This window comes from Hippopotamus amphibius, chromosome 9 (assembly GCF_030028045.1).
Source record: "Hippopotamus amphibius kiboko isolate mHipAmp2 chromosome 9, mHipAmp2.hap2, whole genome shotgun sequence".
NCBI lineage: Eukaryota > Metazoa > Chordata > Mammalia > Artiodactyla > Hippopotamidae > Hippopotamus > Hippopotamus amphibius.
In genome coordinates, this window is record NC_080194.1 from 86,147,522 (window position 1) to 86,219,610 (window position 72,089).

Below are 72,089 nucleotides of genomic sequence, written 5' to 3' on the forward strand. Positions count from 1 at the left end.
GTCAGTCACAGACTTTAGCATCAGCAGTCAGCAGAACACTCAGTGATGGAATTACTCTCATGTCCAGTCGCAAGTCCAGAAAGCACAGTGAGGATCTGAGGCCTGTGTCTCCCTTCACCACTATGGGATCAAGTAAACTGCACTCCTCCTTCACACTACATTTTAAAAGAACAAAATTGGAAAGAGGGTGAGAGCAGAATTCTAAAGGACAAGAGTTATTTTCTGAAAAGAATGACCACTTATTGTAGGGGACTGTTTGATTTTATACATAGAAGTAAGTGTACTAGACCTGCCTAAATTTTAGCTATTCTCCCTTACTACTGGCAGGATGGCACTTTCAGGAAATCATATCAATTGTTGAAAAATAAAGCTATATTTTATTTGCACATGTGACTTGCATAACTAAACATGTGACCATGCTACAAATTCAGAGTATAGCAACATCCCATACAACAATTTAATATTACAGAATTGTTTCTGTGCTAAGTTAGCCAGTGGACATTTCCACTTTCCCTAACCCATTTGCATTAATTAACCAAAGTAAAAAGGCACAAAAAAAAGAAGGAAGGAAATCCATTTTTTGGCAAAAAATAACAGTTATACCAATCTCCCTTCAGACAGATATCCACCTTCATTCTAAGATGAAATATTGTCACATAAGGGCATTTTTTTCTCAGAATGAATACAGATATCACAGGTGTGCTATTTAGCAACCCATCTGGAATCATTTCTTGTTTTGTGGCCTGATCACGTGAGAGAAGGCTTTGAGGTCAAGTAAGGCAGCAAAACATCCTCTGGATGAGGAGATTATCTGCCATAGTCCACAGAATTCCCATTCTAATTGGAATTTATCCCAGTGAGGTTTTAGTGAAGGAAACAAACAATTCTAGAAACTTTAAGCAAGGAAGATTACAGGGAAGTAAGTGCTTACAAAATCACCAGATGTGCTTAGAAAATGGATTCTAGACTGGGGCTCCAGGATTGACTCCTAATGTTCTACAGGTCTGGCCCAGCAGGGAAGACAGAAGAAAGGTGGAAAGAATGCATCCACAGTAGCCACCACAGTATTCAACACTCTGGCAGCACCTTTCTCAACCAGAGCAAGGCTGGCTCTTCACTGACCCCTCTTTTCCATATTAAAAGTGGATAGGGACTTCCTTCCCTGGTGGCGCAGCGGTTAAGAATCCGCCTGCCAATGCAGGAGACATGGGTTTGAGCCCTGGTGCAGGAAGATCCCACGTGCCACGGAACAAGTAAGCTTGTGCACCACAACTACTGGGCCCACATGCTGCAACTACTGAAGCCCACACACCTAAAGCCCATGTTCAGCAACAAGAGAAGTCACCACAGTGAGAAGCCCGCGCATCACAACGAAGAGTAGCCCCCATTCACCACAACTAGAGAAAGCCTGCACGCAGCAACAAAGACCCAACACAGCCAAAAATAAATTAATTGATTTTTTAAAAAGTGGATAGATTTTATTGACCTCATCATTCTTTCCAATTTAATGAGACAAGAAATATTTGAGAACGCTAGAATGTTTGAAAATTTTTCTCCAGGTGGATAATTTTGATCAGTGCAAAATTATCTCATCCATTGTATATTTTAAGCCATAATTTCTTTATTTTACGAACCCCTAAGGGTATCATAGAATAGCTTCTCATTTTCAAGGAGAGAGAAAAAAATATAATTAACTGTGAATAAAAATCACCAATACAGTTTGGTATGAATTTGTATTTTCCAATTCCTATTGATGGACAACCATCAATAGAACTTTTAAATATGTCCTCTAGATTTTATTGAATCCTATAGGGCCAAGACTATTCACAGTTTACTTCATGTTTCAGGGTGTGCAAATCTTTCGGTAGAACCGTACCTAGAAAGGTTCATGCTCATAACAGTGTTTTCTTTTTTAATGAGATTCAAGTTTGTCATTTATTAAGGGGAAGAGGGGCAAAGTAGGCAGAGAAAAATGGATACTCTGAGCTTATAGAATTTGTGTAAACGAAAATAAAATTTTTTTTCTACTTGGTGATGAGCAGGATTCAAATGATGTTTCTAATCTCCATTGATCACCTTTGTGCAAACGATTCCAATCCATTCTCTCGGAAGCCCTGTGAAACCCATTTTGCAGAATAGGAAACTGCAGCTCAGAGAATTTAAATAACATACCCAAGTTCATGAAATTAGTATTTGCCATAACTAGGATGTGACTCAATATCCAGAATTCATTGAAAATATATTATTAGTGCTGAATACATACATGTATGTAATTATATACATACACACGTTCAATTTTTATAATTCCATTACATTGTCAAGATACTCAAGGCCTCACTGATTTACTACCTAGTTTAAGAGAATTTCCTAAAGTTTGAGTGCAGTAACAAATTTTCTTCTACCCTGTACTCAAGAAATAGCTCTATCTTTCGGTTAAAAAGTATAGTTTTCACTCTGACAAATCTCAAACACCTAACCCCCTATAGCCTCAAAGGACTAATTACACTGTTTGTTTTTAGCAAAGTTGGGACAAAGTTGTTCCCTTTGGGGATTTAAAATTAAGATCAAAACAAGTTAAAATAAATTTTAGTTGATTGGATATGAAAGAAATAATCGTAAATTTATAGGAACTTCTCTTTCAACACTGCAAAGAGGTTTTACTTGGTTATCACTTGAAGCAAAAAGACCTATTGATGTAAGAAGCCTTCTGTGTGCTCCACTGACCATAAACTGGAGCCAGATGGGTCCTCTGAGTGCAAATTCTTCAAACTGGCCCGGGGAAGAAGCCTGAGAAATGCCGTATCGGAACAGGTACATGAGCAAACCTATACAACCTCCTATCACAGGAAAATTTAGTCTTATTCTTGACATAGAACTGGACTTGCTGGAATGAAGTTTTGTTTATACATAGTTTAAAGTATATAGATTTGGAGTACTGAAAAATATAGTACATTTCATTCTTTACAGCAATACCATTTCTGTTTTTCTGAAGAAAGATGGGAGTGAGAATCCTTCATTCCTATCTTCGGCTGTTGAGTTTTACATACACAGATCAACACTTGAGCCAATAAGCTACAGTAGTGCACTATGGGAAGCTCTGATTTTTACCCTTTGAATACCCAGATAATGAGATAACATCCTCTTCTTTCATTAAGGCCTGAAGTACCAAGCCCCCAGCTTTTGGTAGAGTTTATCCTATACTTCTCACTGAAGTTTCATGTAAAGATCAAGTTTTGCATGTAGAGGAGTAATCAGTAACCTATTGTATTTGAGAGAATGCAAGACTAAGAACTCTGCCCCAAATAGCACTATTTCAGGGAAAATTTTCATTCCACAATTACTGTGTTAGTCATTATATCTTAAGCCCTTTAAGAACTAAATTATTTCTACTAAGAAGCAAGTAACTCAAATATTCACACCTCTTTTTAAATTAACACATTAATAAAATTACTGCAAAATTACTTAAAAGCAAGAATACCATATAACAGATACAATATCGTACTTCTAGAAGAGATGCACAGCATCCAAAGATGAAGGTTAAATATTTTCTGTCTCAAGAGCCAAGTCAGCTTATGCTCCTATGAGACATTAATGTATTTAAAACAGTATTTTGATAATCAAGAATGAATAACTTTTATAATCTCATTTTAGTATTGGAAAACACAAAAGTTTTAGTACTTTACATTACTTTAAACCTAAAAGTGCTATATGCCACCTTGATTGGAAAAGAAACTCATCCTTAAATGCACAGCTAAATGTTATTAACTTAATGAGTTGTTCCACACTGCCCCCAAAACAAAATCTGTACCTTCCTCTTCTCTACACCAACAAGACTTTGATTTTACATCTATTATGGCCTTCACTGAATTTAATGGAATTTATCATTTGCATATTCTAACCCTTAGTATACTATGGGCTCCTCAGTAGCTTATTCAACCATATATGCCCAATACCTTGTATAATACTGGGTACAAAGTGTTCAACACGGTATCTAATCTCATATGCAGGGAGGTACTTAGCTAACCCACACCTGAAAAGAATAATATATGCAGATTTTCCACGTTCCTAGGAAATAATTCAATAGGTTTAGAGTCACCCTTGATTAATAAGGTGTAAACTTTATTCAAACTTCATGATTCCAGGAATATATGTAGAAAGGGAAAAAGATACGCAAACAAGCAAACGTGTCACCAGTAGGACGAGAAGGATTTGGCCAAAGAAAGCACGAGAGGAGCGCTGACTGAGAAGCAAGGAGGCATAGAGTAGTGAACATACACACTAAATGTCACTATATCAGCTGACCCAGGAGAAATTTATAAGACCAAATGATCAGCGTGGAGGAGGAGATAGAGAAAGGGTCCGATTAGCCCAGGTTTACAGTTAAGTCCTGGCAGGAGAGTCCCATCTCCCAGAAGGGAGATAGGATTCCATCCAAATTTAAGATTATAAGCCAAAAGTGTAATGCCGTTGGGAGTACTTACTGAGACTGATAAAACAGATAGTTATTTGTGCGTGATTCTAGATCTATAGCCAGTCCAAGTAGAGTGCTTCACTTCCTATACGATATAGAGCCAGCATATCCTGCCCTAGAACTTGAAGGACAAGGAGGCCAAGTTTCTATGACGTATTCAGGGAAGGGAGTCCATCTCCTGAGGATGAGGGGTGGTGACTGGAGACAGGACACCTACCTTCCATTGCTTTGCAGGAAGAGCTGAAAAAGCTTCTGGAATAAGGTAAAGTCTAATACACATGCTGAGAGGTATTTTCACTTTTTCAGGAAGCTTTAAATTACAACAATTAATTTTGATATGCAGAATTTCTATCATTAGCCAACAAATGAAGCAAGGTAACCACTGGAAGTTGATATCAAATCAAATTTGCAATCACAAATTCTCATTTAAGACATTAATTATGGCCTGGTGGTTAAAAGTGCAGGTTCTGAAATCAAACTTTCTAAAATTCCAATCCCTAATGCTACTGCTCACTAGATCTGGGTCCTTAATCTCTCTAATTCTCTTTACTGTAGGAGGGGGTCAGTGCTTACCTTGTAGAGTTGCTGAGAGATTTAACAATAAAATGAATGAAAAGTTCCTGACCTATAGTAACTACTCAATAAGTGCTAGCTGTCATTATTATGAGGCATTATTATATTGTGACATTCCAAATTAATGTTCAAATAACCATATTTAGTAGTGTCATTGTCTGACCTCAGGGTCAGACAAGCTTAAATGGGCATTTTAGCTCTGCCTCTGAGGTTTTTAAATCTTCTGTGTTCCAATTTGCTCAATGATAAACTGAACAATAATAATAGTTATCTAATCGTGTAAATTAAGTCAATGTGGGTATATGTGTGTGTCCCTTACAGCTCTAATTCCCTTCATTGAATCTCACCTTGCCAAGCAGTATTCTTAGCACAAAGTTCATGGGAACAAGAAACCATTTCCAACAAGAAAACCAATAATTTCTAACTGTGTGATTTTAGGCAAGTCTACACAGACATTAAGTAGGTCAACCAACAAGATTACTTTCAGTTTCAAAATAACAAAAGTTTAAATATGTATATATGGGGATTATATTGTTATTATCTGGACTAAGAGGAGAAATAGGCAGCTAACTGATGAAGTTACACTTTTGTAACAGTAGGTAAGAGCTAAAAGCTAGGCTTTGTCAGCTACTTTTAATTGTGTCTCTCTCTTTCAGCCTTGGAACCAGGATACTTTGTCTCAATTGGTAATTTTTGTCAAGGTTGCTTCATACAGAATTGAGAAAATACTGTGCTTCTCACCTCTAATGCTGGAAATCTGGAGTAATAGATGATCCTGGATTAAACTTTGCCAAAACTCTCAACACTTCATTCCTTGTCAATTAAACAAAGTAACTTAATGATAATTTGCATTCTTTAGAATGATTTTCCACATTTTTTCTAATTTACAGGCAGGATCTATGAAATTCTGAATATTTGCTGCTGGATATGAAAAAGATCCTGGAACCAAGCTGTCTAATAAACTCAATTCTTCAAAACAAGGATGAATTTCACAAGTTGCCAAAAGCTCCAACACAAGATGAACGTGTCTCCAAATTAAGGCCAAAGTTGAAGAGGCAAGTTGATATAACCTATCTCCTTTGATAATGCTCCTCTCCATCCCCATCTTATTCCATGAGAGCTAGGTTGACAGAAGACTAGTCAATGTGAGAGTAGGAACAGGAATTTCTTGTAACCTAAGGAGGGAAGTCATGGTTAAAAAATAACAACAATAACAACAAAAAACCTTATGACAGGATGAAGACTCTGCACAGTCCAATCGCATGTGACTCTCTGGCTGATTAAGGAAAATAAAATCTCTAAAGACACTGAAAAGAAAAACTTTTATTCTATTATTTAATTTAAGAAAGGACACAGAAGGACTACAAACACTAAAAGAATAGTTCTTGATGCCAATAAGATTTTGCTCATGGTGCATTTATTCTGTAAGGTCTTCTCTGACACTTTTACTCTTCTGGATCCCGCTAAGGCCACAATACTTATGTGGCACCCAGACTAAGAGAGAGGTGAAGTAGTATGTACATCAGAGCCACAAAGGCTTGGCATGAAATCCTGCCTCTACCACCTGTGCCCTGTATGATCATGAAAGAGTTCCTTAAACTGCAGTCATCCTTTCCTTATCTGTAAGATGGGCACAGTAACACCTGTCTAAATGGCAGCTGTGAGAAGAGATATTGCAGGTAAATTTCCTAATATGTAATTGATGCTCAATATTATTGGTATATTGCTTGCTGTCATAATCTGTTTCTTTTTTTGTAAGTCATTTGAAGGTAGGAATATAGATTTAAACATCAGAATGTAAGAAATTGCTAGGTTTACAATATTATGTCATTGATTGATTGAAGAATTGATAGCAATGGACTAGTTATGCTATGGACCAGTTATGAATTTCTGTTCCATTTCCCCTACCGGTGACTGGAGATGAGCCCCGCAAACTGGACTCAGGTAACAGGGTTTGTCCTTCTGGGTTTCCCCAGTAGCCACATTCTGCAGTTCCTGTTGTTCCTGGGGCTGCTGGTGATCTATGTTGTAACAGCCACAGGCAACCTGCTCATCATTGGGCTCAGCTGGATGGACCGACGCCTGCACACACAGATGTACTTCTTCCTGCGGAACCTGTCCTTCCTGGAGCTGTTGCTCGTGTCTGTGGTGGTTCCCAAGATGCTTGTGGTCATCCTCACAGGGGATCACTCCATCTCCTTCGCCAGCTGCATCATCCAGTCCTACCTCTACTTCCTCCTGGGCACCACTGACTTCTTCCTCTTAGCTGTCATGTCTCTGGATCGTTTCCTGGCAATCTCCGACCCCTCCACTATGAGACCTTGATGAGTGGTCGTGTCTGTTCCCAACTGGTGCTGGCCTCCTGGCTAGCTGGGTTCCTCTGCGTCCTAGGCCCCACCATCCTCATGGCCAGCCTACCTTTCTGTGGCCCCAATGGCATTGACCACTTCTTTTGTGACAGTTGGCCCTTGCTCAGGCTCTCTTGTGGAGACACCCGCCTGCTGGAGCTGCTGGCTTTCGTGCTGTCCACATCAGTGTTGCTGGGTTCACTGGCACTGATCTCAGTCTCCTATGCCTGCATTCTTGCCACTGTTCTCAGGGCCCCTACAGCTGCTGAGAGAAAGAAAGCATTCTCCACTTGTGCCTCACATCTTACAGTAGTGGTCATTGTTTATGGCAGTTCCATTTTTCCCTACATGCATCTGTCAGAGACTCAATCCATGCTGCTCAACAAAGGTGCCTCGGTCCTGAGCTGTATCATCACACCCCTCCTGAACCCATTCATCTTTAGTCTCCGCAATGAGAAGGTGAAGCGAGCCCTTGAGAGATACCCTGAGGTGGCACAGATCCATGGCTGCAGGACACTATGATGGTCACAAGTAAAAGGAAATATTCCTACTAGATTGTCCAAACATTTGAAATTCCAATCACTCAGGCAATACCATATACTTTTCTCAGATGATAAAAGAATAGTCTTCACAAATATGCAATAAGAAATATGCAGGTCAGGAGGGATCAAGATGGCGGAGTAGGAAGACACGCGCTCACTACTTCTTGCAAGGGCACCGGAATTACAACTAACTGCTGAACAATCATCGACAGAAAGACACCGGAACTCACCAAAAAGGACACCCCACATCCAGAGACAAAGGAGAAGCAGCAATGAGATGGTAGGAGGGGAGCAATCGTGTTAAAATCAAATCCCATAAATGATAGGTGGGTGACTCACAAACTGGAGACCAATTATACTGCAGAAGTCCACCCACTAAAGTGAGGGTTCTGAGCCCCATGTCAGGCTTTCCAACCTGGGAGTCCAGCAACGGGAGGAGGAATCCCCAGAGAATCAGAATTTGAAAGCCAGCGGGATGTGATTGCAAGACCTCCACAGGACTGGGGGAAACAGAGACTCCACTCTTGGAGGGCACACAAAAAAGTGTGCTCACCAGGACCTGGGGGAAGGAGCAGTGACCCAATAGGAGACTGAACCAGACCTACCTGCTGGTGTTGGGGGGTTGCCTGCAGAGGTGGGGGTGGCTGTGGCTCACCGAGGAGACGGGGCACTGGTGGCAGGGGTTCTGGGAAGTGCTCATTGGTGTGAGCCCCCCCAGAGTCTGCCATTAGCCCCACCAAAAGTCCTGTGGGCTCCTCCTCAGACCAAACGACCAACAGGGTGGGAACACAGCCCCACCCATTGGCAGACAAGCAGGTTAAAGTTTTACTGAGCTCCACCCACCAAATCAAACTAAAGTCTTACTGAGCTCCACCCACCCAGCCCTACCCACCATCAGTCCCTCCCATCAGGAAGCACACAGGAGGCTCCTAGACAGCTTCCTCCACAAGAGGGTAGACAGCAGTATCAAGCAGTATCAGCAGTATTTCATCTTGTGGAACTGAAAACCACAGCCACAGAAAGATAGAGAAAATGAAATAGCAGAGGACTTTGTACCAGATGAAGGGACAGGATAAAACTCCAGAAAAACAACAAACTGAAGAGGAGATAGGCACCCTTACAGAAGAAGAATTCAGAATGATGATAGTGAAGATGATCCAGGACTTTGAAAAAAGACTGGATGCAAAGATTGAAAAGTTTACCAAAGACCTAGAAGAATTAAAGAACAAACAAAGAGAGAAATGCAACACAATAACTGAAATGAAAAATACACTAAAAGGAACCAATAGCAGATTAACTGAGGCAGAAGGGCAAATAAGTGACCTGGAAGACAGAATGGTAATAATCATTGATGCAGAAAAGAATAAAGAAAAAAGAATGAAAAGAACTGAAGACAGCCTAAGAGACCTCTGGGACAATGTTAAACACACCAGCATTCGCATTATAGGGGTCCCAGAAGGAGAAGAGAGAAAGAAAGGACCCAAGAAAATACTAGAAGAGATTATAGTTGAAAACTTCCCTAACATGGGAAAGGAAATAGCTACCCAAGTCCAGGGAGCACAGAGAGTCCCAGGCAGGATAAACCCAAGGAGAAACACGCCAAGACATATAGTAGTCAAATTGACAAAAATTAAAGACAGAGAAGAGTTATTAAAAGTAACGAGGGAAAAACAACAAATAACATACAAGGGAATTCCCATAAAGTTAACAGCTGATTTCTCAGCAGAAACTCTGCAAGCCAGAAGGGAGTGGCATGATACACTTAAAGTGATGAAACAGAAGAACCCACAACCAAGAATACTCTACCCAGCAAGGATCTCATTCAGATTCAATGGAGAAATCAAAAGCTTTACAGACAAGCAACAGCTAAGAGAATTCAGCACCACCAAACCAGCCCTACAACAAATGCTAAAGGAACTTCTCTAAGCGGGAAACATAAGAGAAGAAAAGGACCTACAAAAACAACAACAAAACAATTAAGAAAATGGTAATAGGAACATACATCTCGATAGTTACCTTGAATGTAAATGGACTAAATGCACCAACCAAAAGACACAGACTGGCTGTATGGATACAAAAACAAGACTCATATATATGCTGTCTACAGGAGACCCACTTCAGACTAGGGACACATACAGACTGAAAGTGAGGGGATGGAAAAATATATTCCATGCAAATGGAAGTCAAAAGAAAGCTGGAGTAGCAATACTCATCTCAGATAAAATAGACTTTAAAATAAAAAATGTTACAAGAGACAAGAAAGGACACTATATAATGATCAAGGGATCAATCCAAGAAGAACATATAACAATTATAAGTGTATATCCACCCAATATAGGAGCACCTGAATACATAAAGCAAATGCTAACAACTATAAAAGAGGAAGTCGACAGTAACACAATCAACGTGGGGGACTTTAACACCCCACTGACACCAATGGACAGATCATCCACACAGAAAATTAATAAAGAAACACAAGCTTTAAATGACACAATAAATCAGCTTGATTTAATAGAGATCTATAGGACATTACATCCAAAAACAGCAGATTACATGTTCTCAAGTGCACATGGAACAGTCTTCAGGATAGATCACATTTTGCGTCATATATCAAGCATTGGTAAATTCAAGAAAATTGAAATCATATCAAGCATTTTTTCTGACCTCAACTATATGAGATTAGAAATCAATTACAGGAAAAAAAAACTGTAAAAAACACAAACACATGGAGGCTAAACAATATGCTACTAAATAACCAGGAGTTCACTGAAAAAATCAAAGAGGAAATCAAAAAATACCTAGAGACAAATGACAATGAAAACACAATGATCCAAAACCTATGGGGTGCAGCAAAGGCAGTTCTAAGAGGGAAGTATATAGCAATACAATCCTACCTCAAGAAACAAGAAAAATCCCAAATAAACAATCTAACCTTACACCTAAAGAAACTAGAGAAAGAAGAGCAAACAAAACCCAAAGTTAGTAGACAAACTGGGACACTTGTAGAGACATGGATGGACCTAGCAACTGTCATACAGAGTGAAATGAGTCAGAAAGAGAAAAACAAATATCGTATATTAACACATATGCGGACTATAGAAAAATGGTACAAATCAACCAGTTTGCAAGGCAGAAACAGAGACATAGATGTAGAGAACAAACATATGGACACCAAGTGGGGAAAGCGGGGAGAGTTGGGGGGGAATGAACTGGGATACCAAATTGTACAATCTAAATATATGCTGTTTATTGTCTAACTGTATCTCAATTAAAGTTCTTAAAAAAAAAAAAAAGATAGTGTAGGGAGATGGAACTCACTTTCCCTAGCAGTGGACTATACATTGAAACAAATTTTTTGAAGATCTTTTCAGCACTATTTATGATGCATGTGGGCTGTGACCCAGCTTTTTTTATTTTGGGGAATTTTTTGACAGATACAGTCATAAAAGTGCACAAAGGTACTGTGTTTTTTATAATAGAAAAAAACTGGAAACAATTTATTTGTTCATGAATAGGGAATACCCTGCAAACATTTTTAAGGATGTCAAAATAATATTAAGTCAAAAGGTACAAACTTCCAGTTGTAAGATAAAGAAGTCCTGGGGATGTAATATTCAATAGGGTATATTGTATATTTGAAAGTTGCTAAGAGAACAGATCTTTAAAGTTATCATAAGAAAATAAATCTGTAACTATGTGTGGTGATGGATCTTAACTAAACTTACTGTGGTAATAATCATTTCACAATATATTCATATATCAAATCCTTATGTTGTACACCTAAAGCAAATACAGTGTTATATGTTAATTATTTCTCAATAAAAATATTGTCAAAAAAGCAAATAATAAAAAAAGAAAAGAAAAACAAGAAATACGGAAGTCAGCCTTTACTTTCCTCCCTCCAAATCTTCTTTATGCCTCCACCTCCCACAGAGAAGGCTGATCCAATTGGTCAAATTTCAGAATTCTGGTGAGGACACATTTCTTTTGAAGTATATCAACATGTGGTTTCCATTCAGGGAGGCTGCTCCTCTTCTTTCTCATATGCATGTGCTTAAGCCCTAGCCCTCGAAGCCAATGTTCTAGCCCCAGTGTCCTAGCCCTCGAAGCCAATCGGGGATGCTAAAATATGGAGATTCCAATTCGGTGCTTAAAGGGGAGTAAGACACCCTCAGAGGCTTTCCATCTAGACTGGGTACAACAAACAAGATTACCCAGAAACTCTGTGTTGAGAAATCAAAATCTGGCTGGGATAATAAATGTTTCTTTGATTCTGTTTTGCTGTGCTCTTTATGTGACTAGTGGCTCCTGTAATAATCTCACAGAGAAAAATGCTGAGACTAATAACATATTTGGAAATTTCTAACTTCCAAGTCAAATTCTACCTCATAGACTCCAAATATAGCGATAATCATTCATTTAAGAAATATTTTTAAATATCTAATAGGTTTTAGGCACTGAGTTAGGCAGATGTGTAAGTAAGGTGAAACAAGGGAGATGTCTAGGGCACATGTTTTAAAGAGACATTTACCCACATGGTTGTGCAAGTCTAGGGTCAGGCTGTGCACAAACATGAGAGCAAATGCTTCCTCAATGCTGCACCAGAGGCACCTCTGCTGATGCTCCCAGATCCAGGCTCTGGAGCTAAGCCTTGGGGGATACTGCAGAAAACAAGGTAGACATAATTTTCACTTTCATGAAATTTATAGCATCATTCAGATGTCTGGCAAAAAAAAAAAATAATATATATATATATATATATATATATGCTTAAGTTGATATGTACTAGTAAGTTGTGATAAATGCTTTTGAGAAAATAGCTGAGTTCTGTTTTAGGGACTAATAAGGACAAATAATTTGCATTAAAGCTCAGGGAATGCACCTCGGAGGCAGGGACTTAAAACTGAGGTCTGAGATTAAGCAGGAGTTAGCCAGGAAAAATTAGTAGAGGAGCATTCCAGAGAAAGTGAGTGGTATTTGCAAAGAAAAGAGGGGCTGAGAGAAACAAATGTAAATGAGGAATGGATCTGAGGAGATATGCTGATGTCTGTACAGACAGGATCTTATCTATAAGGTTTATATGCATGTTTCTTTTTCAAGGACATATAAAGCCTTTGAAGAGTTTTAAGCAGGAGACTGATCATATCATATTTTAAAAGATCAATCAGCATTGTGGGGGCAATTGATTAGAGGAAGGAAAATGTGGATTTTAGAGAACCAACTAGTAGACTGTTGCATAACCCAGGCGACTGATACACTAGTTATGAACTTAGACTTGACAACAGAGGATGAGAGAAATGGACGATACATATATAATTTGGAAGCAGAGTTCATAAACCCTCTTCCTGCCCATAGATCTCACAGTCTATAGTAGAACCAGGCTAGTAAAGGGAAACCACAGTAGTCATGAGTACCATAATGTAGAAGGCAAGGGTGCTATGGGAGGCAGAGAAGGGCACTTAACACACAAGGAAAGGGACTGCAAATACTTCCCTGAAGTGATATCTCACCTAAGACCATAGGAGTAAGTGATATCTCACCTAAGACCATAGGAGTAAGTCAGGTTAAGGAGGAGGTTGAGTAATCCCTATGACACATCTGCAGGTAAGAAGTCCCAAAGGTGCCCCAAGTCTATTCAGGAAACTGAAAGAAACAAAACATTACATACTGTGGGGCACAGAGAAGGAAGACATGAGAATGGAAAGATAAGTAGGACCCAGTCAATGGAACTTTGCTGTCATTAATTTAAGAAGTACCATATGGGAAAACATAGTGTGGAACCAGAAAGCAGAGGGTCTGGGTTCCTGTTTTTCCATCTTGCTTGCCCACTGCCCTGAACTTTCCTTAGTTTTCTCATGTGTAAAATAAAGGGATTAAATTAGGTGGTTTTTACTATTTGGAAGGATCATGTATCTCTTTGAGAATGTCATAAAATCTATACCCCCCTTCCTCCAAATAATTTATACAGACATAAACCTTAGCATATAATTTCAGATTGTTTTTGAAGTGCTTAGGCCCATACCTGGAACCCTAAATTAGATCATTTCTAAGGCTCTTTTTGGCTTTAGCAATCTGTGATTCTGTAACAATCTAAAAGAATTATCAATAATATCTAAATCTATTCAAATACACTTTTCCTAACACATTATAATAGTAAGTACCATCTTCAGCATTATATTTTAGTAATAATATTGATAAGTAGGCAGATAAAATGACAGATATGATAGATAAATAGATGACAGGCAGAAAGACAGAAAAAAAGAAGGAAGGAAGAAGGAAGGAAGGAGAGAGAGAAAGAAAAAGAAAGAAAGAAAGAAAGAAAGAAAGAAAGAAAGAAAGAAAGAAAGAAAGAAAGAAAGAGAAAGAAAGAAAGAAAGAAAGAAAGAAAGAAAGAAAGAAAGAAAGAAAGAAAGAAAGAAAGAAAGAAAGAAAGAAAGAAAGAAAAAGAAAAAAAGAAAGGGAGGGAGGAAGGAAGGAAGAAATAGATGAGAGATAAATTGATGTAGTGTCTGACATTATTTATAAGTATGTATAAATAGACATCGTGGGTAGACTCTGTTGCATACTACAGGTAAGACCAGTAATATTCTCCTTGTCTCAGGCAACCCATCTAAAAACAGCAACAAAGACTCTGGACATGGCAGGCTCTTAAGCTGCATATCCTGAATGGCATGGACATTTAGCCTGTTTCAAGAACAGCCCAATGTTCTAAGTTCCAAATACTGTCAGTGCCCTTTGGGCAACTTCAGCCATAACAATCTATTATGGGAACCAAGGTAAGTAAGGACATATGTAGGAACAGTAAGAGGAGGGTGTCTATATTTTGCTTATTGTTTACCAATTTTGCCATTTTTAAACTCTGCTCCTAGAAGAAAGAAAAGATAGACATACTAATATCTGTTAAGCATCTTTAAAATTCTATTTCTATTATGTATTTCTTTAGGTTTCTGAGCCTCCTAAATTCCAATGTAAGTAAAGAGGCTACCTAAACTCTTACCTCAGATACACTAACACTGACTAAAAATCATTTACTTCCTAAATCACCTTTGCACTCTTCCAGGACATCTGCCATTTTACTCAGACATATTGAACAAGAACCTTTCAGTAGTACAAAAGGAAAATATTCTATGAACAATAAGCTGAAGCATTTAAACTCCCTCCTTAAGGAACACTCCCAAACTCATTCTACGAGGCCATCATCACCCTGATACCAAAACCAGGCAAAGATATCACAAAAAAAGAAAATTACAGGCCAATATTACTGATGAATAAAGATGCAAAAATCCTCAACAAAATACTAGATAAAAGAATCCAACAGCACATTAAAAAGATCATACACCATGATCAAGTGGGGTTTATCCCTGGGATACAAGGATTCTTCAATATACACAAATCAATCAATGTGATACATCATATTAACAAACTGAAGGATAAAAACCATATGATCATCTCAATAGATGCAGAAAAAGCTTTTGACAAAATTCAATATCCGTTTAGAATAAAAACTCTCCAGAAAATGGGCATAGAAGGAAATTACCTCAACATAATAAAAGCCATATATGAGAAATCAAAAGCCAACATCATTCTAAATGGTGAAAAACTGAAAGCATTCCCTCGAAGGACAGGAACAAGACAAGGGTGCCCACTCTCACCAATATTATTCAACATAGTTTTGGAAGTTTTAGCCACAGCAATCAGAGAAGAAAAAGAAATAAAAGGAATCCAAATTGGAAAAGAAGAATTTATAGAATTGTCACTCTTTGCAGATCACATATTATACATAGAAAACCCTAAAGATTCTACTAGAAAACAGCTAACACTAACCAATGAATTTAGTAAAGTAGCAGGATACAAAATTAATGTGCAGAAATCTCTTGCATTCCTATACACTAATAATGAAAGAGCAGAAAGAGAAATTAAGGAAACTCTCCATTTTACCATTGCAACAAAAAGAATACAATACTTAGGAATAAATCTGCCTGAGGAGGCAAAAGACCTGTATGCAGAAAACTATAAGACACTGATGAAAGAAATCAAAGACTATACAAACAGATGGAGAGACATACCATGTTCTTGGATTGGAAGAGTCAACACTGTGAAATTGACTATACTACCCAAAGCAACTTACAGATTCAATGCAATCCCGATCAAATTACCAATGGCATTTTTCACAGAACTAGAACAAGAAATCTTACGATTTGTATGGAAACACAAAAGATCCCAAATAGCCAAAGCAATCTTGAGAAGGAAAGACGGAGTTGGTGGAATTAGGCATCCTGACTTCAAACTATACTACAAGCCTACAGTGATCAAGACAGTATGGAACTGGCATAAAAATAGAAAGGTAGGTCAACGGAACAGAATAGAGGGCCCAGAGGTAAACCCAACCACATATGGGCACCTTATCTTTGACAAAGGAGGCAAGAATATACAATGGAAAAAAGACAGCCTCTTCAATAAGTGGTGCTGGGAAAATTGGACAGCAACATGTAAAAGAATGAAATTAGAACACTTCCTAACACCATACACAAAAAAAACCTCAAAATGGATTCAAGACCTACATGTAAGCCAGACACTATAAAACTCCTAGAGGAAAACATAGGCAGAACACTCTATGACATACCTCAAAGCAACATCCTTTTTGACCCACCTCCTGGAATCATGGAAATAAAATCAAGAATAAACAAATGGGACCTCATGAAACTTAAAAGCTTTTGCACAGCAAAAGAAACCATAAACAAGACAAGAAGACAACCTTCACAATGGAAGAAAATACTTGCCAATGAAGCAACGGACAAAGGATTAATCTCCAAAATATATAAGCAGCACATGCAGCTTAATATCAAAAAAGCAAATAATACAATCCACAAATGGGCACAAGACCTCAATAGACATTTCTCCAAAGAAGACAGACAGATGGCTAACAAGCACATGAAAGGATGCTCAACATCACTACTCATAAGAAAAATGCAAGTCAAAGCCACAATGAGGTATCACCTCACATGAGTCAGAGTGGCCATCATCAAAACATCTAGAAACAATAAATTTTGGAGAGGGTGTGGAGAAAAGGGAACCCTCCTGCACTGTTGGTGGGAATGTAAGTTGGTACAGCCACTATGGAAAACAGTTTGGAGGTTCCTTAAAAAACTAAAAATAGAACTACCATATGATCCAGTAATCCCACTCCTGGGCATATACCCAGAGAAAGCCATAATCCAAAAGGAAACATGTACCACAATGTTCATTGCAGCACTATTTACAACAGCCAGGACATGGAAGCAACCTAAATGCCCATCAAAAGATGAATGGGTAAAGAAGATGTGGCACATATATACAATGGAATATTACTCAGCCATAAAAAGGAATGGAATTGAGCTATATGTAGCGAGATGGATCGACCTAGAGACTGTCATTCAGAGAGAAGTAAGTCAGAAAGAGAAAAACAAATACTGTATGCTAACTCATATATATGGAATCTAAAAAATAGTACTGATGAACCCAGTGACAGGTTAAGAATAAAGATGCAGATGCAGAGAATGGACTGGAGGACATGGGGTTTGGGTGGGGGGTGAAGGGGAAGCTGGGATGAAGTGAGAGAGTAGCATAGACATATATACACTACCAACTGTAAAATAGATAGTTAGTGGAAAGTTGCTGTATAACAAAGGGAGATCAACTCAATGATGGGTGATGCCTCAGAGAGCCAGGACAGGGAGGGTGGGAGGGAGTCACGGGAGGGAGGGGATATGGGGATATATGTATAAATACAGCTGATTCACTTTGGTGTACCTCAAACGCTGGTACAAGAGTGTAAAGCAATTATATTCCAAGAAAGAACTTAAAAAATTAAATTAAAATAAAATAAAATAATCTTAATGGACAAGTTGATCTCAGTAAAAAAATAAACTAAAAAAATAAAAAAGTAAAAATAAAATAAATTCCCTCCTTAAATCATGCTTTCATTAAGCTTTCTACCCCAAAGGCTTTCCCATGAGGCTCATAGTCACACACAAAGAGAAAACACAGGAACAAAAAAGACGTCTATTAGTTTTGAGTCTTTTGACCTTTTAATCAAGATAATAGTCATGAAATTTGGGTGTTGGCAGAGAGAAAAGGATTTTCTAGTTCCCTTTAATGCCTCCTTAACATACCAGGACCGAGGCCTGAGCACTTACTAAACAGAAAGTTTCATCCAAAGAAGTTTCTGGTCAGATAGGAAGAGAAAGAGGGAAGTAATAAGAGGAAACAAAAGAATGCGGAGGTGGAGGAGGCAGATGGTCAGAGGTGTGTCTCGATATTCCTTAATTGCACAGCCTTTGGGGACAGACTAAGGAGAATGCCAAGCGCAGAAGCCCAGGTCTTCCTGCTTCACATTTAGGCCTATTGAATGAGCTAGTTCCACAGGCTGTCTACGAAACAATCTGGTATATGGTCACATTAAAGTCCTCTAAAAGAAGCAGGGTAGTGAGGTAGTCTGAGAATTTAGCTTTCCAGGTACCCTCAGTTTCCTTGTGATATGGATGGAACCCAAGATCCTACATGCTGCAAGGAGGGATACAGATGGGGCCTGAGCTGAGAGTAAGAGAACATGTCCTGGGGTTTGCAGTGACCAAGGCTGAGATGATTAAGCTCTGTGGGGTGAAAAACTTAGCCTAGGAATGGATGGAGAAAGAGCAAGAGACTCAACAGGATTTATGACACAAACCAAAGCTCATCCAAGACTAAGCTAAAATAGGCTCATCACCCAGCTTAACCAAACAGAGAAACCAAACCTTGAGCCTGTCAGCCACAGACTTTAGCATCAGGGGTCAGCAGAATACTCAGAGATGGAATTATTTTTGTGTCCAATCACAAGTCCAGAAAGCAGCTTAGGTTGGCAACTCTGCAGCAGAGACCACCAAACTCTCCCAGATGACACTGTGTTCACCTGAGGCCTCTGTCTTCCTTCACCACCTTGGGGTCAAGTAAACTGTGCAGTATATTTAGACACCACTTTTAAAAAGGACAAAGCTGGAAAGAGGAAGAGAGCAGAATCCTAAGGGACTGCATTATTTTCTTACACCACTTTAAATACCTTAAGTGTTTATTCTATGCTGTCATATCTTCTCTTGCAATATCCCTACTCCCTTTTCTCTAATCCTATGCCTTTCCTCTTTCAAGTTTGACCCATGCTTTAGGCCTTGTATGCTAAATATTCCCTCTCATCTGGCTATTATTGTGGAAGGGAACTTCACTTATATTCATTTACTTACTAAAATATAAGTAATGTGAAATGCCTAATGCTAAGCTTGCAGACACATTTGTTAAATGTGATCCTTTCCATGTGACATCCATGGAGGATATCTCTGATTGATTAAATAGCATTAACAAGTTAAATAAACAAAGCATTGCTTTGTTTTATTTTAAGAATTACTTCTTGGATATGGAAGTAAGTATAAAAACACACAAGTCCTCTGAGATAGATTAGACACTAACTGGTTATCTTGGTGGCAGGAGATGCAGGAACCTGGATCAAAGAGTTAATGTGTTGGGAAGAAATAGAGAGATGATGAAAGAGAAAGCCCTGGTCATTTCCCCACACCCTCTCAACTTGAAGTAGACCTTCTAGGGGTGCTTATGTATTATTTTATATCACTCTTTACTTAGGGACCAGGGGATAATCTACCTTCTCACTTTAAATCCCAATTCCACATTCTTCATTGGATTCAGTTGTCCATGAATGGTATTTTACTCTATATACCCATAGTCCAATATCTAATCTGCCTGACTCTCTCTCATCCACACCAGGCCAAGACCAATTTAAAATATTATCTTTACCCATGATGCCAATATAAGTGGTGCAAACTCACAAAGAGGTATTTACCCTGAGTAGCTACAATGAGTGCTGGATATTATCAAGAACTGGGGCTCCAAAGTTAGAAAGACCAGGGTTGGATTTCAGAAACAAGCTCTGGGGCCTTAAATAAATTATTTAATGTCTCTAACCTGCAATTGATTCACTTTTACAATGTAGAAGACACCTACTTCATAAGAATGTTGAGAGAATTATAATAAATGTAAATCACTTGGTTCAATGCCTGATACGTAGTAAGCACTTAACAAGTGCCACTTAGATGATGGTGATGATGATGATCTTAAGAAACTATGAGGAAGAAAGTAACTTGCCCAAGACAATTCCCTTTATCTTCACCGACGTTACATTCAATCAGCCTCCTGAAATCTGGACTCGGCATCCAACATTTATTTTAACCTACAGGTCCCTCCTGTCTCCAGGAAGATTATAATTATTTTGAGCTCCTCAAATGTATTTTGTGTCCAAGAAGCAAGATCAGAAAAGAAAAGCCAGATGCACCCCCTCCGTGCATACTGCACTTTAAATTTTCTCAGCAGGGCTAGCATCATGCTTATATGGGAAATGCCATAGGAGCTAAGCATCATTTCTGTATAGCTCTTCAAGCTTTTTCTCTAGGAGGAACCTGGGAGACGTTTTCAATCCCATTTTCTAGCTTGGTTAAAAGTTCAGGTCCCCAAAACTTAACTGAGGTTAAAAACAATAAAGAAGCAGCAGACAAGTAGCTCTGGCTACTTTGTGGGTCTTCTCAAGCAGGCTGGTACACTGAAACAGCTCTCAGATTCTCAGGTCCTTGCTTCTGCTAATCTGGAGGTCAGTGCTCCAGGGGCCCCAGAAGGTCCTTTTGCCTCCTCCACAGCTTCTTCATGGCCATGATCACTTCCTTGTTTCTCAGGGTATAGATGGCAGGATTCAGCATGGGAGTGACCATTGTGTACAGCACAGAGACCACCTTGTCCATGGGGAATGTCCGAAATGGCCTTGCATAGATATAGACACAAGGCACAAAGATTAAGGTGACCACAGCAATATGGGAGGCACAGGTGGACAGGGCTTTGCTGCAGCCTTCCCGCGAGTGGCTTCGGAGCATGACAAGCAGTGCTGTGTAGGATCCCAGGAGCACCAGAAAACACATCAGGGTCACCAGGCCATTGTTAGACACCATCAGAAGCTCTAAGACAAAGGTGTCTGTGCAGGCCAATTTGATCAGCTGAGGCACATCACAGTAAAAGTTGTCCAGCTTGTCAGGTCCACAGAATGGCAGCTGGACAGTCAGTCCAACCTGCACAATGGAGTGGATGAAGCCCCCTACCCAGGAGGCTGCCACAAGGAGCCCACAGACTGTCCGATTCATAATAAGCATATAGCGCAGGGGCTGGGAAATGGCAACATAACGGTCATACGCCATGACCGTCAGCAGGAAGATCTTGATGCCTCCAATGAAGTGGAAGAAGAAGAGCTGAGTCAGACAGCCACCAAAGGAAATGATGGGATTGCCTGAGAGCAAGTCAACCAGCATCCTAGGCGCTGTGATGGATGAGTAGCAAAAGTCCAAGAAAGAAAGATTGCCTAAGAGAAAGTACATGGTTGTGTGCAGGAGTGGGTCAGAGGTCACTACGGCCACAATAAGGAGATTTCCAGTTATGGACATAAGATACACACCAGAGAAGACGATAAAGAAGAAGAGCCGGAGATCCCATACCTGAGAGAGCCCCAGGAGGACAAAACCTGTCACCTGGGAATGGTTCGCTGGGTTCATCTGCTTGGTATCAACTGGTAAGTGAACCTGCTGAAGAAAATGGGCATATTCATTGTGGGCCTCACAAGTTTTTCTGAAATAATTTCCTCTGGCCTCACTGGGAAATAGAATTCTTCCCTCTCTCATTTAATATAAGAAGAAAGTTGTAAGTGGTTCTATAGGACAAGCAGCATTTGAACATCATGTATTGGTACAACCAAACACCAGAACTGTACAACTCAGGATAGCACTGATGGTATTTAGAGTTTATAAAAATCAAAAATAATCAGCCCTCAAGAATTGAAAACTGGTATTTAGAGGAAATATTGCCAAATCGGGAGTGAATTTTGATTCTCTCAGCAACTAGTTTTATACATAGAGCAGTCTTCTGAAATTCTCTAAGCCTCACTTCCCACATCCATGATATAAATTAGCCTAAAAGCCTACAAAATATCCTATAGTTTAATGTTTTATAACTACACGTGGACTTTATGTAGAAAACCTGACAAATTCCCATGTCAGATATTTAGACAGAGTTTCCAGGAGGTGACAGATTGCTCATTTATATATCCGAACAAGAAAAAGTGTACATTTCCCATCATACCCCTAGAAAAATATTCAGTTTCCTTCTGAACTAGCTCTACCTTGGATGTATATTTCCTGTTATAGGATTTTCATCCTAGGAGGATGTTAAATCATCAGCAAGGGAACAAAATAGAAAACACTATTCCTGTACATTATAAGGGTAGTGACCTACTGTTTTTCTAGCATCTGATAAGAAAACATGTAGAATAAAAAGCTTCCTATTGTGTTCTCTGGGAAAGCCAGCAAAATGATAGTCCCGTGGAGAAACATAGAGAAGGACAGCTAGAATACTAAATCACTAACAAAGAGTTTGATTATCAATATTAATTTCAGGAAACTTATCCAAAGAATAATTTCTTATTCACATGAGAAGCAGCAAGAGGAGTTCGTAAATACTGACTGAAGTTTAAAAATCATTATCAAAATACAGAGCTGCCTCAACATTTGAAAACCGTGGAAATAAAAAAGGTGTTTTATATATTTAAGTATTTTAAAAGATACTAAGAAAGCTGGCTATTTACAAGAATCCTGGAATGAATTTCTTCATAGCCCATAACAGAAATGTCACATATTACTCCAAATTCAACTTAATTTTAAGTATAGCTTGTCAAGCATAATCTTCTATGTTTCTTTGTTCATTCAATGTGTTTATTAAGCACCTTCTATTTACTACGCAGTGTGCAAAACACAAGATTTTAGAGGCTCGAAAAAGATGGCGGAGGAGTAGAACACGGAGATCACCTTTCTCCCCACAAATACATCAAAAATACATCTACTTCGGGAGTGGCTCCTGGAGAATACCTTCCAAACACTGGCAGGAGACCTCAGACTGCCAAAAAGGCAAGAGAATTTCCATGTAAGTGGGTAGCGCAAAGGAAAGAAGGGAAAAGAGAGACAAAGAACCCTGAGGAGACTGGCCCCTCTGGGAGGGAGCTGTGAGGTGGGAAAGGCTCCCACACACTGGGGAGCCCCCTCACTGGCAGGGAAGGACAGGGGGAGCCTCAGAGCCCCCAGAAGAGAGAGCAACAGCAGGTGTGCCAAGGGCAGAGCAGAGAGATTCCCGCATGGAGGAGTCAGGCAGCACTCCCCAGCCAGAGAAGCTAATCTGCTCACCCATGGCAGGGGTGGGGGTGAGCCAGCAAGCTAGGAGGGAGTTTGGGGAAAATCCTGGGCCAGACGGAGAGGCAGGGGACTTCTGTTTTGGAGTGCTTGCAAGGAACCTCCCTCTCCGCGAACTCACAGGCTGCGAAGCTGTGTGACCCACAGCTGCTGGATGGAAAAGCCCGCCCACCAGGCCCCACACAACCACCCTGCATGCCGCTGGGCCCCACCTACTGCCCGGCCACCTGCTCACTGCTCCTCTCCCCTCCCCCCCACGCGCTGCCATGCCCCACTGCCTGCCAACCTGCTGCCACCAAGGGTCCTGTGTGTAAAGCAAGTCATTGGCCACACCCTCCCAGCAGCAGGTGAAGCCCACCAACACCAAGGGTCCTGCCATCAGGACCAACTTCCCAGGGAGAATGCACAGCACACCTCAGGCTCACACTGACCTCTGCTGCTACAAGCACTCCCACAGATTTCAGTTAGACTGCCATATACCTCCCTACCCCCAACTTGAAGTTGCAAGTGAGCCCCAATCACCCTCTTTCAGCCCCTCTTGCCTGGGCGGGAAACCGACACCTGAGAGCAACCCACATGCAAAGTAGGGACCAAAACCAAAACAGATCCCCAAGGACTGCAGGACCAAAGAAGAGAAAGAGAAACAGCTGCAGGAGGAGCAGATTTAATGCCCACAATAGGCTTGATAGACCCTGCATCTGTGGATCATCTGAATAGATCAGTGTTTCTACAATACATCTCTGGATCACCTGAATAGATCAGTGTTTCTACAATACAGACTGCAGACATAGGGGGCAAATGGGGACTGTGGGGACAAATACACACAGGACTAATACCACATCACAGTCTGAGCTCTCCACAGTCCTCTCCACAGCAGGTGCAGAGCCCTACCTAGAAGTAGTGGAGGACTTTATGGTATGTTTGTCTTGTTTCTGGTTTTAGGTATTTGTTGGTTAAATCTTTACTGTATATATTTGTATGTGGATTTGCTTGTGATTGGTATGAGTACTCTCTTCTTTCTTTTCTTTGCTCTCTCTTTTTCTCTTCTCTTTGATTTCTTCTCCTCTTCTCTTTTTGCAGGTTCAAGTGTGCACATCTCCTTGTGTGATTTTGACTGATTAGAGTTGCTTTTACCATCAGTCTTGGGGATCTGTCTGTCCTTTCCCCTTCTTCACTTTTTTCTTCCTTTTTTTCTTTGCTCTCCTTCTACCTCCTCTTTCTCCATGCTGTGCAGCTTCCAGGGTCTTGGTGCCCCAGCCGGGGGTCAAACCTGGACCTCTGAGACAGCAGAACAGAGTACAGGACATTGGACCACCAGAGAACTCCTGACCCCATGGAATATTAAACACCAAGTGCTTTGCCATAGTTCTCATTCTCAACACCAAACTCCAAATCCAACCAAAGACCAGCAAGCTCAGTGCTTGACACCTTAAGCCAAACAGAACAGAGATAAGAAGAATTACTACTAGGCAGCATAGGGAAAGGAGACAGCAAATACAATACATTAGACAAAATGAGAAAACAAAGAAACACTTTGCAGGCAAAGGAGCAAGATAAAAACCCATAAGACCAAACAAATGAAGAAGAAATTGACAAATTGCCTGAAAAAGAATTCAGAATAATGATAGTAGAGATGATCCAAAATCTCGAAAACAAAATAAAGTAAAAGAAATATTTAATAAGGACCTAGAAGAACTAAAGAGCAAACAAACAGTAACAAACATCACAATAACAAAAATTAAAAATACTCTAGATAGTTAAACAGCAGAATAACTGAGGCAGAGGAACTAGTAACTGTGTTGGAAGGCAGAGTGGGGGAAATAACTGCCACAGAGCAAGAAAAAGCAAAAAGAATAAAAGGAATAGAAGATAGTCTCAGAGACTTCGGGTATAATATTAAGCATACCAGCATACAAATCATAGGCATCCCAGAAGAAGAAGAAAAAAAGAAGGATCTCAGAAAATATTTGAGGAGATTATGGTGGAAAACTTCCCCCACATGGGAAAGGAAATAGTAAACCAAGTCCAAGAAGTCCAGAGAGTCCCATACAGAAAAAATCCAAGGAGAAACACCTGAAGCACATATTAATCAGACTAAAAAAATTAAACACAAAGAAAAAACATTAAAAGCAGCAAGAGAAAAGCAACAAATAACATATAAGGGAAAACCCATAAGGATAACACCTGACCTCTATGCAGAAAATCTGCAGGCCAGAAGGGAATGGCAGGAGAAAATTAAAGTCTTAAAAGAGAAAAACCTACAGCCAAGAATACTCTACCCATCAAGAATTTCATTCAGATTTGACAGAGAAATCAAGCTTTACAGAAAAGCAAAACTTAAGAGAATTCAGCACAATCAAATCAGACTTACAATAACTGCTAAAAGAACTCCTCTAGGCAGTAAACATAAGAGAAGGAAAAGACCTACAAAAACAAACCCAAAACAATTAAGAAAATGGTAATAGGAACATACATGTCAATAATCACCTTAAATGTAAATGCATTAAACGTTCCAACCAAAAGACACAGACTGGCTGAATGGATACAAAAACAAGACCCTTATATATGCCATTGATAAGAAACTCACTTCAGACCAAGTGACACATACAGGCTGAAAGTAAGCGGATGGAAAAAGATATTCCATGCAAATGGAAGTCAAAAGAAAGCTGGAGTAGCAATACTCATATCAGACAAATTAGACTTGAAAGTAAAGACTATTACAAGAGACAAGGAAGGACACTACATAATGATCAAGGGATCAACCCAAGAAGAACATATAACAATTGTAAATATCTATGGACCCAACATAGGAGCACCTCAATACATAAGGCAAATGCTAACAGCTATAAAAGGGGACATCGGCAGTAACACAATAATACTATGTGGCTTTAGCACCCCACTTACACCAATGGACAGATCATTCAAACAGAAAATAAATAAGGACACACAAGCTTTAAATGACACATTAGACCATCACGACCTAATTGATATTTATAGGACATTTCATCCAAAAACTACAGAATACACTTTCCTCTGAAGCGCATATGGAATATTCTCCAGGATAGATCACATTTTGGGTCACAAATCAAGCTTCAGCAAATACAAGAAAACTGAAACCATATCAAACTTCTTCTATGACCACAATGCCATGAGACTAGAAATAAATTACAGGAAAAAACTAAAAAACACAAACACATGGAGGCTAAACAATAAACTATTAAACATCCAAGAAATCACTGAAGAAATCAAAGAGGAAATCAAAAAATATCTAGAAACAAATGACAATGAAAACATAACAACCCAAAACCTATGGGACGCAGTAAAAGCAGATCTAAGAGGGAAGTTTATAGCAATAGAATCCAACCTCAAGAAACAAGAAAAATCTCAAATAAACAACCTAACCTTACACCTAAAACAATTAGAGAAAGAAGAACAAAAGTCCCCAAAGCGAGCAGAAGGAAAGAAATCATAAACATCAGAGCAGAAATAAATGAAAAAGAAATGAAAGAAACAATAGCAAAGATCAACAAAACTAAAAGCTGATTCTGTGAGAAGATAAATAAAATTGATAAACCATTAGCCAGACTCATCAGGAAAAAAAGGGAGAAGACACAAATCAACAGATGTAGAAATGAAAAAGGAGAAGTAACAACGGACACCTCAGAAATACAAAACATCATGAGAGACTACTACAAGCAACTATATGCCAATCAATTGGATAACCTGGAAGAAATGGATACATTCTTAGAAAACTACAATCTTCCAAGACTGAACCAGGAAGAAATAGAAACTATGAACAGACCAATCACAAGTATGGAAATTGAGGCAGTGATTAAAAATCTCCCAACACACAAAAGCCCAGGACCAGATGGCTTCACAGGTGAATTCTATCAAACATTTAGAGAAGAGCTAACACCTAACCTTCTCAAACTCTTCCAAAATATTGCAGAAGGCGGAACACTCCCAAACTCATTCTACGATGCCACCATCACCCTGATACCAAAACCAGGCAAAGATATCACAAAAAAAGAAAATTACAGGCCAATATCCCTGACGAATATAGTTGCAAAAATCCTCAACAAAATACTAGCTAACAGGATCCAACAGCACATTAAAAAGATCACACACCATAATCAAGTGGGGTTTATCCCTGGGATGCAAGGATTCTTCAATATACGCAAATCAATCAATGTGATACATCATATCAACAAATTGAAGGATAAAAACCATATGATCATCTCAATAGATGCAGAAAAAGCTTTTGACAAAATTCAACATCCATTGATGATAAAAGCTCTCCAGAAAATGGGCAAGGAAGGAAATTACATCAACATAATAAAAGCCATATATGAGAAATCAAAAGCCAACATCATTCTAAATGGTGAAAAACTGAAAGCATTCCCTCGAAGGACAGGAACAAGACAAGGGTGTCCACTCTCACCACTATTATTCAACATAGTTTTGGAAGTTTTAGCCACAGCAATCAGAGAAGAAAAAGAAAAAAAGGAATCCAAATTTGAAAAGAAGAAGTAAAATTGTCTCTCTTTGCAGATGACATGATATTATACATAGAAAACCCTAAAGACTCTACCAGAAAACTGCTAGCACTAATTGATGAGTTTAGTAAAGTAGCAGGATACAAAATTAATGCACAGAAATCTCTTGCATTCCTATACACTAACAACGGAAGAGCAGAAAGAGAAATTAAGGAAACTCTCCCATTCACCATTGCAACAAAAAGAATAAAATACCTGGGAATAAACCTGCCTAAGGAGGCAAAAGATCTGTATGCAGAAAACTTTAAGACATTGATGAAGAAATCAAAGACGACACAAAAAGATGGAGGGACATACCATGTTCCTGGATTGGAAGAATCAACATCGTGAAAATGACTGTACTACCCAAAGCAATTTACAGATTCAATGCAATCCCCATCAAATTACCAATGGCATTTTTCACAGAACTAGAGCAAGAAATCTTACGATTTGTATGGAAACGCAAAAGACCCCGAATAGCCAAAGCAATCTTGAGAAGGAAAAATGGAGTTGGTGGCATCAGGCTTCCTGACTTCAAACTATACTACAAGGCCACAGTGATCCAGACAGTATGGTACTGGCACAAAAAAAGAAAGGAAGATAAATGGAATAGAACAGAGAACACAGAAGTAAGCCCAAATACATATGGGCACCTTATCTTTGACAAAGGAGGCACGAATATACAATGGAAAAAAGACAGCCTCTTCAATAAGTGGTGCTGGGAAAATTGGACAGCTACATGGAAAAGAATGAAATTAGAACACTTCCTAACACCACACACAAAAAAAAACCTCAAAATGGATTAAAGACCTACATGTAAGCCAGACACTATAAAACTCCTAGAGGAAAACATACGCAGAACACTCTATGACATCCATCAAAGCAGGATCCTTTTTGACCCACCTCCTAGAATCAGGGAAATAAAATCAAGAATAAACAAATGGGACCTCATGAAACTTAAAAGCTTTTGAACAGCAAAAGAAACCATAAATAAGACAAGAAGGCAACCCTCAGAATGGGAAAAAATAGTTGCCAATGAAACAATGGACAAAGGATTAACCTCCAAAATATACAAGCAGCTCATGAAGCTTAATACCAAAAAAGCAAATAACCCAATCCACAAATGGGCACAAGACCTAAGTAGACATTTCTCCAAAGAAGATATACAGATGGCCAACACACACATGAAAAGATGTTCAACATCACTAATCATCAGAGAAATGCAAGTCAAAGCCACAATGAGGTATCACCTCACACCAGTCAGAATGGCCATCATCACAAAATCTGGAAACAACAAATGTTGGAGAGGGTGTGGAGAAAAGGGACCCCTCCTGCACTGTTGGTGGGAATGTAAGTTGGTACAGCCACTATGGAAAACAGTTTGGAGGTTCCTTAAAAAACTACAAATAGAACTACCATATTATCCAGTAATTCCACTACTGGGCATATACCCGGAGAAAACCATAATCCCAAAAGAAACATGTACCATGATGTTTATTGCAGCACTATTTACAATAGCCAGGATATGGAAGCAACCTAGGTGCCCATCGGCAAATGAATGGATAAAGAAGATGTGGCATATATATACAATGGAATATTACTCAGCTATAAAAAGGAATGAGATGGAGCTATATGTAATGAGGTGGATAGATCTACAGTCTGTCATACAGAGTGAAGAAAGTCAGAAAGAGAAAGACATATATTGTATGCTAACTCATATATAAGGAACCTAAAAATGGTACTGATGAACTCCGTGACAAGACAAGAACAAGGACGCAGATACAGAGAATGGACTGGAGAACTCGAGGTTTGGGGGGGCTGGGGGGTGAAGGGGAAACTGAGACGAAGCGAGAGAGTAGCACAGACATATATATACTACCAACTGTAAAATAGATAGCCAGTGGGAAGTAGCTGTATAACAAAGGGAGATCAACTCGAGGATGGATGATGCCTTAGAGGACTGGGACGGGGAGGGTGGTGGGGTGTCAAGGGAGGGAGGGAGTACGGGGATATGTGTATAAATACAGAAGACTGAACTTGGTGTACCTCAAAATGAATAAATAATAAATAAATAAATACATACATACATACATACACATATTAAAATTACAAGAAAAAATGAATGATAATTCCAGAGGTTGGAAACTACTAACTCATATAAACAAAAAATATGTAAAACTGTAAAGAATTTGAATGACACTGTTAACCAGGTTAAATTGATAAATATAAACAACACTATTCCCCCTAAAATAAAAAGTGATATTCTTTTCAAATATCCATGTGTTTTTCCCAAAAATTGCTCATGTACTATCTCATAGAGAAAATTTCAATAAATTCTAAATGGTAGAATTTATACTATATCATTAGAAACCCGCAGTGAAAAAGTAGGCAAAACAAATCATCCACTGAGAAATTTAAACATTTCTTTTAACTAAATTTTTGGTTTAAGAAGGACTCAAATGTAAACTTTAAACATACTTAGAAAATAACACTGAGAGTACTAATATGTCAAAAATTTGCAGACAGTTGGGAAAGCAGTAAGAAGGAAAATATAGGTCAATGTGAGGCCTGGGCCCACAGGCAATTAGGGGCTGGCGGGGGGTTGGGGGGGTGCCCAGCAGGAGGTGGGCATGAGGGGCCTGCGGCTGCTGGCAGTGGCCCTCACCTGCTGCTGCTGGCCACCGGGCAGCCAGGGTAAGATGCTGCACGGCTGCTTCAGCAGTGCCGCTGCCCGAGAAGCTTAGGGCCAGAGCATCGGCCACTTCGAGTTCCACAGTGACCATGCTCTTCTGTGTGTCAGAATCAACGACATAGCGATCGCTGTTGGAAAGGAAGCTGAACTCTACCTGTTCCCAAGCTCAGGAATGGCGAAAGCTGCAGGAAAGCGGTCATGGTTATAGTTGTAGTAAAAAATTATCCAAAGCGCAGTTGACAATGGCCATGAATCAGACTGAACATAATCTGACACTGTCCCAGATTCCATACCCACAAACGTGGCACGTGTTCTATGCAGACAAGTGTAAGTGCAAAGAGGACAATGAGAATTCTCAGGCAGGAGATATCCCATTTGAAACGATGTTACTAAACACGGATGCTGAAGGGAATCCATTTGTTCATATCAGTGCTGGAGAATCTGGTGGCTCAGTGCTTAAGAATCCACCTGCCAATGCAGGGGACATGGGTTCGATCCCTACCCCAGGAAGATACCACATGTCACAGAGCATTTAAGTCCCTGTGCCACAACAATTGAACCCATGTGCCGCAACTACTGAAGCCCATGTGCCTAGAGCCCATTGAGAAGCCACCACAATGAAAGTAGCCCCCCTCACCGCAACTAGAGAAAACCAGCACTTAGCAATGAAGATCCAACACAGCCAAAAATGGATAAAGAAATAAATGATAAATAAATCTTTATAAAAAAAAAGAACCCAACAAAAGACACTTTAAAAAAAAAGAGTCAAAAGAGTAGATATCTCTCCCACTCCAGCACCACCCCAAAAGAAAACCATGGGCATAATAAATTTTAAAAAGCTCTTTCTTTAAAAACAATAATAGCCTAGAGACAAATATATTGCAAGTTTAAACAAGACGAAAAAGGAAACATATTCATACACAGCAATAGGAACTGTCCAAAAAACAAACTATAAAGAGGTTACATTTTAAGAAAATTGTGTGAAATTTATACAAGTAAATTGTAAAACCTAGTGAAATGGACAATGTTCTAGGAAAATATAAATAAACTAATCAATATTAGTGTGGAAAACATGATTATGAAAATAATAATAAAATAATTGGTAAAATTAGTCAAGGATTCTCCCTTAAAAGCGAAAGATTTTATGCAGTAGATCTACCAAACCTCCAAGATTATTCCTACACTGCACATGGTAGACCAGGAACTTAATAAATATTTGTTGGATGAATAAAAGTATTATGAAAAGATGACAACCATCCCTATTGTTTTGATAGCACTAATGTAATCCTACTAACACAACTAGAGAAAATAACCGCATATCCAATAAGGAAGAAACTATAAATTAATCTCAACCTGAACATAGGTTTAAATTCTAAATAAAATATTGGACAATCAAATCCAGGAAAAGTATTAAATTAAGTATATATTATGTATATGCAATAAGTTTACAAGTTGCTTTCCTATCTTCCGGAAAGTTTTAGAAAAAAAATAATAGATTATATTCTCATTTTCAGTAACAACAAATACTACAAAATACTCAGAATAAACCTTATGAGAACTGAGACCCACATGAAATAAAAATCTAAAACTTTACTAATTTATTTATAGATTTACCTTAAACATATGCCATGTTTTATAGGATAAGAAAGCCACTATAGATTTTAAGATATTCAATTATCTGCAATAAGTATGTAATTCCAAATAAATATTAGCCAAAGTGCCAATAGTAATTTTTAAGGATTTGACAGGATATTTCTAAGTTCATCTAAAAAAGGAATATGCTGAGAACATTTTAAAATTTGAAGGTGGATCTTGCATTACCAAATATTTAAAAGTTCAGTATGTCTAACACAATTAAAGTGATGCAATGTTAATGCAGAATAGGACATAAGGATAAATGGAAAAGAATAAAGTTCAGAAACATGCACATGCACACACACGAATACATATACTATATTTACATATTGAACATATAATAAAAATAATGTTTCAAATTAGTAGACAGACAATATAGACTACTGAGAAATGGATTTCTGACAAATCTATTTTTTTAGAAAAAAAATAAGATTTGTATATATCATACATAGAAAGTAAATTCCTGGTGGATTACACACTTAAATGTAAATAATATATAAAACATAAATGTTCTAGAAGAAAATAGGAGACTTTTTATAAACCTGGAGTGGGGAGGCCTTTCTAAGCAAGACATAAAAGCCCAAAGTCATAAAGGAAACAACAGAAAAAGCAATGTACAATTAAAAACCTGGGTATGTCATTCACCCAAGTGAACTAAATATAAAAGGAAACTTACAAACTTGGCAGAAAATATGATAAGCATAGGCTATCAAGCCATATGGTAAACAAAGGATTAATATCTATAAAATATAAAGGTCTTCTACAAATCAATAAGAACAGAACTCTCCAGTGCTAAAGATAATTAACAGAAGAAATGAATACAGATACCCAATAAAAACAGGAAAAGATGCTCAACTACAAAGGTAGTCCAAAATACATGACTTAACTAAAATAATAATATACTGATTTTTATCTATATTTGAGACACAACATTTAAAAGGCTAATAATAACAACTGTTTAAAAATGTGGAAAAATGGACACTGTTCTTTATATATGTGGGAGGCATGGGATGAATTGAGAGATTGGGATTGACATATATACACTAATATGTGTAAAACAGATAACTAATAAATGTTTTTGTAAAAAAAATCATTTTTTATGTAAATTGGTACTACATTTTGGAATATAATTTGGTAGTTCCTATGCAAAATTTAAATGAGCATATGTTTGACTGAGCAATTCCACTTCTAGGTATTTAACATATAGAAATCCTAAGTATAAACAAAGCATATGCTAGAATATTAAGTGCAATCTCCTTTGTTAATGAAAAATATAAACAACTACACTCTCATCATTAAGAAAAAAAGTTTAACTAATAGTAGATAATGGAAATTGTATGAAGTATATAATAAATCCCTTTTAAAAGCTTTATTTTTGTGTATGTACATATATTATATAAATGCATAGAAGACTTCTGAAAGACACAAAATTGTTAAAGAGTGTTTACCTGCAGTGCGGCAAGTGGCATTACAAAGAGGATGAGCTAGGGAATTTCTATTTTTTTCACTTTACATGTTTCTATAATGTCCAATTATTGTTTTTATAGATTAAGATTCATTCATTACTTGTGTAATTAAAAATCAAAAAAAAAATTTTTGTTAACAAAATGGAGCCCTCATTCTCTCTTCACAGTGACCCTATAACACAGCTCTGAATTCCCCATTTTACACCTAGGTGAGCTAAGGAACTAAGTAATTAGACTGACCTCCTGAAAAACTGCTAATTGGTAATGGTCTAAGTCTAGAACCAGGCCCTCTGATTTCTAGTCTTAATATTTTTTTCCAAAAGAAACTTATCATGTTTCCCCTACAGGATTGTTTTAATAACACATTAGTTACTGAAACCACAATTTTTAATAAAGTAAAACCTCATTTTTTACCATGACATATCTGAAAACAGGTTTCTTCCAATGGAATGCTCTGACCTCCTTGGGAGGACAGGACTGCCCAGTATAAGACAGAAAATTATCATTTTTCTGCCCCACCTGCTTTGCTTCCTGCCTGTCTCTCCATCTGCCCAAGAGAAATTCCTCTGCTAAGGGCTCCAGCAGATTGCTTCAGCTCTCTACTCATACTAAAATCATACATTGTTAAATGAAACATATTCTCATTCACTTGATGAATATATCTTCACAATGGCCCAGAAGACCAGGCTTGATTTTGGAACTCTTGGTCATCTAGGAGCTCTGCCCTGGAACGTGATAGGATGGAAACAGGTGACAGAATGGAAAGAGGTGACTCCATCCCACTTGTTCTGTCTTCACCCTGGTTCCATCCTGCACATAAGGGGCCTCCATTGTGTACCTCTGCACCCCAGCTTGTACATTCAAACTCTGTCTCCTCCCCCAGCACCCAGAAACAGCAGTTACCCCACAGCTCTCCCTCCAACCTATGGGTACACTTACTTATGTCACCAACCATCTTTGGGAATGCAGTCCTAGAAAAGATCCTGGAAGTGGGATTAGGGCTTTTGAGCAGAGTCCCAAGTACTGGAAGCATGGAGGGAAGGGGCACACTGGACTCCAGCTAGGCACTTCACCTTGGCTCCTCTGATTCCTTGCCCTATGTAAAGGTAGCTGGTGAGGGGAGGGTTCTGGGCAAGAGTCCTTTTGGCCTGGGTTTAAAGGTAATGCTGCATCCAACAAACTGAGTGCCTAACTTATATAAAATTGTTCTCTCTATTACATGTTTTTTTTTTAGTAAATCTATTTCAATGAAAAAATTTAAAGAAATATAAAAATTTTTAAATTAAAGCAAAACACCGGAAAAATGCAGAAGATAGGTAAAACATGGGGGAAAATGAGCTGGGAAGCATTTAACTGTTTGCTCAAATTCCCACCTTCCAAAAAGACTTCAGATCCACTGACACTAATCTAAGTTTGTGCTGCCCAATATAGTATCCCCTAGCTACATGTAACAATTTAGAATTAAATTTACAGATCTGTTTTTTTTTTTTTTTTTTTTTGGGGGGGTACACCAGGTTCAATCAACTGTTTTTATACACATATCCCCATATTCCCTCCCTTCCTTGACGCCCCCCCCCGATTCCCCCCCACCCTCCCTGCCCCAGTCCTCTAAGGCATCTTCCATCCTCGAGTTGGACTCCCTTTGTTATACAACAACTTCCCACTGACTATTTTACAGTTGGTAGTATATATATGTCTGTACTACTCTCCCGCTTCTTCTCAGTTTCCCCTTCATCCCCCGCCCCCTCCCATACCTCGAGTTCTCCAGTCCATTCCCTGTATCTGCTTCCCTGTTCTTGTCACTGAGTTCATCAGTACCATTTTTAGATTCCGTATATGTGAGTTAGCATACAATATTTGTCTTTCTCTTTCTGACTTACTTCACTCTGTATGACAGATTGTAGTTCTATCCACCTCATTACATATAGCTCCATCTCATCCCTTTTTATAGCTGAGTAATATTCCATTGTATATATATGCCACACCTTCTGTATCCATTCATTTGTTGATGGGCATTTAGGTTGCTTCCATGTCCTGGCTATTGTAAAGAGTGCTGCAATAAACATGATGGTACAAGTTTCTTTTGGGATTATGGTTTTCTTTGGGTATATGCCCAGGAGTGGGATGACTGGATCATATGGTAGTTCTATTTGTAGTTTTTTAAGGAACCTCCAAATTGTTTTCCATAGTGGCTGTACCAACTTACAGTCCCACCAACAGTGCAGGAGAGATCCCTTTTCTCCACACCCTCTCCAACATTTGTTGTTTCCAGACTTTGTGATGATGGCCATTCTGATTGGTGTGAGGTGATACCTCATTGTGGCTTTGACTTGCATTTCTCTGATGATGAGTGATGTTGAGCATCTTTTCATGTGTTTGTTGGCCATCTGTATGTCTTCTTTGGAGAAATGTCTATTTAGGTCTTCTGCCCATTTGTGGATTGGGTTATTTGCTTTTTTGGTATGAAGCTTCATGAGCTGCTTGTATATTTTGGAGGTTAATCCTTTGTCCGTTGTTTCATAGGCAATTATTTTTTCCCATTCTGAGGGTTGCCTTTTAGTCTTGTTTATGGTTTCTTTTGCTGTGCAAAAGCTTTTAAGTTTCATGAGGTCCCATTCATTTATTCTTGATTTTATTTCCATGATTCTAGGAGGTGGGTCAAAAAGGATGTTGCTTTGATGTATGTCAAAGAGTGTTCTGCCTATGTTTTCCTCTAGGAGTTTGATAGTGTCTGGCCTTATATGTAGGTCTTTAATCCATTTGGAGTTTATTTTTGTGTATGGTGTTAGGAAGTGTTCTAATTTCATTCTTTTACATGTTGCTGTCCAATTTTCCCAGCACCACTTATTGAAGAGGCTGTCTTTTTTCCATTGTATACTCGAGAGAGACGCCAGCCTGGGAAGGTCTTGGCTGATGCTGGTAGTTTTGAAGTTGGAGGAAGAGGACCCTAGAAGCTGGAAAAAGCAAGGAAAGGGCTTCTCCTCTGCTGGTTCCAGAAAAGAACACAACCGTGTGACACCTTGACTTTAGCCCAGGGAGACCTGTGTCAGACTTTGAGCCAAGAGAACTGTAAGACTGAATATTCGTCTAATCCAATACTTGGACATTAGTCTGAGGCTTGGACAGTCTTCTATAAACACCTCTATCACCAGGACAAGCAACCCCAAAAGCTTGGACAACCATGAGGAAACAAAGAAACCCCATGCAGGCAAAGGAGCAGGAAAAAAACCCACAAGACCAAATAAATGAGGAGGAAATAGGAAAAATGCCTGAAAAAGAATTTAGAGTAATGATAGTAAAAATGATACAAAATCTCGATAACAAATTAGAGAAAGTACAAGAAACAGTTCATAAGAACTCAGAAAAACAAACAGCAATGGATAACAAAATAACTGAAATTAAAAATACTCTAGATGCTCTAACCAGCAGAATGACTGAGGCAGAAGAACGAATAAGTGAGTTGGAAGATAGAATGGAAGAAATAAACGCCACAGAGCAGGAAAAAGATAAAAAAATAAAAAGACTAGAAGACAGCCTCAGAGACCTCAGTGATAACCTTAAACGTACCAACATTCGAATTATAGGCATCCCAGAAGAAGAAGAAAACAAGAAAGGGTCTGTGAAAATATTTGAAGAGGTTCTAGTGGAAAACTTCCCCAACATGGGAAAGGAAATAATGAACCAAGTCCAAGAAGCACAGAGAGTCCCATACAGAATAAACCCAAGGAGAAATACACCAAGGCACATATTAATCAAACTAACGACAATTCAACACAAAGAAAAAATATTAAAAGCAGCAAGAGAAAAGCAACAAACAACATATAAGGGAAAACCCATCAGGATAACAGCTGACCTTTCTACAGAAACTCTGCAGGCCAGAAGGGAATGGCAGGATATACTGAACGTCCTGAAAGAGAGAAACCTACAGCCAAGAATACTTTACCCAGCAAGAATCTCATTCAGATTTGAGGGAGAAATCAAAAGCTTTCCAGACAAGCAAAAGTTAAGAGAATTCAGCACCACCAAACCAGCCTTACAACAAGTGCTAAAGGAACTTCTCTAAGTAGGAAACACAAGAAAAGGAAAACACCTACAAATACAAACCCAAAACAATTAAGAAAATGGTCATTGGAACACACATGTCAATAATCACTTTAAATGTAAATGGATTAAATGCTCCAACCAAAAGACACAGACTGGCTGAATGGATACAAAAACAAGACCCTTCTATATGCTGCCTACAAGAAACCCACTTCAGACCAAGGGATACATATAGACTGAAAGTCAAGGGATGGAAAAAGATATTCCATGCAAATGGAAGTCAAAAGAAAGCTGGAGTAGCAATACTCATATCAGACAAATTAGACTTGAAAGTAAAGACTATTAAAAGAGACAAGGAAGGGCACTACATAATGATCAAGGGATCCATTCAAGAAGAACATATCACAATGGTAAATATCTATGCCCCCAATATAGGAGCACCTCAATACATAAGGCAAATGCTAACAGCTATAAAAGGGGACATCGACAGTAACACAATTATAGTGGGAGACTTGAACACCCCACTTACATCAATGGACAGATCAACCAAACAGAAAATAAATAAAGACACACAAGCTTTAAATGACACATTAGACCATCTCGACTTAATTGATATTTATAGGACATTCCATCCAAAAACGACAGACTACACTTTCTTCTCAAGTGCACACGGAACATTTTCCAGGATAGATCACATCTTGGGTCACAAATCAAACCTCAGCAAATTCAAGAAAATTGAAATCATATCAAGCATCTTCTCAGACCACAACGCCATGAGACTAGATATCAATTACAGGAAAAAAACTGCAACAAATACAAACACATGGAGGCTAAACAATTCACTATTAAACAACCAAGGAATCACTACAGAAATCAAAGAGGAAATCAAAAAGTATCTAGAAACAAATGACAACGAAAACACAACAACCCAAAACCTATGGGACGCAGCAAAAGCAGTTCTAAGAGGGAAGTTTATAGCAATACAGTCCTACCTTAAGAAACAAGAAAATGATCGAATAAACGACCTAACCTTACACCTAAAACAACTAGAGAAAGAAGAACAAAGAAACCCCAAAGTGAGCAGAAGGAAAGAAATCGTAAAGATCAGAGCAGAAATAAATGAAAAAGAAAGGAAAGAAACCATAAGAAAAATAAATAAAACTAAAAGCTGGTTCTTTGAGAAGATTAACAAAATTGATAAACCATTAGCCAGACTCATCAAGAAAAAAAGGGAGAAGATGCAAATCAACAGAATTAGAAATGAAAAAGGAGAAGTCACAACGGACACCTCAGAAATACAAAACATCATGAGAGACTACTACAAGCAACTATATGCCAATCAATTGGATAACCTGGAAGAAATGGATACATTCTTAGAAAAATACAATCTTCCAAGACTGAACCAGGAAGAAATAGAAACCATGAACAGACCAATCACAAGTACAGAAATTGAGGCAGTGATTAAAAATCTCCCAACACACAAAAGCCCAGGACCAGATGGATTCACAGGCGAATTCTATCAAACATTTCGAGAAGAGTTAACACCTATCCTTCTCAAACTCTTCCAAAATATTGCAGAAGGCGGAGCACTCCCAAACTCATTCTATGAGGCTACCATCACCCTGATACCAAAACCAGGCAAAGACGTCACAAAAAAAGAAAACTACAGACCAATATCACTGATGAATATAGATGCAAAGATCCTCAACAAAATACTAGCTAACAGACTGCAACAGCACATTAAAAAAATCATACACCACGATCAAGTGGGGTTTATCCCTGGGATGCAAGGATTCTTCAATATACGCAAATCAATCAACGTGATACATCATATCAACAAATTGAAGGATAAAAACCATATGATCATTTCAATAGATGCAGAAAAAGCTTTTGACAAAGTTCAACATCCATTTATGATAAAAGCTCTCCAGAAAATGGGCATAGAAGGAAATTACCTCAACATCATAAAAGCCATATATGACAAACCAAAAGCCAACATTGTTCTCAATGGAGAAAAACTGGAAGAATTCCCTCTAAGAACAGGAACAAGACAAGGGTGTCCACTCTCACCACTGTTATTCAACATAGTTTTGGAAGTGTTAGCCACAGCAATCAGAGAAGAAAAAGAAATTAAAGGAATCCAAATTGGAAAAGAAGAAGTAAAATTATCACTCTTTGCAGATGACATGATACTATATATAGAAAACCCTAAAGACTCTACCAGAAAACTGCTAGCACTCATTGATGAGTTTAGTAAAGTAGCAGGATACAAAATTAATGCACAGAAATCTCTTGCATTCCTATACACTAACAACGGAAGAGCAGAAAGAGAAATTAAGGAAACTCTCCCATTCACCATTGCAACCAAAAGAATCAAATACCTAGGAATAAACCTGCCTAAGGAGGCAAAAGATCTGTATGCAGAAAACTTTAAGACATTGATGAAAGAAATCAAAGATGACATAAACAGATGGAGGGATATACCATGTTCCTGGATTGGAAGAATCAACATCGTGAAAATGACTGTACTACCCAAAGCAATTTACAGATTTAATGCAATCCCGATCAGATTACCAATGGCATTTTTCACAGAACTAGAGCAAGAAATCTTACGATTTGTATGGAAACGCAAAAGACCCCGAATAGCCAAAGCAATCTTGAGAAGGAAAAATGGAGTTGGTGGAATCAGGCTTCCTGACTTCAAACTATACTACAAGGCCATAGTGATCAAGACAGTATGGTACTGGCACAAAAATAGAAAGGAAGATCAATGGAACAGAATAGAGAACTCAGAAGTAAGCCCAAACACATATGGGCACCTTATCTTCTACAGATCTGTTTTTAAGTTGCATTAGCCACATGTCAAGTACTCTCAATAGCTCCATGTGGCTGGGGGCTATCGTATTTAATAGTGTAGATACAGAACATTTCCATCATCACAGAAAAGTGGTGAACAAAAGTCAAACGCCATTGTGACCTTCAAAATGACTTTCACCAATAACATTGATAAAAATCAAGCAATGACCTTGAAAGTTAGTTGTGTTACAATGATCTGTTGCCAATTTAAGGTCCCTATCAATGTATCCCTTACACTAAATAGTTATTTGGAACATTATAATATTGGCAATCGCTTCACATAATCTTGTTCCTGACATGAAACATTTTGTAAGGTCAGCTACAAAAGCTTGAACTCCTGGACAAGCCGTTTTACCTGGTTTTGGATTCAAGATCCTATGAACAGCCTGACAAGAACCTATGTTCTTGTGGAAACGATATCAGAGACCCTGGATTCTAATTCTAGTTTTGCACTAATATATGTAACCTTGGGAAAGTTACTTAACCTCTCTCAACTTTAATTTTCCTATCAGTAAAATGAAAATGATGAGAACATACCAATGAGCCTCACTGAAATATTTTAAGTATGATATGTAAATTAATACACAGGCATGATCTTTCCCCCCAACCTCTGTATGGTTTTAAGCAGATTCTCTGTTACAGATGAGCCTAAGATAGGAAAGAGAGTTTACTCTAGTTTGTCATACTTGAAACCTTTCCTTAGACTTGATGGAAACTTCATTGTAATACATCTAGAACTGTAAATGTAAATTTTAGATTTTTAACTGACATAGTGGATTGTTCTTCAATATACATTTTTAAGTATAATTCTGTGCATACATGTGTGAATTTTCCATTCAGTCTAGTTCAGTGACCATTTATTCTCAGAATATTTTGTGTAACAAAGAGTAGTAGCAACTACAACAGTAGTGGATAAGTTATATTTAAGATCTCTACCTTCTTATATATTATTTTAGATGGAAAGATAAGAGAACAATCACTTCCTAAATTAAGAATAAAATAAAAATTTGAAATAAATTTAAAACGTGACAAATGTCTCTAAAATGTTATAGATATAGTGCTACTGGGAGGGAAAAAATTCCTTCTCCCTGAAGGAATAAGCAACTGTGAGACCTCAAGGACAGAAGTATGTTTCATTCATTTTGGGATCTCTACATCCAGACACCTACAGTGCTCAATAGCCATAACTTTTGCCAACACTATGAAAACAAGGTTGGATAGAGAGGGTAGCATGTTCCTACTATCATCAGTACAGACTTGGCTTTTGGACCCATTAACTGTGAACTCCTGGTTAAAGTCTCTTAATTGTTCTGAATCTAATCTGTATAATGCAGGCAATGATGCCTACTTTGCAGTTTTAAATATTGTAAAATGAGAACAACACTTCGCCTGCAAGGTTGATTTAAGCATGAAATTACTTAATCTATAGACAGCTTTTTAGCCTAATGCCTAGGAGAACACTAGATGACAATATTTTGATTGTAAATAAATGGTAGCCATATTTTGAAACTTAGAAAGTATTTTTAACTCAGAACTGATGCATTCCAGAGGGAAGAGACAGATTAAGAAAATACCTAGAGGGGACTTCCCTGGTGGCGCAGTGGTAAAGAATCTGCCTGCCAATGCAGGGGACATGGTTTCAAGCCCTGGTCTGGGAAGATCCCACATGCCAAGGAGCAACTAAGCCTGTGTGCCACAGCTACTGAGCCTGTGCTCTAGTGCCCATGAGCCACAACTACTGAAGCCCACATGCCTAGAGCCCATGCTCCACAACAAGAGAAGCCACCGCAATGAGAAGCCCATGCACCACAATGATGAGTAGCCCCCACCCACTGCAACTAGAAAAAGCCCATGCACAGCAGTGAAGACCAAATACAGACAATAAATAAATAAATAAATTTTTTTTAAAAAAGAAAGAAAATACATAGAGTAGAGGGAAAATCTGCATAGAATCAGAATGTCTTGCTTGAAACAGAAATAGTGATAAGAGATAATATAGGAAAAGCAGACAGAACATAGTGTGACCTCAACTTCAAGTAAATGTCAGTTAAGAAGTTGCTATTTTAGATATAGTTTATGAGCAAGGGAGTGAGGAAATCAAACTCAGGCATTAATACTGCTTAGCTGTGGCATTTGAACATCCTATTTAAGTAAAGACAAAGTTTGTGAATTTTTTTGGCTAGTAGAATTACAGATACTTAAACTTTTAACTACTCTAAGTGAAACTGTATTGCTATTTAAAAAGGAAATAGTCTAATTTTAAGTCTCATTCCTCATCCTAAAAGTAGAGAGACCATAGCAGGAAAAAATGGTCTTAGACACTAGCAGAGTTGAGGCTCAGAGAAGTGAAATGACATGCTAAATTCTCAAGGTTAGTTAATAGCACAGACAAGACCATGTTCTACGCCATGTCCTTCCAGTGGGTTATTTCAGGATTTAACACCTCAAAATGAATGAGAAAAAGCCTAAGAAATACATGAAATAACTGTAGTTCACTTACCTGGAGTTTCCCATTTAATATATCTCAATAGCAATCACAGACATATAAATACAGATCAAAATATTGGCTGCAAAGATTCCATCCAGCCCTTGAGAGGGCTTTGGGGAATGGAAGTTGGCTAATTTTAGTGCAGAGGGATTATTGACAGAACAGGAGGTAAATTCCAGGCTTGGGGCAGGCAAACCTGCCTGGTGCTCTCCAAAGTCAAATGTCACTGGAGACCACATCAAGGACCAGAGCATGGAAGGGCAATGACTCAAGGAAACCAACCCTGTAGGATAAATTAACTGCTTTCCCTCTGGCTTGATTTTTCTGCATCAACATATCGCAGCCCCATATTTCAAGAATTAAATTTGTAATTATTCATCTCCAGATTTCTCTTTTCTTATCTTTTTCCTGCATCCTATTTATAACTATGCCAAATTATCATATGGATCAAAGATTGAAATGCATAAATCAATGAAAAGGTTCACTGAGAAAGTAAGATTTCAGCCAACAACCTCAAACCTGCTCCTCTTTCTGACTTTATTGTTCCCTACTAAGTGCTTTCTTGTATGTGTCCTTGTTAAAGAATTTAAAGGTCATTTGTGTATTTGAGGATATTTTATGCATATTAATGAGGCAAAGTATATACTGCACAAAATCCTCAAATTTATAGATGTTTTAGAACATTTCACTCAGAGATATGCAAATTTTACTGAATACTTGTTATGTATTAATTTTCAGAACATTTATTTCAATTGAGGTATGTGAGATGTTCAATCTCATCACACTTTTGCCACCAATAATTATCAATTTTTACATCATTTTCAATTTAATTTTCTAAAAATCTGATTTTAAAATGCATTTTATTACTGAAGATAATTATTTTTGTCTTAAAAATTCTTCCATGACTTTCATATTGATATCCGTGTTTCTCTGTTCTTTGACCAGATTTCCCATGCATTATTCATTTTTATAGTTTTTATCTTATTTATGAGTTATTTATTAAGAAAGCTCTACCTCTTACACTGTTGGTGGGAATGTAAATTGGTAGAGCCACTATGTATAACAGTATGGATATTCCTTAAAAAACTAAAAACAGAACTACCATATGATCCAGCAATCCCACTCCTGGACAAATATCTTGAGAAAACCATACTTTGAAAAGATACGTGCACCCCAATGTTCATAGCAGCACTATTTACAATAGCCAAGACATGGAAGCAACTTAAATGTCCATCAACAGATGAATGGATAAAGACATGATACATATATACAACAGAATACTACTCAGCCATCAAAAAGAATGAAATAATGGCACTTGCAGCAACATGGAAAGACCTAGAGATTATCATACTAAGTGAAGTCAGACAAAGGCAAATAGCACATGATATCACTTATATATGGAATCTAAAAAATGATACAAATGAACTTACTTACAAAACAGAAACAGACTCACAGACATAGAAAACAAGCTTATGGCTACCAAAGGGGAAAGGTGGCGGGGGGAGGGATAAATTAGGAGGTTGGAATTAACATATACACACTACTATATATAAAATAGACAATCAACAAAGACCTACTGTATACCACAGGGAACTCTACTCAATACTCTGTAAAGTACTGAGGTAAAAGAATCTGAAAAGGAATAGATATATGTATATGTATAGCTAAATCACTTTACTGTATACCCGAAACTAACATAATATTGTAAATCAACTATACTCCAATATAAAACTTTTTTTAATTTTTTAAACTCAAAAAATAAATGATCTATTTACATATAAATAAACACATATTTACACATCCACATGGACATGTATGTATATGTAAATAGGTATGTGTGCATTTAAATATATTTTTATTGATACGTGTTTATAATTTATATAAATTTTTATGTTGATTATTTAGCAGTCAAGACCACTTTTTTTGTCTTTTAAATATTATCCCATAGCTTGTTTTTTTATGTTTAGAAAGGCCATCCCATACCAATATTCATTTTATATTACCTAGATTATATTCCAGTTTTTGTCCCTTTATTCATTTATTTTCCACTTAAATATATAAAAAATTTGGGAGTTTCTTACATGAAGAGCTAACATTTTTTTTCTAAGAAGCTGTCTTCAAACGCTATAAACTGTGTAACTTAGCTCTTTGCCAGTGATTTGTGATATTTCTCTTTTCTTTTCTTTTTTTAATTTAAGGTAGGCTTTATTTTTAAATATTGATATTAAACTACATGACATCAAGTTTAACATTAGCATACAGTAAATTTAATATGGACTTTTTTAAAGCTCTTTATTGGAGTATAATAGCTTTACACTGTTGTGCCAGTTTTTGCTGCACAACAAAGTGAATCAACTGTATTTATACATATATCCCCATATCCCCTTCCTCCCATGACTTCTTCCAACCCTCCCCATCCCAGCCCTCTAAGTCATCACCCATCATCGAGTTGATCTCCCTGTGTTATGCAGCAACTTCCCACTAGCTATCTATGTTACATTTGGTAGTGTATATATATATCAATGCTACTCTCTCACTTCATCCCAGCTTCCCCTTCACTCCAGCCACCCGCCCCCGTGTTCTCAAGTCTGTTCTCTACATCTGCATCTTTATTCTTGCCCTGTCACTGGATTCATCAGTACCATTTTTTTTTAGATTCCATATATGTGAGTTAGCATACGGTATTTGTTTTTCTCTTTCTGGCTTACTTCACTTTGTATGACAGACTCTAGGTCCATCCACCTCACTGCAAATAACTCAATTACATTCCTTTTAAAGCTGGATAATATTCCATTGCATATATGTGCCACATCTTCTTTATCCATTCATCTGTTGACAGGCATTTAGGTGGCTTCCATGTCCTGGCTATTGTAAACAGTGCTGCAGTGAACATTATGGTACATGTTTCTTTTTGGATTATGGTTTTCTCAGGGTATGCCCAGGAGTGGGATTGCTGGGTCATATGGTAGTTCCATTTTTAGTTTTTTAAGGAACCTCCAAACTGTTTTCCATAGTGGCTGTACCAATTTACATTCCCACCAACAGTGCAGGAGGATTCCCTTTTCTCCACACCCTCTCCAGCATCTATTGTTTTGAGATTTTTTGATGATGGCCATTCTGACTGGTGTGAGGTGATACCTCATTGTGGCTTTGACTTGCATTTCTCTAGTGAGTAGTGATGTTGAGCATCTTTTCATGTGTTTGTTAGCCATCTGCATGTCTTCTTTGGAGATGTCTATTTAGGTCTTCTGCCCATTTGTGGATTGGGTTATTTGCTTTTTTGGTATTAAGCTGCATGAGCTGCTCGTATATTTTGGAGATTAATCCTTTGTCCGTTGCTTCATTGGCAAGTATTTTCTCCCATTCTGAGGGTTGTCTTATTGTCCTGCTTATGGTTTCTTTTGCTGTGCAAAAGTTTTTAAGTTTCATTAGGTCCCATTTGTCTATTTTTTATTTCATTTCCATAACTTTAGGAGGTGGGTCACAAAGGATCTTGATTTATATCGTAGGGTGTTCTGCCTATGTTTTCCTCTGAGAGTTTTACAGTGTCTGCCCTTACATTTAGCTTTTTAATCCATTTTGAGTTTATTTTTGGTTATGGCATTAGGAAATATTCTAATTCCATTCTTTTACATGTAGCTGCTGTAGCTTTCCAGTTTTCCCAGCACCACTTATAAAAGAGGCTTTTCTCCAGTGTATATTCTTGCCTCCTTTGTCAAAGATATGGTGTTCATATATGCATGACTTTATCTCTGGCTCTCTATTCTGTTCCATTGATCTATATTTCTGTTTTTGTGCCTGTACCATACTGGCTTGATAGCTGTGGTCTTGGAGTCTAGTTTGAAGTCAGGGAGCCTGATTCCTCCAGCTCCATCTTTCCTTCCCAAAATTGCTTTGGCTATTTAGGGTCTTTTGCATTTCCATGCAAATCATAAAATTTCTTGTTCTAGTTCTGTGAAAATTGCCATCAAATTGTAATTTGATAGGGATTGTGCTGAATCTGTAAATTGCTTTGGGTAGTATAGTCATTTTCACAATGTCGATTCCTCCAATCCAAGAACATGGTTTGTCTCTCCATCTGTTTGTATTGTCTTTGATTTCTTTCATCAGTGTCTTATCGTTTTCTGCATACAGGTCTTTTGCCTCCTTAGGTAGGTTTATTCCTAGGTATTTTATTCTTTTTGTTGCAGTGGTAAATGGGAGGGTTTCCTTAATTTCTCTTTGTGCTCTTTCATTGTTAGTGTATAAGAATGCAAGAGATTTCTGTGCATTAATTTTGTAACCTGCTACTTTACTAAACTCATCAATTAGTGCTAGCAGTTTTCTGGTAGCATCTTTAGGATTTTCTATGTATAGTATCATGTCATCTGCAAAGTGTGACAATTTTACTTCTTTTCCAATTTGGATTCCTTTTATTTCCTTTTCTTCTCTGACTGCCATGGCTAACAGTTCCATAACTATGTTGAATAATTGTGGTGAGAGTGGGCACCCTTGTCCTGTTCCTGTCCTTAGAGGGAATGCTTTCAGTTTTTCACCATTTAGAATGATGTTCGCTGTTGGTTTGTCATATATGGCTTTTATTACATTTCCTTCTATGCCCATTTTCTGGAGAGTTTTTACCATAAATGGATGATGAGTTTTGTCAAAATCGTTTTCTGCATGTATTCAGATGATCATATGGTTTTATCATTCAATTTGTTAATATGATGTATCACATTGATTGATTTGTGTATATTGAAGAATCCTTGCATTTCAGGGATAAACCCCACTTGATGATGGTGTACTTTTTTTTTTAAGCTCTTATTGGGATATAATAGCTTTACACTCTTGTACCAGCTTATGAGGTACACCAAAGTGAATCAGCTGTATTTATATACATATCCCCATATACCCTCCCTCTCACAACTCCCCTCCACCCTCCCCATCCCAGTACTCTAAAGCATCACCCATCATCGAGCTGATCTCCCTTTGTTATACAGCATCTTCCCCCTAGCTATTTATTTTACAGTTGGTAGTATATATATGTCTTTGCTACTCTCTCACTTCGTCCCAGCTTCCCTGTCAACCCCCACCCCCCAAGCCCCGTGTCCTCCAGTCCATTCTTTGCATCTGCATCCTTATTCTTGCCCTGTCACTGGGTTCATCAGTACCTTTTTTTTTTCTTTTTTAGATTCCATATATATGAGTTAACATACAATATTTGTTTTTCTCTTTCTGGCTTACTTCACTCTGTATGACAGACTCTAGGTCTATCCACCTCATTACATATAGCTCCATTTCATCCCTCTTTATGGCTGAATAATATTCCATTGTATATATATGCCACATCTACTTTATCCATTCATTTGTTGATGGGCATTTAGGTGGCTTCCATGTCCTGGCTATTGTAAACAGTGCTGCAGTGAACATTATGGTACATGTTTCTTTTTGGATTATGGTTTTCTCTGGGTATATGCCCAGGAGTGGGATTACTGGATCATATGGTAGTTCTATTTCTATTTTTTAAGGAATCTCCAAACTGTTTTCCATAGTGGCTGTGTGAACTTACATTCCCCCAACAGTGCAAGAGGGTTCCCTTTTCTCCACACCCTCTTCAGCATTTATTGTTTCTGGATTTTTTGATGATGGCCATTCCGACTGGTGTGAGGTGATACCTCATTGTGGCTTTGACTTGCATTTCTCTAGTGAGTAGTGATGTTGAGCATCTTTTCATGTGCTGGTTGGCCATCTGTCTGTCTTCTTTGGAGAAATGTCTATTTAGGTCTTCTGCCCATTTGTGGATTGGGTTATTTGCTTTTTTGGTATGAAGCTGCATGAGCTGCTTGTATATTTTGGAGATTAATCCTTTGTCCGTTGCTTCATTGGCAAGTATTTTCTCCCATTCTGAGGGTTGTCTTCTTGTCCTGCTTATGGTTTCTTTCGCTGTGCAAAAGCTTTTAAGTTTCATGAGGTCCCATTTGTTTATTCTTGATTTTATTTCCATTATTCTAGGAGGTGGGTCAAAAAGGATCTTGCTTTGGTTTATGTCATAGAGTGTTCTGCCTATGTTTTCCTCAAGTATTCTTATTATGTTTTCCTCTAGGATTTTTATAGTTTCTGGCCTTTAAGTCTTTAATCCATTTTGAGTTTATTTTTGCATATGGTATTTGAGACTGTTCTAACTTCATTCTTTCACATGTAGTTGTCCAATTTTCCCAGCACCACTTATGGAACAGATTGTCTTCTCAACTGTATATTCCTGCCTCATTTGTTGTAAATTAAGTGGCCATAGTGTGTGGGTTTATTTCTGGCCTATCTATTCTGTTCCATTGATCTATGTGTCCATTTTTGTGCTGGTACTATACTGTTTTGATTACTATAGCTTTGTAGTATAGTCTGAAGTCAAGGAGTGTGATTCCTCCAGCTCTTGTCTTCTTTCCAAGAGTATGTTGGCTATTCAGGGTCTTTTGTGTTTCCATACAAATTTTAAATTATTTCTTCTAGTCCTGTAAAAAAATGCCATTGGTATTTTCATAGGGATTGCATTGAATCTGCAGATTGCCTTGGGTATTATGGTCATTTTAAAAATATTAACTTTTCCAATCTGAGAACACAGTATATCTTTCCATGTATTTCTGCCCTCTTCAACTTCTTTAATTAGTATCTTATAGTTTTCCAAGTACAAGTCTTTTGCCTCCTTAGGTAGGTTTATTCCTAGGTATTTTATTCTTTCTGATGAAATGGTAAATGGGATTGTTTTCTTAATTTCTCTTTCTGATATTTCATTGTTAGTGTATAGAAATGCAACAGATTTCTGTAGTTAATTTTGTATCCTGCAACTTTATCAGATTCATAGATGAGCTCTCAGAGTTTTCTGGTGGCATCTTCAGGATTTTCTATGTATAGTATCATGTCATCCACAAACACTGACAGCTTTACTTCTTCCTTTTCAATTTATATTTCTTTTATTGCTTTTTCTTGTCTGATTACTGTGGCTGGGACTTCCAATACTATATTGAGTAAAAGGGGCAAGAGTGGGCATTCTTGTCTTGTTCCCAGGTATTCAGCAGAATATTAATTCCAGAGAGTTGTTCATAGGTACACATGGAATAAGTAGCTCAGGATCATAGGATTTCAGACATGCAGAGTTACATAAAATTAAACAGGTTTCTAAACTGAAGGATATTTCAGAATCTCCTGGACAGCTACATATACACAATACTTTTCAAACTTATTTGATGATAGGCTACCCCTCCCAGTTTAAAAAAAAATATTATACCTCTAGTATGGCTCAGAACATGTTTCATGTAACTATATTTTCATTACTGTTGTTCTACTGTAATCTAATCAGAAGCTCATTCCCAGGTGAGAAGGTTATTCTTCTAACACTTCAGTAAAGCTGGATGATGGTAGAACAGCATCACTCTCGCAAACATTTCTGCCTTCTGAATCTCTGTCAATCCTCTGAGCTAAGCCTACCTGTCTCACCAAGGCTACTTAGCAAGACTTCATGCACTACTTCTAGTGCTGCCACCTAGGGATGTGCAAACAACACAGGATATTTGTCTTTTCACTGGAGGCTTTCAAGCAGTGCTTCCTGTCTTACAAACACACTTCCCCTAAGAGGGGTCAAAGAGGAAACATGATTTTGGAGTTGCCTCTCCTGGGGTCAACCAAGGCCTTATCTCTGAAAAATCAGACCATGTTTCTTTTGATATTACAGTTTCATACCTATTCAGAAATTATGCAGGGCACTGCTCAGACATCTAGTTTAGCATTTTCTCAACATTCCACACCAGGATCTATGTTTCTCCCTGAGTCTTCAAGAAGCTCTTTGTGTCTTCTTATTTCCAGTCCACTACTTTCATATTAGGACAGGGCACACTTCCTTTGACCACATGCATTTCCAAAATCAATTTAAAACAAAGAAGCTTCCTAACACTGAATATCTGTTCTCTAGGCAGGTTACCAGATTCTACAGAACACATGACTTTTGCATCTGCTCTTCTTCTCCTCTTCTGAGGGATGGAGATAGGGGAATCATGTACAAAAGAGAGATTGTCCAATTGCCCTTAGCCTGTTCCTAAAATATCCGTTCTTTCATCTCTTGCCAATTAACATGCACAGGTAGAGTCTAGTCACAGAGACTACACAGAGAGAAATATAAAAGGAATCTTCAAGAAGACCCAATACTCAGATTTTGGCCTTTAATGTCTTTCCATGCATGCCTTCAGACTGACCTGAGTGTAACAAACTCACTAACCATTTTCCTCATGTGTCTAATTCTCCCACATTTCCCCTGATTCCTACTGGGCTCTTGGTCACAGTAAAATGTCTTCCTTCCTGACCACGTTCCTTGTTCTGTTCCAGGACCCTGCACCTGTCTTCCCTCTACTCCAGCCAGCTCAGTTTCTCTGGCCTGTCTTTCCTCTTTCCCAAACGTTTCTGTGCGCCGGGTCCTTGCTACTCAACGTGCAGCATCACTAACATCACTGGGAATTTGTTACAATGCAGAGTCTCAGGTCCTAAGCCGCACCAATTGTGTCAGGATCTGCATTTTGGCAAGATCCCCACATGATGTGTGTGCACGTTAAAGTCTGAAGGCACTGTCTGGGTTATTCTCTCCTGGAGCTGAAACCATCTTTCATTGTTCTTGTTTTCCCCTCTGAACCTCTCTCTGCTTCTCTGTGACAGAAAGCATTACATGATTATTTAAAGCCCATCCTTTTTTTTTTTTTCTCAGATCTTTATTGGAATATAATTGCTTTACAATGTTGTGCCAGTTTCTGCTGCACAACAAAGTGAATCAGCTATTTGTACACATATGTCTCTATATCCCCTCCCTCTTGAAACTCCTTCCCACCCTCCTATCCCACCCCTCTAGGTTATCACCAAGCATTGAGCTGATCTCCCCGTACTATGCAGTAGCTTCCCACTAGCCATCCATTTTATATTGGTAGAGTATAAATGTCAATGCTACTCTCTCATAAAGCCCGTCTTTGACAATATCTTCTCAAGAAGAACGTCCTTGGATGAAAGATAGAACTGTATGATTTTACATTTCATTATTTTTTCACCTATATGTAGACTCAGAGATTCCAAGGCAGTGTAATGCGCATTCAAATAGTTCATTACAACACACTGCATTAGTATGTTTTGTTTATGGGAAGAATTTTTATACAAATTACATCTTAATCCACACAAAAATGAACAGTGCTCACCAGTATCTGCTTTAACCATCTATTAAACAGTAAGTTCCACTCGGCCAGGGTTAAAATTTTTTATGTTGTATATCTGACCACCCTCCAAAACAGTCTACCACAATGACCCACCTAATTCAGGTCATGTAAATTTTGAAATTCAATTTAAAAATTGTTTTTAAACATTCCAGTGCATCACATGGTACTATTAAAACTATGACAGTTAAAAGTATTTTACGAAGGTGAAATCTAGATCAGTATTTCTCAATAGAAAGATGATGCAGTTACGTGGGTAATTTAAAGTGTCTAGAAGCCCATTTTTAAAAAGCAAAAATGAAAAGATAAAGTAAATTTTAATACTACAGTTTATTTAATTTGGTTTTGTCACCAGCATGGCCCATTAAAAATTCCCAGGAAATAAAAATAGAATCTTCCAAGAAAAAGGCTCAACTAACACAAGCTAGGGTGACCTACCCAGGCTTCATTCTCACAGAAAGTCAGAGAAGCCTACCATAGGAAAGCAAAAAAGCCATTTTCAGCCTGACCCCTCCCAAAACTAGAAGACACCTTGGAGCTTTCCTAAAGATGGCTGGGTTTTGCCACATCTGAATCCCTAACTCTGGTCTGATAGCTAGGCCTCTATATGAATAGTTGAAAGGAAAGGATGAGGAATGGAAATCAGAATGGGAAGGGGCCTTTTAAGAACTGAAAAAGCAATTACCCTGCCCTGCCCCTCCCAGATTTAGCTAAACCCTTTGACTTTCACTTTCATGAGACAAGGGGAATTGCCTTTAGGATATTAGCTCAAAAACTGGGACCCCTTACTCAGGTGGTTGCTTATTTCTCTAAAAAATTAGATCAAACCACTAAGGGGTGGCCTCCTTGCCCAAGGGCAGTAGCAGGTCCTACAACCCTGCTAAAGGATGCCGAAAAATTAACGTTTGTTCAGCCAATCACTATATGAACGCCACACCAGGTTCAGGCTTTACTAAGTTCTAAGGGAACAGAATGGCTATCCCCCAAAGATCAATTCAAAGTCAAGCTGTGCTTTAAGACAACCCAGTGGCTCCCATAAAAACCTGTCACACGCTAAATCTTACCACCCTGCTACCCACAGGAACGGGGCCCCTGAAGCATGATTGTATAGAAGCCATACATATTTATTCCAGGTGCCCCAACCTAGGAAGTAAGCCTCTCCCAAACACCAAAGAGGAATGGTTCACAGATGGAGCAGTTTTATGACAGAGGAGAAAAGCTAGTGGGATATGCCGTGACCTCCCAGACCCTAGTCAGAGAAGCAAGAAGCCTACCCCCAGGACTTTTGCCCAAAAGGTGGAGCTGATAGCCCTCAGGACAGGGAAGCCTTAGAGCTTGGGACAGGGAAGACCTTGAATGTTTACACAGATTTCCAGCATGCGTATGCCACCCTACACACACACACAGGGCTATCACTGCAGAGAATAAACAAGGGAAACATGGCTTAAACATACTGAGGCCCTTAGAAGCAGCACAGCTTCCAAAACAGATGGCAGTGATTCATTGTAGGGGTCACCAAAAGGAGGATGCAGAGGTAATAAAGGGAGACAACAAGGTGGAAGCAACTGCCAAAAGGGCAGCCCTAGAACCAGAAACCAAATCCATCCAATTATTCCCCAATCTACACAAAGGAAAAATTAGACAAAGCCTGAAAATGGAACTTCAATAGAGATCTAGGAGTCCATGGGTGGCTTGTTAATGAACATGGGCAATATATCTTTCCGCAAACAGCAGCTTGTTAAGCCATCAGGGAGGTTCACGAAGGAACTCACTATGGGAGGAAAGCCCTATATAATTGGTTAGCTGAGTTGAAGTCATGGTAACTCCTGGCATGAAAAGTATAATCAGTTGAGACATGCCCCATCTGCACAGTGATCAACACCAACACCAGAACCCACAGAGGCCCCCAGATAAGACCCATTCAGACTAGAAGGACATATCCTGGAGAAGATTGCAGGTTGATTTTACTGTCATGCTGAGAGTACCAGGCAATTTCAGGTATCTCCTGGTGCTAACGGACACATTTTCTGGGTGGATAGAATATTCCCTGCTAGAACTGAAATGGCAGCTGAAGTAGCTAAGGCATTACTGAAAGAAATAATCCCCAGTTCTGGGCTCCCAAGGATCCCTACAAAGTGATAATGGTCCAGCATTTGTATCTCCAGTGATAAATGGGATAACGAGTGCCCTGGGCATAAAATGGTCCTTGCACTCAACTTAGAGACCCCAATCATCAGAGTAAGTAGAGAGATCCAATCAGCCCTTGAAATGGGCCTTAGCCAAGCGATGTCAGGAAACTCAAAAATATTGGATTGACTTGCTTTCAGTTGCCCTGGGGTTAAGTTTGTTTGAACTCATGTATGGTAGACCCATTCCCCAAGTCCAGAGAAGGGACACCTTAAGCCCCTTGAAATGGAACAATTCAAGTGTACCTCCAGGTAGGAGAGACCAGGAAAGTTCTCCCAGAATATAGTCACGAGGTGCTGCCCACACCTGACCTGGCCCTGCACCCCTTCCTCCCAGGAGACTGGATGCAACCAACAACCTGGAAAACAGAAGCCTAAAAGACCAGCTCACTCCTAAGTGAGACGGAACCCACTTGGTGATGCTAACCACCCGCTCTGGCCTGAAGTTGCAGGGGTCCCTTCGTGGGTGCACCACACATGAGGGAAGAGGCCCCCGAGCCCCAACCTCCAGAGGGATAACCTGGGGCAATGGCTCTCCTTGACTACTCATGGGACCCTGTGTCTAACCTGAAGCTTCTCTTCCGAAAAACAACAAAGTGTGACAAGGGATATTCAGGCCACGGCAGTGAGCGTCAGCATCAGGGCACGTTTTTACCTACAGACCAAAGACCAAGAAAGCTTCATTTTCAGGAAAAACGATATATGACCACTATTCTCTTACTAATATTTGGGCTACGCATCCTAAATTGTCTGGCATCCTTTGTCTCCAAAAGGTTAAACAAGTCGTGGTCGCTCAGGGAGACAAACAGCCAGGGCCGAGGCCTGGTGACCACCACACACATCTAAAGGCACCTGGGGAGCAGCCTGAGGCCTGGTGACCACCACACACATCTAAAGGCACCTGGGGAGCAGCCCGAGGCCTGGTGACCACCACACACATCTAAAGGCACCTGGGGAGCAGCTCTGCTCCTCTCCCGGGGTGATGATGACACCCACACTCAGCAGGAGGCAGTCACAGGAGACGGACCTGCGCCCTCAGCCCCCCTCAAGGACCAGAAGCAGGACAAAAGGCAGAGGAGGGATTTGTCACCAGCAAAGCCCATTAACGATTCCTGGGAAATAAAAATAGAATCTGGGTAATAAAATCAGGTCTGACCTTTTCCTCTTTTCCTTTGTGCTCAGTCCAGTTCACTTGCTCATCGTGGGGTGGGAGGGCAGTGGGGCGCGTGCAGTGGCCTCGCCCCAGGCACTCCACACCAGAGTTCCTCACGGGAAGTGGCTCCCACGACACCTCAGCTGGCGGGGCTGTGTGCAGAAGTGCCGCACGTGACACTCAAGTTAAGATGGTGGCGGGCCGTGTGCAGAGACGCTGCACCAGGCACTGTGATCTGGAGCCTGAGCGGCAGAGCTGCCCTGGCCTTGGGGGAACTCCGCCCCCTCCCCCTGCTGTCCAGACGCTAGAAAGCAGCCCCGCCCTTGGCCTGTTTGGGAAGCCTGTGGTCTAGACTCAAGCATGAGCCCACACCTCTCCACTCTCTGATCAAAGAATAAAACTTTCCTTTGCTTCTGAACCAAACTCACTCTTGTTCTACTGGCATGAGTAACACCAGGCAGAGGACCCTTGTTGGGGACAGACTCAGGAAGGTCACTTACACTGTATCCAAAAATATTATCTTTTAAACATGTAATAACATAAAAACTCTATTGAGGTACTTTATGTTGTATTTGTTTTTTTGCCCAAATCTTTAAAATTCATAATGCATTTTATACTTACAGCACATTTCAAAACAAACTAGCCACATTTCAAATGCTCAGTGGCCACACATGGCTTGTGGCTACAAACTCAGCCAGCACAGGTCTAGAATATAATTGGTTTTTTTTAATCTGATTTATGTGTCAAATCTAATTGCCCTTTTTTAAAGAAGGAAACCATTAACACAGAAGTGGAAGAAAGAGCACTGAATCATGAGTCAAAGCATTTAGTTTCAATGCCAACTTACAATGTAACATTTAACTCATCAGAGAGTCTCTCTGAGCTTCCTGTTTTATTCTGTAAAAAATAAATACTTCAAAGGATTGTCAAGCAAGTTAAATAAGACACTGTGTGAACACATTTTATGCATCGTAAAGTCAGTATAAACACATTTCTAGTATTATAATTCCTATTTTAGAGGCTGATGATTTCACAGATTAATTCACAGATCAGACACCGGGGTTCTTAAATAAGGTGAGTGGACAATGCACATCTGAGTCTAAGACAGAGGCCCACAGCCTCTTCCCTCCACTCCTGTGGCTCAGAGGTCTGCAAACATCAGAACCTCTAGTTTGAGGGACAATCGGGAGTTGACTTTAGAACATGCTTATTTTAAAATCTATGCAATATGAGCATCATAATTGTGAAACTCACCTTCCTCTGAAACTCTGAGTGTCTCTCCTATCCTCATCACATTAGAAGTTAAGATGGGTTAATTGTATTTTTCATCCTTAAGTGTCTAAACAGCAACTAACAAGAAGCAGGTTGAAATGAATCTGTGATTTCTATTCTCAGTTCAAGTATTCTATATATGGAAATGTAAACTAGAGACCAGTAGTTCCCAAGTTTTTCTTATCTCTGAGGTTTAGCAGCCTATGTATTTGTAAGGCCTGTCCCTGAGATGGCCTGTCATACTCTTTATACATGAGTAAACCTAGCCATTCAGTGTGGTCATGTATCCAGAGTAACACGATTTGTATAGCTCAACATTAGGAATATATGTAGACCACAACTTTAAGGATATGGAATGGATGAGAAAAAGGATATAATTTTCTCAAAAAAATTATTTAAACTCTGATGTAGATTTCCAATTATATATTTTTAAGTGACAAATGATGGAACCTTATTTATGTATTTATTAAGTATATTTAGGCCATCTAGCATAGATGAGCACACTGAAAGAAGTTTCAACTCTAGTCCCTTCACAGCCTTGCAATCTAGTGAGGCAGAGTATTGGCCAACCCCTGCCTAGTCCTGACAAATTGTTGAATGAATGAAGCACCATATACAGTGCTCTATGTAATAAACAGTAGGGACTATCTGAGCTCATAGATAGAACAGATTACGACTGTCTATAGTGATAAAGACAGTCTTCAAGAAAGGGTAGATTAAACTGCGCTTTCAAAAGTAGGGAGAATTCACTTAAGCTAAGAGGATGCAAAGGGATGTTCAAAATGTAGATAAGGTCATGAGCAAAAACAAAAACAAAACAAAACAAAAAAGCTAAGCAGGAAATGGGAGGAATATGTGAAGAAGTTTGGGAATGGCTGAACATTTCTTAAATAAAAGGCAACAGAGGCAATATCTCTAGTTTCTGATTCTGGAGCAAATAGCATCTGGAGGGCTCTGAGTCCAGCCATCCAGTCCCTAGTGCCGACTCTCCAGGATGTCAGGCAGAACGCACCTGGCGATCTTTGGATGAGCCACTTAGTGGCACTCTTAACCATCACATGCACTCGGAATCTCCAGATTTTCTGTGGCAAATGATTGGATTCAGGTCTGGCTGTGGGAGAAATGGTGACATTATTTCAGACTATATCACAATCAATTATAAAGTGTCTACTGTGTTTAAGACATACGCTAAATTTCTGGAGGTGGAGAAAAGTGAATATTATTTACCCTAAAACATCTCTTTTTCTTGAGTAAAAGTGTGTTTGGTCTCACTCATACTCCCCATCTGTCTCCCCTTTGTATCCTGCCCTGTTAGCACTTCTCCCCGCACAGACACAAGTGCTGGTCTTCCCTGCCATGTGGGACGTTGCTGAAAGAAGGGACAATTTCTCTTTCTTCACTATGTCCCTGAGGCTTATCACAATGCCTTGCTTATGGTTGAATTTATTTTTTTCACTCTCTCCTCATCCCCATCAGGCATCTAATTCAGTCATAGCACTTTGTTCCCTCCTGTCTAGAAAATCATCACCTGAGAAACAAGTGAGGATAGACTAATTTACAGGGTAGTATTTTCAGTTACTATAAAATTATATGAGATCAAATTTTTCCAACTTTATTGGGGTATGATTGACAAATATTACATATATTTATGGTATACAGTATGAAGATTTGACACACATACACACTATGAAGTGATTACCACAACAAGCTAATTAACACATCGAGAACTTGAGACAATTACCATTTTTTTAAACTTTCAGTTACAAGATAAGTAAATTCTGAGGATCAGCATGGTGACTCTAATTCATAATACTGTACTAGATACTTGATATTTGCTATGAGATCACCTCTACCAAAAGAAATCAGTCATGACTGATGAAGTTTATGGTATTAGAAGAGCAATTACTTATCACACAATATTCTTGCTCATCCTGAATTGAAATATTAGAGATTATCATCTATTCTACTTACATGTGTCTGAGCAAGTTTATTTGCATAACGTCTACTGGAGTCTGGTATTGTAAACACAAAACTTCAAGAGTAGTCTAGATATACATTACCTGCCCTTGAATCATACATATTGTGAATAACGTTTAGTAAAATAAATTTCAGATCAGAGTATCATGATCCTGTGTGGGAGTGTCATTGCCTCATCATGTGAGTAGTGTGTTTTGCAACTAAAAATTATTTGTAACTTGATATACAATTATCATGTGGGGGGAGGATAATCTGTTTGCAAAAAACACAGGAACAAATGTAATCCAAACGCAAAAAGAAATGCTCAGATTATCTCGTATTCTTTCTTTAATGTGAGGAAGTCAAAGTTGAATGAGCTAAAGCAACATCTTCATAGTTACACCAGGAGTTCCTCCCAATGTGGAAGGTGATGGTGTAGGGGACTCACTCTGTTTCCTAACTTTATCGGTGTTGAATTAGAAGTGAGCTGAGCCCATATCCATAACTGTTGACATGTTATTTGATTTAGAATAATCACTTCTAATACATCAGACCCTTCTCTGAGGGGCCCAGCAGTTCATTGATTCTCATTCCTACAACCACATTATTTATTTTCCACCACTGGCATGATATACTCCTCCGAAAACTTGCTAACAGGTATGTGTACCTCTAGGAGGTATTTCTTTTTAATCCTTAGACCAAAAAAAAAAAAAAAGTGTACAGGATTTGGGGTATTAGGATCAAGTGAAATAACTGACGTGAAAATAAACTCAGATACTGCTTTAGAGATAAAAATTATAGAAAATGTTACTGACTCTATATCCTGTCACTCTCCCCTGCTTCCTTAGGGAAAGTTTCTGTAATGGAATAAAACATAGAGACCAAGAAGTCCCACAGAGATATAAGTGTTCAGAGTAAAGACAGAGAATGATTTGACTGCAGTTTCTCTCCTTCCTCGTCTCACTTTCCTACATGCAGACACCAAGGTTCAGGTGCTATCACAGGTAGAAAAAATTATAAAGTCAGGTGAAGTAGTAAAAAGCCAGGACAGCTAGAGAAATAGTTTTTGTCTTTTCGTTTGTTGATTTTATTGTTTTGATTTGGGCTTTTTTTGCTTTTAATCATTTTTAAGCTATGGCTTTCTGGGGCTTTGAGTTGGGGGATTCAGGTTTGGACCATACACTGCTCCCACCCAATCCTGCTTTCACTGTAAGGACTAGAATCAACCCACCAGGGAGAGACCCTGCTCCACCACCACCCAGCAGTGCCTGGCAGCCCCTCCCGCACCCAGACCTTGCTGCTGCTCCACCACACACTGCTGCGTTAGCCCTAAGGGAGGCAAGGTCGGTGGAATGAGACACATTCTCACATTTGGTCTGCACGTTTGTTGTACTTTGCTAGATATTTATCTAACAAATGCTAAGTGACTTCTACAAAATAGCAATTTCTACTAAAATTAAACTTGTGTTTTTAGATGTCTCAAATATGATGAACATGCAAAGGGAGATGGCCCAGAGCCCAACATCAGTGGGAGCTTCACACTGTCCTCAGGTTTCTATCTCTCTGACAGTAGATGTAGCTTATTTGACTGAGTCAGACTCATCAAGTCAAGTTCCTGCTTTCTTTCCATTTGAATTCTTCAAGAATTCCTGGTCTTGATGAAACAGAAACATGAGGATACCCCCCATTATATCATCTGACACACTCTTCTGCCCACAGACACACACACACGCACGCACGCACACGCGAGAGAAAAGGTCAAAGGAATTGATATTTTTTGATACTAATCCAGATATTTGTAAACATTATCCCATTTGCTAGCAGTAATTACTCAGTGAGGTAAACATTTGACTCTATTTTACTGTTGAGACTACCAGAGCTCAGAGTGCTTGTGATATTTGCTCAAAGCCACACAGCTTGGCAGTAGCAGCACTAAGAAGTAAATCCAGGAATGCCCAGAACCACAGCCTGTGCTTTGCTGCCCCAGGAAGACAGTGAGCACAAATATGTCTACTTATACTGGCAGAGAGAGAGATCAAGAGAATTTTTTGTGTCCTCCTAGGTAATTTAGCACACATCACTAAATATGGAGAGCAAACACAGATTTGACACAAAGATTCTATGAGTATTAAAGCCAGTGCACTTAGCTAGGAAAATAACTGCTAATCTTTTTATCACTGACCTCTTCAAAAAATAAATAATGCACAAGTCTCAAAATTTTGTATAGATATTCAGGTGATTCATGTAATGAAGCCTCGGGAGTCAAAGGCTCCCTAGAGTTAGGATTCCTGGACTAGTCAGTTTCTTGTACTTCATCTCAAAGAAACTAAGCACAGTGGAGGGGGACTTAGAGGATAAGAAACACATCCCAAGGCGAAGTATCACAACACTCCCAGGCTCTCAGTGTTCTCATGGGAAGAGATTCTTAAATGTTAGTGTGCAGGACACCTACTAAAAGTTGGTCCCACAACCCCAAATTTCTCTGTAAATCTGGGGTTAGAAAAAGAAATCTTTGATTTCAATAAGCATTCCAAAGAGGTACATAATCAAGAAATCCTGGGCTAGAATGTAGCAAAATGCCATCAACCAGTTCTATACATCAGAGATTGTGTCTTCAAGCACCAAGTCCACACCTCAGAAAGACATCTGATGAGGAAGGGAATGGGGAAGCCAAGTGACATGAAAAGTGTCTGAGTGGCAGTTTAGACATAAGACCATAGACATACACTGTATAGATATTCTCCACCCATAAACACTGCAATCGTCACCTTTGCTAACTTCCACAGGCAGAAGGGAATCTTCTGATTTTACCTATGTGCCCCAGGTTTCAAGTTGACCCTTTGTGCCTTCCGCTTCAGGAAGATGTCAGGAATAGCTGTTTCAGCTACAAGGATCGTGATAAAGTGTTGCCTAGAATACACATCCCTCGGGCAGGAATCAGACCACCCAGGTCTCAGGTCGTGAGGACTGTCAGCCTATGGTCTCTGAATCCTAAGCTGAAGAGTATTTCTGGTGGAGAAGGGGAAGGCAGCCATCATCCTTTCACGTTAAAGTAAAGGAAAACTAGTATCCAGGTGAAAGCCCCAGAAACAATACAATTGCAGACTTGCCCATGAAATCCTAGCCCAGGGAGACAGAGGCTCAGAAGGCTTTCTTGTTCTTGAAATTATTGTTTGGCTCACAGAGGCACCCAATCAAGCTGATAAGTGACACAGACACTGATTTAGATGAATAATTATTCCATTTTCCTTTTTGGTCTCCAGAGTTCCTGGTGTTTAGGAAAGGTCTTAATTGCCCCAGATGGGACTATGCTCAATTATTTACAAGCAAACTTACAATCATGAATGCTACAGAATTATAGTTTCTACTTTCCAAGATACATTTAGATGAGGAACATTTGTATATATGTACACAGTCCCAAGAGAATTCCAATGTTTACAATTATCCCTGGACCTTTCCTGGTTTTCTGTCATATGACTGACATGATTCGTGATTCATGCTGGCTATGGACCCTACTAATATGATAGCTGAATATATGCATAAGTCAGATAATCAGAGAGAGAGCAAGAGAGAGAAGAGAGATAAGGGGAGAGAGAGTGTATGAGCACGTGTACACATGGGCTCCTCATTTTGAAGGTATATTAAGACCCATTTCTGCTACTTACGAGCTGCTACGTGGCCTTTAGGCAAGTTATCTCATCTCTCTTACCCAAGGTTTCCTATTGATATGATATAATTCTAACAGCTGTTCTGTCTAAATTTTAAGGGTTTGGGTTTTTTTTTTTTTTGAAGTAAAAGAAGAAATATACATGATTATTTTATAAAATATAAAGTGCTTCATATCTATTAGGTATCTTGAGCAGAGAATAAGGGGTAGAGACACAGTGAGAGTTCGGCTATGTGAACCACCTGGCTCCTCAGATTCCATCTCATTGTTCAAGATGGTGCCAGAACAATCAGTACATGTTGCATGAGAAGACTGTCACACACTTTTATATATCAACACAATGGACCATTGTGCATTCGCTAAAATTATCATTTAAGAAACTATATTTACTGCTCATAGTATCAGCTATGTATAGTACCAACTTATTGACTGCAACAATGTAGACCGTGCATGCATGTAAACAGAAACTAGGCAGCAACATGCAAAAGGAAATTAGTTGTTGTGGTAGGCTATTATGATTTACGGATTTTTCTCCAAATATTCTTGTATGTGTTGTTATTCTCTTTCTTATTTTTCATTTTGATTTTTCTTTTTAGTAATAATTTCAAGCCCTTTCAGTTTTTCACAATGTAGATCTCTCTTGGCCTTTTCCAACTGAGTTATTTTCTAATCTTTGTCAGTGGGTAATTCATCAGAGACTAAAAAGTTTTGCTTTGCTAAGCTCTCTGCCTCAGCTGCTGTAGTTAGAGAGATAGAGGAGGGACTCAGACTTCACTGTGATACAAGTTAGAGGTCATTTTATCAGAAACTAGGTCCTCATATACATTTTGTCTGGAGTGATAACCAAGAAAAGAAAACCCAGATATTTCTCAATCTTCAAAGACGCAAATGACAGGGTAGAAAGTCACACTAGAGGACTTGAGGGGGGAAGAGAAGACAGAGTAGTGAACTAAAGAAAATATTTGTATTAAGGGGAGAAAACATCAATTGGGTAAAACATAAATTGTTCTGGTGACTAAATACTAAATCATATTTTTGAAGCACATAAACAGCTAAGCCCTCCTTCCTTCTTTTCTAACACCATAGGCCAGATCTTTGAGGCACTGCTTCAATTAACTCACAAGTGTACATATTACTGCATTTGGGGGATGAGAAGGTGAATACTAGGATATCTAGTCAATGTCAGTGCAGCTGAAATTCATCTACGCAAGGTATCTCGTCTAATGCATGACAGGTACTATTTCAGGCATTGAGGAATTATTGAGAGGAAAAAACCTGTGCCTTCTAGGAACTTACAGTCTAAGAAAAATACACATACAAAAAGAAATATTTTAGCATTTGTTACAAATAATTTCAGGAAGCATGCCCATGGTGGAGCATAAGAACAAAAAGGAAATGTTTATTGTTAAGTAATATATTTACTGAGATGTCTGCCTCTATTAAAAAAAAAAGTAGCATAAATGTGAATGATTGAATGAATGAATGAATGATTAGATTCCTTTCTACAACACCAAAAAATCTAAACTTTTATTGAGAAAACATAGGGGAATACATACACAACCTTGATGTAGAAAAAGATTTCTTAAATAGGATAAAAATAGCCTTATCCATAAAATGACACTATTAATAAATTGGGTTACAGCAACATAAGATCATCTGTTCATCAAAGGGTCCATTATGAGTAGGAAATGTAAGTTGTGGAGTGGAAGAAGTTATTTGCAATACACATACATTTGACAAAGGACTTCTATCCAAAATATAAGAAAACAACAGATAATAGCTAAATGGGAAAATATTTGGACAGATACTCCATTTTTTTAAGTTCTTTATTGGAATATAATTGCTTTACACTGTTGTATCAGCTTCGGAGGTACACCAAAGTGAATCAGCTGTATTTATGCATATATCCCCATATCTGCTCCCTCCCATGACTCCCTCCAACCCTCCCTGTCCTGGCACTCTAAGGCATCACCCATCATCAAGTTGATCTCCCTTTGTTATACAGCAGCTTCCCACTAGCTATCTATTTTACAGTTGGTAGTGTAAATATGTCTTTGCTACTCTCTCACTTCGTCCCAGCTTCCCCTTCGCCCCCCCCCCCGCCCCCCCAACCCGGTGTCCTCCAGTCCCTTCTCTGCATCTGCATCTTTATTCTTGCCCTGTCACTGAGTTCATCAGTACCATTTTTTTTTAGATTCCGTATATATGAGTTAGCATACAGAATTTGTTTTTCTCTTTCTGGCTTACTTCACTCTGTATGACAGACTCTAGGTCTATCCACCTCATTACATATAGCTCCATTTCATTCCTTTTTATGGCTGAGTAATATTCCATTGTTTCTATGTGCCACATCTTTCTTATCCACTCATCTGTTGATGGGCTTTTAGGTGGCTTCCATGTCCTGGCTATTGTAAATAGTGCTGCAATGAATATTAAGGTACATGTTTCTTTTTGGATTATGGTTTTCTCTAGGTATACGCTCAGTAGTGGGATTACTGGAGCATATGGTAGTTCTATTTTCAGTTTTTTAAAGAACTTCCAAACTGTTTTCCATAGTGGCTGTACCAACTTACATTCCCACCAACAGTGCAGGAATGTTCCCTTTTCTCCACAGCCTCTCCAACATTTATTGTTCCTAGATGTTTTGATGATGGCCACTCTGACCGGTGTGAGGTGATACCTCATTGTGGCTTTGACTTGCATTTCTCTAATGATGAGTGATGTTGAGCATCTCTTCATGCGTTTGTTGGCCATCTGTATGTCTTCTTTGGAGAAATGTCTATTTAGATCTTCCACCCATTTGTGGATTGGGTTATTTGCTTTTTTGGTATTATGCTGCATGCGCTACTTATATATTTTGGAGATTAATCCTTTGTCAGTTGCTTCATTGGCAAGTATTTTCTCCCATTCTGAGGGTTGTCTTCCTGTCTTGTTTATGGTTTCTTTTGCTATGCAAAAGCTTTTGTTTCATTAGGTCCCATTTGTTTATTCTTGATTTTTTTTCCATTATTCTAGGAGGTGGGTCAAAAAGAATCTTGCTTTGAGGTATGTCATAGAGTGTTCTGCCTATGTTTTCCTCTAGGAGTTTTATAGTGTCTGGCTTTACATTTTGGTCTTGAATCCATTTTGAGGTTATTTTTGTGTATGGTATTAGGAAGGGCTCTAATTTCATTCTTTTACATGGTGCTGTCCAATTTTCCCAGCACCACTTATTGAAGAGGCTGTCTTTTTTCCATTGTATATTCTTGCCTGCTTTGTCAAAGATAAGGTGCCCATATGTGCTTGGGTTTACCTCTGGATTCTCTATTCTGTTCCATTGATGGACAGATACTCCAAAAACAGCGGATATTCAAATGGCTGATAAACAAATGAAAATAACTTCATTTGTCATAAGAAAAATGCAAATTAAAGCCATAATTTTTATCTTTATTTTTATGTTTGCCATACTGTCACACACACTCACCAGAGTGGTGTGACAAAAATGAAAAAGATAGAGAACATTAAGTGCTAGCAAGGATGTGGGGCAATTAGAACATTCACATACTGCTTTTGGGAGTGTGAAATTGGTACAACCACTATGAATAATCATTTGATAGTATCCCAAACTTCAATGTGAACGTGGATAATCTATGACTAAAAAATTCCCTCCTAGGTGAAACGCCAACAAAATGGTTTATGTGCATGACTTCTTTTCTATAAAATTTAAAACCAGACAAAATCAATCTATAGCTTTTGAAATCATATAGTTAATGCTTCTGTACGTGAATGTCATGTGTGTGGTTTCTGGTTAATATTAATATTAATTTCTGTTAATATTCTGTTTTTTATTTGAGTGCTGGTTATACAAGTGTATTCCTTTTGTGAATATCCAAAAACCTATACACTTGCCATTTGTGAACTTTATTGTATGCACATTATATTTCAAAAAAGTTTACTCAAACTTTCTTCCAAAATAACTAAATAAATATATATAAACAAAATAAAATGAACAAGGAGAGTGCAAGGAAGAAATTGTACCCAAATTTTACTTATAATGGCAGATTCAAAATAATTAGTAATTAATAATTAATCAATAATTGTTATTAATTAATAATGGTTTCTAAAGTAATTCAAAAATTCATTTCAGCAGTTTTACTAAAACAAACACAGCATAGCTAAATAGGAATTTTCCCAGGTATGCAAAGTGTTTGGCAATGAGATACAAGGGAGAAAAATGAGTTTGGGGAAATTTGTACAGGAGCATCAGATGTCAGTAAATTTAATTTAAAACTATTCAAAACAAATAGGGCATAATGTTAAGATTTTATAAAATTAGGCAATGAGTACACAGGTAGTCATCATATTGTTTTGTTTTGTTTTTTCTGTTTGAAATATTGTACAATAAAATACAAAAAGCTCACAAATTATAATGTGTATATCAGAACATCCTATTATTGGAATAGAGGGGAAAAAATCAACTGATATTTCAATAGGTGCATTAAAATACTCAAAATTAAACATTTATTTTGGTACATATACTCTAGATTTTTTTTAACTTTTATTGGAGTATATAGTTGCTTTACAATGTTGTGTTAGTTTCTGCTGTACAGCAAAGTGAATCAGCTATACATATACATATATTCCCTTTTTCTTGGATTTCTTTCCCATTTAGGTCACTACAGAGCATTGAATAGAATTCCCTGTGCTATACAGTAGGTTCTCATTAGTTATCTGTTTCACACAAAGTATCAATTGGTAAATATACTCTATAAATTAGATATACAAGGAGAAAACCTTGAATTTGATGAGCAAATATGCCAAATTTTACAATGTATGTAATATCATTTAGGTTGTTTCCATGCCTCCCTGTCATCAACATCCCCTACCAAAGTGGTACATTTGTTTCAATTATGAACATACAGTGAGGTATCATTATTCAAAGTCCATGGTTTACGTTAGGGTTCACTCTTGGCTTATGTCTCATGCGTTTTCACATCAGACAGTTTTTACTGTTCATTTTAACTTCATCATTGATTCAGGGATTATCTGGGAGTTTCTTAATTCCCAAGCAGCTATGGATTTTAAGTCACCATTTTTCTAATATTCTTCTTGGTTAAAAATAAATTATAATAGGAATATAGCCTAAAAAATTAATTTTAAAATTGTTAAGGTTTTCTTGGTAGCCAAGCACATGATCAATTAAGAATCTTACATGAACAAATAAAGTAAATTTCTTATATGAGGAATGGATTTATATATGGCATAAAGTTATGTAAGCCAGTTTGTTTATTGATTTGCTCAATTCTTCTATGTTTTGATCTGCTAGAACATGTCTGACTTTAAAAGAAGTATGTTGATTCCCCTCACTATGTCTGTAGTTTGTATAGAGCATCCCTTTTACTTTATTTCTGTTTTGGTTATAGTGTGTATATATAAAGTCTTCTGACTTTAGCGTGTCAATTTTGTATACCAGTCTCTTCCAGAATTCTCTTCTTGTAAATTATTTTGGCTTATTGTCCTAGGTTATCAAGTTACATTTCATAGGTTTTTATCATAGATATAGTCTTAGCTCTTTATTTATAATTCTCATGCCTCTGCTTGTTTCTGCTTGGTTCTTTGATTTGGCAAAGATCTGTATTACATGGTTAAATAGTACTAGCAATAGCAGATTTCTTTGCCCTTTTCCCAACTCATTGGAAGAGTGTTCCTCTGTTAAAATTATATATTTTATCTTGTAAAGGAAGTGGCTATTGACCCTTTTCTCATTGACTTTTTAAAATTGGATTAGATATTCAATTTTTTCAAATGACTTTTTGATATCAATAGAGGACATGTAATCTCTACAGAAGAAGAACCTCTTTAAAAGTCTGTGTGGATTAGTGCAAAGAGTGCTATAAAACAGTAAAAAAAAAAAAAAAAAACCTGGATTCTAGTTCTCATTATGCCACTAACCAGTCATTTTTGTTAGTGGGTAAGTAACTTTATTGTTTTGAGCCTTGAGTTAAAATGCAATGATTTTATTTGATTCCTCTCGCTGTCACTAGCAGTAACTTTTGGTGGTATTATTACCTGACATTGCGTGGGATATTAAATCTCTGTAGAAAAGAAGAATGAGATGGTCTGTGTCTTAATTCAGGGTTTATGGTTTCCATGGCTGATCAGAATCAGGCCAAAGAGTGGGTCAGCACCTTGTCTCTCACTAAGACAGGACAATATCTGTGTTTTTTCTATAGTCAGAAAAAAATCTAAACAATCATTGAATTAGAAAAATCTAATTCAATCATTCACATTCATGTTACATTTTTCACAGAGACAGATATCTCAGTAAATATATTACGTAACAGTAAATGTCTACTGTCCATTCTTCTTCTCTACCATATGCATACTTTCCAGAATTATTTGTCACATAATGTTAAAACATTTTGTTTGTATGTATATTTTTCTAAGACCATAAGCTTCTAGAAGGCATAGGTTTTTTTCTCCATGATTGTATCCTCAGTGCATGAAACAATACCTGTCATGCATTAGACAAGGTTTGTTGAGTAGATGAATTTCAACTGTACTGACATTGACTAGATACCCTAGTATTTACCTTTCTCAGCCTCAAAATGCAGCAGGAGAAAACATTTGTGAGTTAACTGAAGCAGTGCCTCAGAGATATGATGTATGGTGTTAGAAAAGCAAGAAGAAGGGCTTAGCTGTTTATGTCCTTCATCTCCACCCCCCAGAAATATGATTTAACATTTAGTCAACAAAGCAATTTGTTTTACCCATTTGATGGCTCCTCCCCTCAACTATTAATACACATGTTTTCTTTGGTTCACTGCTTTTCTTCCCTCCCCACTCTCAAACCCTTTAGTGTGACTTCCTATCCTGTCATTTGGTTCCCATGAAGGTCAAGGAACTCTGGGCTTTCTTTCTCAAGTTATTGCTCCAGACAAATGCAGATGAAGACCAGCAGTTGATAAAATTACCTCTAACTGCAGACCTGTATCACAGTGAAGTTTGATTCCCTCCTCTACCTTTCTAATCATAAGGAGCTGAAGGCAGAGAGCTTAGCAAAGCAAAACTTCTTAATCTCTGTGAATTAGTGACAGAGATTAGAAAATATCTCTATCGAAAAAGGCAAAGAGAGATCTACATTGTGATAAACTGAAAGGGCTTAAAATTATTACTAAAAAGTAAAGAAAAATCAAAAAAGAAAAAGAGAATAACAACACATGAAAGAATATTTAGAAAAAATCCATAAATCATAGTCCCCTACTACAACAACTAATTTCCTTTGCATGTTACTGCCTAGTTCCTGTTTACATTCATGCTTGTTCTACATAGTTGCAATCAATATGTTTGTACTATAAATAGCTAGCAGCATGAGTAGTAAAAATAGTCTTTAGGATGATTATTTTAATGAGTGCACAGCAGTTCATTCTGTTGATATACAAAAGTGTGTGATCAGCTACCTGTGTAACATTTAGGTTGTTTTCACTGATTGATCTGGCATTATCTTGAACAATGAGATAGAATCAGAGGAGCCAGGCAGTTCACACAGAACCCTCACTGTGTCTCTACCCCTTACTCTCTGCCCGAGGTACCCAATAAACACGTTAAGATGAAATTCTTTATGATCCAATTTTGTGTATATTGCTTATTTGATTTTCAAAAATCACTTAAAATTCAGATAGAACAACAGTTACAATTATATTGATTCTGTCAATAAGAAAACCTTGGGTTAGAGAGGTGAGATACTTGCCCAAAGCCCACACAACTGCTAGTAAATAGCAGAAATGGATCTTAACACATTCCCTCTGATATATCTGCTCCATCCAGCTATTTAGCCATCAAATTAGTAGATTTCACAAGAGAGATGTACAACATAAATCAGGAATTATGTCAGTCTTAGGGTAGATAACTGACCTGGAAAGGTCCAGGGATAATTTTAAACTCTGAAATCCATTTGGGACTGTGTACACATGTACAAATGTTTCCCACCTAAATGTATCTTGGAAAGTAGAAACTAAAATATTGTAGTATTCATGATTGCAAGATTCACTAGTAAATAATTGAACATAGTCCCATCTGGGACAATTAGAACTTTTCCTAAACACCAGGAACTCTGGAGACCAAAAAGGAAAATGGAATAACTAATTATTCATCTAAATCAGTGTCTGTGTCACTTATCAGCTTGATTAGGTGCCTCTGTGAGCCAAACAATAATTTCAAGAACAAGAATATCCTCTGAGCTTCTGTCTCCCTGGGCTGGGATTTCACAGTCAAGTCTGCAATTGTATTGTTTCCAGGATTCTCACCTGGATACTAGTTTTCCTTTACTTTAACGTGAAAGGATGATGGCTGCCTTCCCCTTCTCCACCAGAAATACTCTTCAGCTTAGGATTCAGAGACCATAGGCTAACAGTCCTCACGACCTGAGACCTGGGTGGTCTGATTCCTGCCCAAGGGATGTGTATTCTAGGCAACACTTTACCATGATCCCTGTAGCTGAAACAGCTATTCCTGACATCTTCCTGAAGTGAAAGGCACAAAGGGTCAACTTGAAACCTGGGGCACACATATAAAAGCATAAGATCCCCTTCTGTCTGTTGGAAGTTAGTGAAGGTGACGATTGCAGTGTTTATGGGTGGAGAATATCTATACAGTGTATGTCTATGGTCTTATGTCTAAACTGCCACTCAGACACTTTTCATGTCACTTGGCTTCCCCATTCCCTTCCTCATCAGATGTCTTTCTGAGGTGTGGACTTGGTGCTTGAAGACACAATCTCTGATGTATAGAACTGGGTGATGGCATTTTGCTACATTCTAGCCCAGGATTTCTTGATTATGTACCTCTCTGGAATGCTTATTGAAATCAAAATTTTCATTTTCCAACTCCAGATTTGCATAAATCAGAAATTTGGGCTTTGGCGGGGAGCTACTTTTAGATTTATCTTTCCTCAGATAGGTAGAAATCTCAGGAGATTGCGAAGCTCTCACTGAGATTTGACTCTGGGCCATTTCCCTTTGCATTTTCATAGTACTGAGGAATCTAAAAATCCAGATTTAATTTTGGTAGAAATCTCTATGTTTCTGCACATTAGCATTTGTTGTATAAACATCTAGCAAAGCACAACAAACACGAAGACCAAGTGTAACAATGTCTTCACTCCGCCAACCTTGCCACCCATAGGGCTAAAGTAGCAGTGTATGGTAGAGCAGCAGCAAGGCTAGGGTGCCTGGTGGGGGCTTCCAGGCATTGCTGGGTGGTGGTGGAGCAGGGATTCTCCCTTGTGCGTTGTATCCAGTACCTAACTATAGTGAGAGCCGGATTGGAAGGGAGCAATGGTTCTTTCCAGACCTGAATGCCCCAACTAAAGGCTTCAGAAAGCCAAGAAAGCCATATCTTAAAAAGGGTTAAAAATTTAAAAAACAAAACAAAACAAGAAACAAACCCACCTCTCTAGCTGTCCTGGCTTTATACTACTTCACCTGACTTTATAATTTTCTCATTTTCTCTACTTTGTGACAGCACCTGAACCTTGGTGTCTGCATGTAGGAAAGTGAGACGAGGAAGGAGAGAAACTGCAGCCAAATCATTCTCTGTCTTTACTCTGAACACTTATATCTCTGTGGGACTTCTTGATCTCTATGTCTTATTCCATTACAGAAACTTTCTCCAAAGAAGCAAGGGAGAGTGACAGGGTATAGAGTCAGTAAAATCTTCTATA

The 72,089-nt window shown here is 38.4% G+C and overlaps 2 protein-coding genes and 1 pseudogene across 2 annotated transcripts; 2 read left to right on the plus strand and 1 right to left on the minus strand.

The window, feature by feature from the left end:
* Positions 1–6,964: 6,964 nt before the first annotated feature.
* On the plus strand, positions 6,965–7,914 carry LOC130860958 (olfactory receptor 6T1-like). The gene is given in 2 exon segments (XM_057749481.1): positions 6,965–7,340; positions 7,343–7,914. Coding segments are annotated over 2 exon segments (948 nt in total).
* A 12,685-nt stretch (positions 7,915–20,599) lies between these two features.
* LOC130829005 (olfactory receptor 4D5) lies at positions 20,600–21,544 on the minus strand. The gene has a single exon (XM_057695099.1). The coding sequence runs from the start codon at positions 21,542–21,544 to the stop codon at positions 20,600–20,602; it is 945 nt and encodes a 314-aa protein (XP_057551082.1).
* Positions 21,545–30,392: 8,848 nt separating this feature from the next.
* LOC130860960 (integral membrane protein GPR180-like) lies at positions 30,393–55,846 on the plus strand (annotated as a pseudogene).
* The last annotated feature ends 16,243 nt before the right edge of the window (positions 55,847–72,089 follow it).

What these genes read in the sequence shown, in the direction of transcription:
- LOC130829005 (XM_057695099.1), bottom strand. Translation starts at nt 21,544, where the DNA reads ATGAACCCAGCGAACCATTCCCAGGTGACAGGTTTTGTCCTCCTGGGG.